The 72089-nt window shown below is 39.4% G+C and overlaps 3 protein-coding genes across 5 annotated transcripts in view; 2 read left to right on the top strand and 1 right to left on the bottom strand.

Moving 5' to 3' along the window:
- The window catches only part of LOC137826163 (uncharacterized), a 5250-nt gene extending 2539 nt beyond the window's left edge, over nt 1–2711 (top strand). The window contains exons 1-2 of one of the 2 annotated variants that reach the window (XM_068632031.1): nt 1–1782; nt 2037–2711. The exon at nt 1–1782 is cut by the window's left edge and continues 2539 nt beyond it. In XM_068632031.1, coding sequence (XP_068488132.1) covers nt 1–1018 — 1018 coding nt within the window. In that variant the 3' untranslated portion in view covers nt 1019–1782; nt 2037–2711. The remainder of the gene's footprint in view (nt 1783–2036) is intronic. The other variant, XM_068632032.1, reaches the window with a different exon arrangement.
- A 30327-nt stretch (nt 2712–33038) lies between these two features.
- On the top strand, nt 33039–36833 carry LOC137825775 (chloroplast envelope quinone oxidoreductase homolog). Of its 2 annotated transcripts, none has more exons than XM_068631555.1 (4): nt 33039–33326; nt 34700–34845; nt 35419–35506; nt 35954–36833. In XM_068631555.1, exons 1-4 carry the CDS (start codon nt 33117–33119, stop codon nt 36641–36643), a joined length of 1134 nt encoding a protein of 377 aa, XP_068487656.1. In that variant the 5' UTR covers nt 33039–33116; the 3' UTR covers nt 36644–36833. The 2 variants fall into 2 exon arrangements, with proteins under 2 accessions (XP_068487656.1, XP_068487655.1); XM_068631554.1 differs by having other exon boundaries at nt 33041–33326; nt 34700–34841; nt 35415–35506.
- A 3701-nt stretch (nt 36834–40534) lies between these two features.
- LOC137824747 (uncharacterized) lies at nt 40535–42460 on the bottom strand. The gene is made up of 3 exons (XM_068630421.1): nt 41603–42460; nt 40730–41151; nt 40535–40616 (listed from the first exon to the last, which is right to left on the bottom strand). The coding sequence occupies exons 1-3, from the start codon at nt 42458–42460 to the stop codon at nt 40535–40537; spliced, it is 1362 nt and encodes a 453-aa protein (XP_068486522.1).
- Between the last annotated feature and the right edge of the window lie 29629 nt (nt 42461–72089).

The raw sequence follows: 72089 nt of genomic DNA, 5'->3' as shown, positions 1-72089 counted from the left end.
AAGGCCAAGACATCATCACCATGAAGAGAGGCGCCAACATGTGGCTGGCCCTTGTTCTCCAAATGTAAAACTTCCTAGTTTTAGTGGTGATAGTGATCCCAATGTATACTTAGGATGGGAGGCTAAGGTGGACCAAATTTTTGATGTAAATGGGGTTAGGGATGAGCATAGGGTTAAGTTAGCTTCTTTAGAATTTTTGGACTATGCCATGCAATGGTGGCATCAATACCTCATGGACATTGACCTACACAAGAGGCCGCCCGTGGTCTCTTGGAACGATTTGAAAGCATGTTTACGCGCTAGATTCGTACCCCCACACTTTAGGAAAGACCTTATGTTGAAACTCCAACGGTTTCATCAAGGCACGCTAAGTGTGGATGATTACTTTAAACAACTAGACACGCTTTTAATTCGAGTTAATATGGGTGAGAGTGAGGAGGCTAAGATAGCTAGGTTTGTGAGTGGACTTCGAAGGGATATTCAAGACGTGGTAGAGTTACAAGAATATTCTTCTTTGGAAAATGTGGTGCACCTTGCTAGCAAAATTGAAAATCAACTTGCAAGGAAAAATGCTTTCAAAAATTCTTCTAAAGATAACTACTACCACTCTTCTTGGAAAAATAAAAACTCTTTTTCAAACATCCCTTCTAAGGACTCTACTTTCAAACCTAGAGAGTCTAAGCCTTCCACTTCCAATGCTAGGCCTAAATCACCACAAAAATCGTCTAGTAAGAAGTGTTTTAAATGTTTAAGCTATGGACATATTGCTTCTAATTGCCCTACTAAACGAACTATGTATATGCATGATGGGGTAGATAGTAGTGAGCATGGGTCCGAATCTTCTAGACATTCCTCACCTTCTAGATCCCCAAGTGAGAGTGAAAGTGAAAGCCCACATGAGGGTGACCTATTAGTAATAAGACGCATACTTGGACAAGTTTTAAAACCTTTTGATGAAACTCAAAGAGAAAATATTTTCATTCAAGGTGTCTTATTAGTGATAGAGTATGCTCTTTGATTGTGGATGGGGGGAGTTGTGCGAATGTGGCAAGCACAAGAGTGGTAGACAAACTTGGATTGCCTACCATCTCTCATGCCAAGCCCTACAAGTTACAATGGTTGAGTGAGGTGGGTGAGATAGTTGTTAACAAGCAAGTCCTCATTACATTTTCTATTGGTAAATATACAGATGAGGTCTTGTGTGATGTTGTCCCAATGGAAGCCACACATATTCTTTTAGGTAGGCCATGGCAATTTGATAGAAAAGTTTTTCATGATGGCTTTACCAACAAAATGTCTTTTCACTTCCATGGACACAAAGTCATTCTTAAGTCTCTCTCTCCAAAGGAAGTTCATGAGGACCAAGTTAAAATGAGAGAAAAGAGAGAGAAAGAAAATGATATAAAAAAATTCCAAGAGAAGCCTTCTCATGTCCACACAACAAGTTAAAAAGGTAATAGTTACTCAAAAGCCTATTTTTTTAGCTATTCCTAGGACTATTGAATGTGAGTCGGATAAGGATAGTCCCACATGTTTGGACAATTTGGTAAAAAAATATGAAGATATGTTTCAAGATCCTCCTAAAGGCATACCACCTCTAAGAGGGATTGAACACCAAATCGACTTCATGCCCGAGGTTTCTTTACCAAATAGCCCTGCATATAGGACCAATCCCAAAGAAACTAAAAGAGAAAATGAAAAAACGAATGAAGTACATGATAAACCGAGTCATAATACCTTCTCAACTAATTCAATTTTGTTGACTCGTGCTACGCCTACAAGGTATCCTTCTTCTTTGTCTTGTTCATTACCCAAGCTTCCTACTTATACACCATATTGGATGAAGAATGTTAAGGATGATTTTTTCATACCTTCTAGTTTTCCAAATAATATCATTTCTAAACAATCTTTTCCAACATGGGCTATGTATAGGACATCTTTTTCTGAACTCCCAACATTTCAACGTGCTAAGTCATGTTTGCCTATTTCTTCTTGTATTCTCTTATCTAATTGCAAACTTACTTTGTTTTATGTAGGAGTACTGAATTCGTGGACGAATTCTCTCCAACTTGGGGAGTATGATGAGAATCAAAAAGATGTTATCAATAGAAGAAATGGACAAGGGCCAAAGCATTTAAAGTTCTTCTTATTAGTCTTTGCAAAAGATGAGGCCCAAGCCCAAGCCCAAGCCCAAGAAGGCCCAAGCCCAAAAAGCCCAAGTCATCATTTGAATGACTCTTGTAGGAGGTGTGGATATTAAATAAATAGGTGTGAATGTATTAGAGAGAGTCACTTTGTCCATGTGACTTAGTAGGGGGGTGTAGGTGTAGTTTTTAGGAGGTGTCATAGTAGAAAAAGGTCACACCTCCCATGTGACTTGTTTTTGGTGGGAATTTCAAATGAGTTTTATTTGAAATTTCCCACCTATTTTTCAGCACCTCTAGGCTATAAATAAAGGTGCTTAGCTTGTACAATTCAGATTGGAATTTTATAGTAGAGAGACTATACTCAATTTTGGAGAGAATTTGTGAGTTTTGAGTCTTCCTCTTCTTTGCCTTATCTTGTGAGCTATGGTGAGCTTCAAGTGGTGACACTCCATCACTTATCTTGGTTCAAGGTTCCAAGTGGCGTGAATGGCTTCTTCCAATCCTCAAAATCCAGCAAGCAGCTTCATATAAGTGTCTTCTTTCCTTTCTTCAATTTTCCATTCGGTAGTTTCATTTCCTAATGTGTTTCCTTCATTTTCTACTGTTTACATTCTGTTTTCCAGCTTTGTTCTTTGTTTCTTTTTCGGTTCAGTAGCTAGTTTCTTAATTCTGTCCAGTTTTAATTCTTGTTCTTCTTTCCTTTTGTTTTGATTCAATTTGATAATACATGGACTTCAATATGAGTCTTGGTTGGTGCTTAGTTTTGGTGAGTTCTTGAATTTAGAACATTGATCCAATTCTAAAGTAAAGTGCCTTTCAAATCCAGCTCAAGTTGTTCCTAAGAATGTCAAGAATCATGTGTTCTTGTAGTTACATTCACATCATGTCCGTAGTCTCAAAGCACGAGCAAGCAACTAGAGAGTTCTGGTGAATTTGCCAAAAGTTCGAACCCTGTTTCCAACATTCTCCGCGCTATTTAAACTACCCAAGCATTAAAGCGCCTTAAAACGCCTTAAATTACGAATGTAACGCACTCAATCCGCGTATCTAATTAGAAAACGTAGCGCATTTAAGACGTTGAAACGCTTGGGAGCCATTATAGTACCTGAATGTTCGAAACGGAAACTGTATTGAATGACTTTAATTACCTGGCACCTGACTAGAAGGTGTTTCTATTCTGACCTGGCTGTCGTACACGTGGAGGGCCTCACGATGCCATGACCCCATATGGGGGCGCTTCTGCCCATCTGGGGACGTTTCTACGTGTGAGTCCTCCTGCTTGGGAGTGGTACTGCGCTAGGGGTGACTTTTTGGGTGCCAACTCGTGCCCTCAATCATCTAGTCACTCACTTTGAGAGCGTATCTGCCTTCCTCTCGTACCCTGCACCTGGCTACCCTGGGCGTGACCTTTCTCTTGAGTCGTATCTGTCCCAAAGGCGTCTCTGGGGCGGCAGGGGTACTTCACGAGTCAGGCTGCCCTACACTGGTGTTATCACTATGGCCTTGAAGCCACTTTTTCCTTCCTTTTATCGCTGCCCCGGGTTATCGGGACCTGAGGCCCTCCCACGGCGTCGCTCCCTCCATGGTCTTTCCTACCCATGGGTATCGGGGATCCACACTGTGATTGCCTTGCTTTAGTACTGTTTGATCTGGCGACACCCTGGTTGGGCGACGCCTTCACCTAGGCGACGCCTTGCCTTAGCGACGCCTCTTCTTGGTGACGCTGGCACTTAGCGTCTCTTCACCTATGCGACGCCTGGTGTTGACTTTGACCTCTGGTGTTGACTTTGACCTTGACTTAGTCAACGCCCGGGTACGGGACGGTACACAAGCCCCCCAGTCTTAAGCCGAAGACTTGTCTTCAGCGTAAAGACTAAGGCCTCGCCCACGCCGTCCATGTGCCATCCTGATGACGTGTCGCTCCCTGCTGACTCAACAATTCTCGAATTGTTGACGTGACGCTCTTTGAACCATAGGAGCGCTCTTACTGACTGATTGGACATCCTCTGAAATGGTGATAATAACACCTTTCGGGGCTACCCTTGATCGCGTGCCATGTAGCCCATCGCACGGCCAGCCTTTAGAGACCCTTGCGTTTCCCTGGGGTGATTGATCCTTTGACACGTGGTACGATCTCACGGCTCTTAGTTAGCGCCTCTTGGGTTGCGAAATGTAACGTTTAAGTTACCCCCAAACCCCGCGCTCACCCCACTGTTACATTCATTCTCTCTGCGTCTTTGCACTGTTCGTCGTCTTCAAACCCCTTTTCTCTGCAACTGCTGTTCTCTCCTTCCTGTGCCCTTCTTCCGCCTTCACTTTGACAGCAAAGGTATGGTTTCGAATCCTCCCGACTCTTCCCTTTCGTCGCATTGTATGATTTATTGAACTGCCTGGGACTGTTGATGTTCATGTATTACTACGTTCTTCCGCTTCTCCTTCCTTCTCTGTTCCCTACTCCTTCTTCCTGGGTTTTCTCGTGTGGGTGATGTTTCCGGGGTTTCACTCCCCTTCCTGTCATGGCTACACTTGTTAAACCTTTTTCCTCTCTTCTTTCTCCAGCTATTTATTTACACCATGACGCGCACGAACGCGGAGCCTGATTCCTCCCCCAAGACCCCCAAGTCCAACTACAAAGCCTACTACCCATGGGCCCCCGACGAGCTTTTGAACGAGTGTACCAGCCTGACTACCTTCCAGGACCTGGAAGCTCACCGTGGGGATCCCCATTTGTATAACTTTAACGCTTTCTGCCGCACTCATGACGCCCACATATCCGTCCGTCCCGGCAGGCCTGGGGAACTTGTTTGTTTGGACGACAGACCTAGAAAGGGGAAACCCTTCTTCTTCATGTACCAGACCGTGTTCAAACGCGTAGGAGTGCGTCTCCCATTCACCCCCTTTGAACGGGAACTCCTCACCGAAATCAATACCGCCCCCGCCCAGCTCCACCCCAACAGCTGGGCCTTTGTAAGGGGTTTTCAGATTCTTTGCGGACACCTTGGCATCATTCCCTCCGTAGATGTTTTCCTGCATTTCTTCGAAGTGAAGAAGCAGGGGAAAAGCTTTTGGGTAAGCTTTTCCGGGATCGCGGGCAGGATCCTCCTCTCCCTCTTCCAAAACTCTTACAAGAACTGGAAAGGGAAGTTCTTTGGAGTGTACAGTGCCAAGCACGACTCCACAGCCTTGGACGGCTTTCCCCTCTATTGGACGGAGCGCCCCAAGCTGCTTAGGGCCAAAGCCCTAGAGGAGCTATCTCCTGCCGACAGGGAGGTAAGCAAGGCCTTGGCTGGGCTGGGGATCGTTTTTGATACCTTGAAGCTGGTTGCTAGCGAGTACAACGCTCACGCCTTGACAACATACTTTGGTAAGGAGATTCTCCCCTTCTCCCTTTTGCTGTGAACACCCTGCTCGCCGGACGTTTGTTCCCACGACTTCTTCCCCCTGTTTCCCATGGTGTCATGTTGTTTTTATCTCACGCATCTATGTGCTTTGTAATTTAGTATAGTTGCTTTGGTCCTAATTTCTGCTGCTTGGTCTGTTTTGATGTAGGATCGGTGATGGACGCCTCTAAAAGGATGATGCTGGCGAGAGCAATGAAGGAGGCTCGTGCCGCCAAGGCGAGCGCCTCCTCCGTCCCTGCTGCTGCTCCGATCCCCCCACCAACTCTGTCACCGCCACCTCCGGTCACTGCCGAAGCTCCCTTAAGCTCATCTCCGTCATCTCCACATAGCCCCGAGGCGCTTCCAACTCCCAGCTCTCCTCTGCCCATCGCCGCCGTTCCCCTAGCCGCGGCCTCGTCACCGACTCAAACCCCCCTTGACAAAGGGAAACGGGTCTTGGAGATTTTATCAGATGATGAGGACTCGGAAGGTGTGGCGCCTTTCAAGAGGAGAAAATCTGCGTGGGTTCCTCTTCTGCTAAAGGCGTCGCCCCAGGGAGGAAATCCCTTCATGCATGACCCTCCAAGCGCGACTTCACTTCCACCCCCAACAGTCCAAGAGGATGGGGGCAAAGGTGCCGAGTCTGCCCCGCCCCCACCACCGGTTGAAGTCTCTGCTTCCCCTACTCCCGTCGCTGCCGCTGCCGCCCCCGATCTCATCGCCATCCCTCCTCCAATCATGCATCTGATGAGGGGCTTCAGTGGCGGGACTATGCCAGAGGGCACCGACAGGAAGGAAGGCATGCCTTTCTACTTGGGGGCCTTCTTGGCGGTGGCCTTTGAATGGCGCGCCCAGGCTAGGAATGCTGTCTTGCAAACTCAAACTCTCCAGGCCTTGGAAGCAAAGGTAACTGCTCTGGAGGAGGAGAAGAAAACCCTGGGATGCCAGAACGAAACTTACCAAACCTCTCTGAAGCAAGCGCAAGAGTCCAAAGCAGAAGCTGAGAGGCAACTGGCAGAGGCATTGGAGCTCCAGGCTGACTTTTATACTCGGGAAGTCGCCCTCCAAGTTCAGATAACGGGCCTTCAGGAATTGGTCAAAGCTGATGCAGAAGTTCAAAAGGACTTGAAGGACCGTTGTTGTGAGCAGGCTGACGAGATGGAGCGGATGGAGGGGGAAATGGCCACCCAAGCCAAGGCTATGGGCCTTCTCCAGGCTGACTATGACAAACTACAGGTCGAGGTCAATCGGCTTCGCGTGGAAAAGGAGGCTTTGGAGAAGCAGGTAGCCTTTGGGGACGCCGCCATTGAGGAGCTGGAGAAGGACAAAAAGGCCCTCATCCAGGAGATAGCGGGTACTTTCGAGGAGGGGTTCCAAGAAGCTTTGGCTCAAGCTGTCTGCACGAATCCGGGGATTGACGTTTCCAGCTGCGATTCCACTCACCACATTGTTGATGGGAAGGTCGTGCCCTTGGAGATAGACGACTGAGCCGCCATCCCTCGATCATCAGCCCATACTTGTTTTAAGCTTCTCTGACAAATTTGTAATTCTTTGAATCATTTGCACTATTGATACAACTCTGGAACTTTGTTATAATTACTTTCGTGTCCTCGCGACATAGAATTCTGCCTGTGCGATTTTATTCTCCTCCTTTGCCTTCTTGTGCCTTGGTTGTTTTGCTTGCATTATACTTGCTTCTTTCACTTCGTTGGGCGGCCTTGTAGGCCCGGGAAAGGTCACGTGCCAATGCCCACGCCCATGGAGAGGCTCACCTAGTGAAGCCGTATCGTCCACGGGGTGTCTCTAACACCGAAACGGTCCTTTCCTTGATCCTTAACGCCCGGCGCCCACGCCTAAGGAGAGGCCTGCTACAGCAGCGCCGTATCGTCCCCGGGTGTCTAAACGCCGAGTGCTCTGGGGGGGGGGTCGTTCCCTCCATGGTCTTTCCTTCCCATAGGTATCGGGGAACACCCTGCCGGCGATTCGCTGGCGTTTGGTGGTCTTATCTCCCTCCACAGTCTTTCCTACCTGTGGGTATCGGGGAGGCGACGCTAGTAACCAACTTTGCCTTCTTCGATTTCGTCTCCCTCCACAGTCTTTCCTACTTGTGGGTATCGGGGAGGCGTGGCCGCTGGAATTTTGGATAGCGACGCCGCGACGTCTCATGTTGGCGTCATCCTTTAGGTCCTTCCAGGCGACGCCTCGGGCGTCTCATGCTAACGTCGCCTTGGGCGTCGTCCTTACCTTGGCATTGACCTTGACCTCAGCTTTGGTCGACGCTTGGGACAGCGAAGAGCTCAAGGTTTCGCCCGTGCCATCCACGTGGCGCTTCTTGTATGGCTGATGGGACGTTCAGTCATTCGACTTGATCCACGTGGCGCTTCTTGTATGGCCGATGGGACATTCAGTCATTCGATTTGATTCTGACTCCTACTGTGCCCCTGATCCACTTTCGACGGCGCATCGTACCACTGGGTATTCTGTTGATACGACGTTCTCTGAGTTTAACCAGCGGTGCCAGGGCCATCCTTTCATCTTCTGCCACGTGGCTCGATCGTGCGGTGCATCCATTCGCGTCGTTTGGCGCTCTAATCGCTTTATTTAACCCTTCAAACCCTGAAACTGTTCTCATCATTTCTGCACTCTTCATAACCTACTTACACTCTCTCTTCTTGCACCCTTTATTCTTGCACCCTTTCTCTTCTCACGAAGGGTTGTTCCAGCATTCACTCCCCTCGCTCGACTCTTGCATTTCCGGCAGTCCATACACCCTTGACAATCCCTGATCTTGTTAAAGAATGTCTTCTCATGCTGCTTCCCCCAGGGTCAATCCCAAGGACTTGTACCCTTGGGCTTCGAGTGAACTTCTTGACGAGTGTTCATGCTTACTCGCTACCAGGGCCATAAGGGAGCACAAAGGGGATTCGTGTTCCTATGACCACCGGGCCTTCGCGAGGAGGCATGACGACGACATCGTTGTGCTCCCTTGCACTCTAGGGGAGCCAGTATGTGGAGACGAACGGGCCAACGAAGGGGTCCCCTTCTTTTACCTGTACCAGGTGGTTTTTAAGACCATCGGCGTGCGCCTACCCTTCTCCCGGTTTGAGAAGGAACTGCAGAAGGAGATCAATGTCGCTCCGGCACAGTTATACCCCAACAGCTGGGCCTTTGTCAAAGCCTTCGACATCCTCTTCGGGTTTCTGGGTTGTGCGCCCTCGGTTGACCTCTTTCTTCACTTCTTTGAGGTGAAGAGGCAGAGGCACAACCTCTGGGTAACTCTCAGTAACGTTCCTGGGAGAGTTCTCCTCACACCCTTCCAAAGCTCGTTCACCGGGTGGAAAGGCCGGTTCTTCAAGATCTGTCGTACTGACCTTGTTCCCGACGCTCTAGATGGGTTTCCGCTGTACTGGGTGAGAGAGACGAGGGCCCTCAAAACCAAACCCTTCAAGAAGCTGGCTCCAAGTGATCAAATAGCTTGCCGGATTCTTGCTGAGGCGGGAGGTTTTGACTCTGCCACTTTGATCAGCTTGGAGTTCAACGCTGGAACTCTCGAAAAGTACATATGTAAGAGTCACTGCCGTAAAAACTTCGGCCTCTATTGCTTTCTAACTGTGCATGTCTTGCTTCATGGTGCCTCTGACACATTTATCTCCCTTGGTGCAGGTTCGAAAATAAACCAAGAGAGGAGGACACGACTTACTCGAGCTCTGCGGGCTGGGATCAGGGCTTCGTCTTCCTCCAGCGCTGACTCTGATGGCCCCTGAAAAGTGGCTCCTTTGTGATTTGCATGAGTTGTAATATTTGCTCTATTTGCACTATTCCCTTTGTATCGAACATTGTTTGTAACATCAACTTTCCTACATCACACTTGATTTTTTGCAACGTCGCTTTGCTCTGCATACGTTTCGCATATTGTGCACTTTTCCTTCGTCATGTTCCTCAACGGCGCCTGCTTTCATCTAGGCGACACCTTCACCGGGCGACGCCTTCACCGGGGCGACGCCTTCACCTGGGCGACGCCTTCACCGGGGCGACGCCTTCACCTGGGCGACGCCTTCACCTGGGCGACGCCTTCTTTCTTGGCGACGCCTTGACCTAAGCGACGCCTTCTTTCTTGACGACGCATCACATTACTTCAAACGGAGAAAGATAAAGGCTGAAAACCAAGGCACTTCTTTTTCTCAAACTGGTTTTACCTTTTATTTGGGTGACCTCATTAAAAAACCCTCGAGAGGGAAAAAGAGCGTCCCCTTCAACTAAATTGTTACATAACTGCTTACATAAGTCAACTGAAATAAAATTTTAAGTTGGTTGCATTCCAACTGCGCGGGATAGGACCTCCATCCAAAGTCTCTAGGTTGTACGAACCGTTGCCCTTAGCCTCAGTAACTCTGAAGGGTCCGGTCCACTTGGGAGACAGCTTATTCTCCAACTCGTATGGGTGAGTTTTCCTCATCACTAGGTCGCCGACCTGAAACTGTCGCGGCTTTACCTTAGAGTTATATTGCCGCTCTACTCTTCTCTTCATCGCTTCAGCTTTTATTCTGGCTTCTTCCCTGGCCTCGTCTAGTAGATCCAGGTTTACCCGCCTCTCTTCATTGGATTCCTCCACCACAAAGTTTTGAAAACGTGGTGAGCTTTCATGTATTTCTACTGGAATCATCGCGTCCAACCCGTACACCAAACTAAAAGGCGTCTCCATAGTAGAGGATTGGGGCGTGGTGTGGTATGCCCATACTATCCTTGGTACCTCTTCCGCCCACGCCCCTTTGGCTTTCTCTAGCCTTCTTTTTAACCCCCTCAGCAGAACTCTGTTTGCTGACTCCACTTGTCCGTTGGTCTGGGGGTGTTCAACCGACGCGAACACTTGTTTGATTCCTACCTCAGCGCACAGACTTCTCAACTGCTGACTGGCAAACTGGGTCCCGTTATCGGATATCAAACGCCTAGGTACGCCAAAGCGGCACACAATGTTCTTCCACACAAAATGTTGTACCTTGTGCGCAGTGATCTGTGCTACGGGCTCTGCCTCTATCCACTTGGTGAAGTATTCGATGGCGACGATTAGATACTTCATTTGCCTAATTGCCAGTGGGAACGGGCCCAGGATGTCAATTCCCCATGTATGGAAAGGCCACGGGCTATATATGGACCACAATTCTTCTGGCGGCACCTTGTGCCAGTCGGCGTGCTTTTGGCATTGTCTGCACCGCCGGGCATGTCGTGCGCAGTCCTCTTTTACTGTTGGCCAGAAGAAACCTGCGCGTATTACTTTGGAGGCTAGGGACCTTCCCCCTACGTGGCTCCCGCAGATGCCTTCGTGTAGCTCTGCCATTATCCTGGTGCACTCGTCGCCACTTACGCATGTTAGGATAGGGTGAGTGAAACCGTGCCTGAACAACACCCCATCCACCAGGGTATACCTTGCGGCGTTTCTCTTGACCTTTTTACCCTCTTCAGACTCTAATGGGAGAGCCCCATCCATCAGGTACCGCTTGTAGGGCGTCATCCAAGTGTCTCCCTCGGACAAAACGCATACCTGCATCTGCTCTCCTTCGGGCACATCCGCGTACGTGCTGATGCGGGGCGCCCTCTGCGTATCTTGGGTCAAAGAGCGATGACTCCTCGGCCTTGCCCTTATTGTATAAATCTGGAGGACATCCACTCTGTTGTCTTCCACGAATCTACGCGGAGCTTTGAGAGTCTCTTGGATCACTGTCCTCTGCCTACCCCCCTTGCCTGAGCTGGCCAGCTTTGCAAGCAGGTCAGCTCTGGCATTCTGCTCCCTCGGGACATGTATCAGCTCAAAAGCGTTGAATGCTCCCTTCAACAACTGGACGTATTTCAGGTACGCCGCCATCTGTGGGTCCTTCGCTTGGAACTCACCCGACACCTGCCCCGTAATTAGTTGGGAGTCGCTTTTCACCAGGAGGTTTTGCGCGCCCATCTCCTTGGCCAGGAGCATTCCGGCTATTAGGGCTTTATACTCCGCCTGATTGTTACTCGCCTTGAAGGCGAAACGCAGGGCCTGCTCAATCAGTATGCCGTCGGGTCCCTCCAAGACTATTCCCGCTCCGCTCCCTTGTTGGTTGGAAGAACCATCAACCGAGAGCAGCCACTGCGAGCCCACCTCCACCTCTTGCTCACCTCCGGGCGAAAGTTCCGCTATAAAATCTGCGTACACCTGCCCTTTGATGGATCCTCTAGGCTCATACTGGATGTCGAATTCTGACAGTTCCACCGCCCAGCGCACCATTCTTCCCGCCACATCAGGCTTCTGCAGCACCTTCTGTATAGGGAGGTTTGTCATCACCACCACCGTGAAGCTGTGGAAGTAATGACGGAGCCTCCTGGCAGAGAACACTACCGCTAGCGCCGCCTTCTCCAGCGCTTGGTATCTCGTCTCAGCTCCATGTAATGCCTTGCTTACAAAATAGATGGGCTTCTGACTCTGGTCCTGCTCCTGGACTAACACAGAACTGATAGCCCGCTCCATTACAGTAAAATATAACCGGAGGGGCACGCCCGTTACCGGTTTGCAGAGGACCGGTGGCGTTGCCAGGTACTCCTTTAGCTTAATGAAAGCCGCTTCGCATTCATCAGTCCATGCAAAGCGACTGTTTCTCTTGAGGCACTGGAAATATGGATGCCCCTTCTCTCCCCCGACGGAAACAAACCTTGAGAGCGCCGTCATCCGCCCTGTCAGCCGTTGCACCTCCTTTACCGACGTCGGGCTTCGCATGGCGATAATCGCCGCGCATTTGTCGGGGTTCGCCTCTATCCCCCTTTCTGTGAGCATAAAACCCAAGAACTTACCGGCCTCTACCCCGAAAACACACTTTTCAGGGTTTAACTTGAGGCGGTACTTGGATATTGTGACGAACAACTCCTCCAGATCCGTCATATGCTGCGCCCTATCCTACGACGCCACCACCATGTCGTCGACATAGGCGTACACATTCCTCCCTAGCATGGGCGCCAGGACCTTGTCCATTAACCTCTGGTACGTGGCGCCCGCGTTTTTCAGCCCGAAGGGCATCACCTTATAGCAGTAACTGCAAGTCTCAGTCATGAATGCAGTTTTGTTCTCATCTCTGGGGTGCATCTTGATCTGGTTGTACCTTGAGAAGGCGTCCAGGAAACTCAGCACCTTGCTGCTGGACGCACTGTCTACCAAGGCGTCAATGCTGGGCAGCGGGTACGAGTCCTTCGGGCATGCCTTATTCAGGTCCGTGAAGTCCACGCACATCCTCCATTTTCCATTCGCCTTTTTCACCAAGACGACGTTGGCAAGCCACTCAGGGTATTGAATCTCCCTGATGTGGCCAGCGTTCAACAGCTTTTGCGTTTCGTCCTTCACCACCTGCTGTCGCTCCTCATTGAACTTTCTCCTTCTCTGGCGCACGGGGCGGACCGTGGCGTCCATGCTGAGGTGGTGACACAGGAAATCGGGATCAATGCCGGGCATATCCGAGGCGGACCATGCGAAGGCATCCAGATGGCGCGAAATCACTTCTGCCACCCCTTCCTGTTCTTCTGGGCTCAGCGAACTCCCTAACTTGAATGTCTTGCCGCCAATCTCCCTTTCTACGGCGTTAGCCGTTGGCTGTTTCCTGCTATCATCCTCGACGGGCGCCGCCTCTTCTACGGGCGCTGCGTCCTCAGGGCCTTCCTCCATTGGTGCATCAGCTTTAGGCGTCGCCTTCGCTGGTAGGGCCTCGTTAGGCGTCGACCCAGCGGGCGTCGCCTCAACCATCGTCGTGTTCGCGCTTGGCGGACGTTCATATACCATGAACACGCCTCTCTTTGTTTTCAGGCTGTTCTCATAGCACTTCCTTGCCTCCTCCTGGTCTGACCTGATGACTATCACCTGACCACTGAGGTCTGGCAACTTCATCTTCATGTGGCGTGTGGAGGACACCGCGTTCAAACGGTTTAACGCCGGCCTGCCCAGCAAAATATTGTAGGCGGAGCTGGCGTTCACGACCAGGTACCGGATGCTTTCAGTACGGGAGGCCTCTCCGTCCGTGAACGTAGTCCTCAACTCCAGGTATCCCCGGACTTCCACCTGGTTATCCCCAAATCCATACAGGCACCCCGTGTAGGGACTCAACAGATCGGGGGACAGCCGTAACTTATTAAAGGTCGACAGAAACATGACGTCTGCCGAACTTCCTTGGTCGACAAGCACTCTGTGCACCTTCCTTCCGGCTGTGAGGACTGAGATGACAACGAGGTCGTTGTCGTGGGGTACCACATCTCGGAGGTCTCCTCTTGTGAACACGAGATCCGACTCCCACGGCTCCCCCAAGAGTCTCTCTTCGATTGAATTGACCCCCCTCGCGTATTTCTTCCGCTGGGAGGCGGTGGGTCCCCCGCCGGAAAAACCTCCAGCAATGGTGTGGACCTCGCCAAGCACAGGCATCTCGTGTGCTGGTTCTTCCGCCTGCGACGGCGACAAGGTGGTGGTCGTCGTGGGCTCCGCGACATAATCCTTCAAAAACCCAGTCCTCACCAGCTCATCTAGTTGGTAGCCCAACGACAGGCAGTTATCAATGTGGTGCCCGAAAGCCTCGTGGAATTCGCACCAAGAGTCTTTGCGAGGCCCTAATACTTTGTCGGTCTTCGCCAGTCGCCTCAGCCTCTCAGCTATGTTAGGTACGGCGATCAAATCCTTCAGCTCAACCACGAAGTTGTACCTCGCCGGTCTCGCTCTTTCTCTGGCCGGGCGATCGCCTCCCGCTGGACCCCGGGGCTGGGGCTTTCTGGCCTCGTAGGGGCGTCTCGCATCTGGCTTTTTCCTTCCCGTCGTGGTCTCATTGACCCTAACGGATTGAGCTTGCGCCGGTTCCCTCGGGCGCGAGGGTACGACGTTGGTGCGCTTCACGCACACCTCCCCTTCGGAAGCAATATGTTCTACCGCCCGACGCCGCAACTCAGCAAAAGTCCTAGGGCGGTTGCGAATGATGGATTCTCCAAAAGGACCAGGGCACACGCCTTTCACGAACGCGTACACGATCATAGGCTCCTCAGTCGTTCCAACCTTCACGACCTGGGCACCGAATCGATTGATGTATTCCTTAAGGGTCTCCCCTTGATACTGCTTCACATCAAACAAATCGTAGGAGACTGGCGGCGGGGCCTTGTTTGCTAAGTATTGTTCCCTGAACAATCGTGACAATTGGCGGAAAGATGTGATATGACCATCCGGGAGGCTGATAAACCAGTCCATGGCCATCCCAGTTAGGGTGCTCATAAAGAGCTTGCACTTGGCAGCGTCAGAACCGCCTACCAGGACCATCTGTGTGTGAAATGCAGCAAGATGCGTCTCTGGGTCCTCCATCCCGGTGAAGATCACCTTGGGGCCTACGAACGTGTTCGGGATCACGGCATCTAGAATCTCTTGCGAGAAAGGAGTGGAAAACTCCCTTGGTGGGGAATGGTTCTCCATCTCGTCATGTCCATGCCGCCCCCGATCATTTCTCAGGCCCTGGCGCAACTCCTCATTCACGCGGTGGAGCTCTTCATTCCTCTCATGCGAGGCATCAAGATCTGCCTGCATGCGTTCCTGTTCCAGTTTCGACTCCGCCATATCCTGCTGCAGCGCCCTCATTATCTCCAGGACCTGTTGCATGGATAGTTCTGTTGGGGCTGCGCGTGCTGTACCTCGTCTGGTGGGGGCCATTGTCACTCCAACCTCCTCCAACGTTACTACAACTTAGCAGATCTTCTCGAACTTGTGATGGGACTGATGTTTTATATCGGCCCCACAGTGGGCGCCAAATGTTCCGTCCGGTTGACCGGGACGTCTTCGTGCGCGACCTCAACCGTCAGCTAGGGACTCCTTCCCACTGGTTACCTGTGGATTCCTGCAAAAGAGAGGACAAAGAGGCGCCCTAGCGGCCATTTGCACTCCGACGCTCAAGTCAGCCAGCAAGAAACACCAAAACTGTGCACCTCCGTCTTTGAGCACCGCGTATGGCACTCTGAAGGTGGTAAAAAGAACTATGTATATGTGTGTGTGTTTTCTCCCTCAGGCAAAGATCTTTCCCCAGTCCCTTGTCCGTAGTCTCAAAGCACGAGCAAGCAACTAGAGAGTTCTGGTGAATTTGCCAAAAGTTCGAACCCTGTTTCCAACATTCTCCGCGCTATTTAAACTACCCAAGCATTAAAGCGCCTTAAATTACGAATGTAACGCACTCAATCCGCGTATCTAATTAGAAAACGTAGCGCATTTAAGATGTTGAAACGCTTGGGAGCCATTATAGTACCTGAATGTTCGAAACGGAAACTGTATTGAATGACTTTAATTACCTGGCACCTGACTAGAGGGTGTTTCTATTCTGACCTGGCTGTCGTACACGTGGAGGGCCTCACGACGCCATGACCCCATCTGGGGGCGCTTCTGCCCATCTGGGGACGTTTCTACGTGTGAGTCCTCCTGCCTGGGAGTGCTACTGTGCTAGGGGTGACTTTTTGGGTGCCAACTCGTGCCCCCAATCATCTAGTCACTCACTTTGAGAGCGTATCTGCCTTCCTCTCGTACCCTGCACCCGGCTACCCTGGGCGTGACCTTTCTCTTGAGTCGTATCTGTCCCAAAGGCGTCTCTGGGGCGGTAGGGGTACTTCACGAGTCAGGCTGCCCTACACTGGTGTTATCACTATGGCCTTGAAGCCCCCTTTTCCTTCCTCTTATCGCTGCTCCGGGTTATCGGGACCTGAGGCCCTCCCACGGCGTCGCTCCCTCCATGGTCTTTCCTACCCATGGGTATCGGGGAACCACACTGTGATTGCCTTGCTTTAGTACTGTTTGATCTGGCGACACCCTGGTTGGGCGGCGCCTTCACCTAGGCGACGCCTTGCCTTGGCGACGCCTCTTCTTGGTGACGCTGGCTCTTAGCGTCTCTTCACCTATGCGACGCCTGGTGTTGACTTTGACCTCTAGTGTTGACTTTGACCTTGACTTAGTCAATGCCCGGGTACGGGACGGTACACCTGCAGAAGTTTGAGATGGAGCTACGTGTAGAGACACCTTCCTTTATCTGCCCAATGATGTTCTCCACTGACAGATCTCTAGGAATCCTCCATTCTTTGGGCAACTCACTTTGTTGCAGAATTTCAATCGGTTGTTTCGAGCAATCAACCGGTTGTTTTTCTGCACAAATGTCCAACTTCTCCAAACTGATGTTCTACTCATCCTCTTTAGCACTGTTATTTGAGATTTGAATGCTTTTGCGATCCACTTCATCAAAACAACATGAACAGACCCTTCTACAGTCATTAGCCTCTTGTTGTAGATTTTGTATGCATGACTAGTTAGAGAATAGCCTATGAAGATACCATGATAAGCTTTTTCATCAAATTTCCCTAGGTTTTCCTTTCCATTGTTGAGAACAAAACAGCTGCAACTGAAAACTCTGAGGTGATTGATGTTTGGTTTCCTTCCATTGAAGAGTTCATAAGGAGCACCCACTGTCCAGGTACCATTGTTGCATGCTCTCCTCCAAGGTTTCCTACGAAGAAGATTTTCAAGTACAAAGATTTGGTCCCCTTATGAATGTGGGTCCATTTGGTTTATATACATCATTTGAACCTTTACTACACTTAGGAATCCACTTCATAAAGCCCCTAGGAACAACATATTTTCTGATTTTACAGAATCTGACAGAATGACCTCTTTTCATGCAGTAGAAGCATGTAACAACCGGTTGTTTCGACAGATCAATCAATTGTTTTTCTGGCAGTTTCGAAAATGACTTTGAAAATCTATCTTGCTTGTTCTGTGGGTTAAAACCCAATCCAGCTTTTCCAAAAACACAGTTTTGAGATGCCAAGACATTCTCAAAGTTGGATTGGCCTTTAAAAAGCTTATCCACAGTTTTAACAAGATAATGAACTTTCTTTTCAAGATTTTCGCAATTTTCACAAATAAGAGTTTCACAAATTTTTAGTTTTCCAAAAACACAAAGCAATTTAGCACAACACCAGAAAAATAATTGGTTGTTTCATAGAAACAATCGGTTGTTTATACCAGTTCACAAATATAAACTGAAATTAAAGAGTTCAAGGGATAAAGAGATTGCACACACGGGTTTATACTGGTTCACTATTAAACCAAGAGCTACATCCAGTCTTCCTAGAAACCACTGGGAATCCACTAAGCAATCAACCCTAGATTACTTACACCACCACCAAAGAAGTGACCTTGATCCCCTCAAGACACACACTTCCTTTGGCTCATCACAAACACCACCAAGAATGCTGATCTTGACAACCTCAAGAGCACACAACACTTCTCAGCTTCACACACAGAGTTCACACAAAGTACAAAAGGATTACACTTGTTACAGAAAGATCTGAAATCAATACAAGATGAAAATCCTATTCCACACGCTCTTGATCAAAGCAATCTTCAACTCTTCAAAAGAAAAATCAGTGAAAAACTCAAATCTATTTTTCTTTGATTAAATCTCAGTTCTTGTTTGTTACATAATCTGAGCAAACTATTTATTGCTTTCAAAGACTGGTCAAAGCATTTAAAAATGGAAGGTATTCAGTTATAAAATCATTTAAAGCTCAGTCAAAGCACAAAACAGTTTTCTGTTATGGTCCCAAAACAAACAATCGGTTGAATGCTCGAATCAATCGGTTGTTTTGGTTTGACAGCAAGTCAACCATCAAAAACAGTTTCCAACCTTTCTAAAAACACCTAAGTATAAAACAATCGGTTTCAACAAAACAACAGGTTGTTTTTCACTTAGTTTGAAAAACACTTTCAATTAAAAGGTTTGAGAATGCTTAAGCTTTGGATTCAATCAAGAGTGGATTAACACAAATAATCTACCCCAGATCCTATTCTAAAACACCTCAGCAACATCAAGCACATTCAGCCTTCCATCAAACATCAAAGGATTTGGATTCTTCAAAGCTTGAACACACTTGATTCAACAGTTAATTGCCTTTAAGGAAACACATGATGAAGCAAACAGATTGGTTGTCATATGTAACAAACTGAACAAAGTAAACAAACAAAGTACTTGAACCTAAGGTTAAGTCACTTGAGGAAGAATTACACAAAGCTAAAACTGAAATTCTTAATCTTGAATTGACATGTTTGCATGTATCTATAAAAACCTGTGAAAACTGTAAGAAGCTGGAAAAACAAGTTGAATATTTGCTGAAAACCTTATCAAATTTTACCAAAGGAAGAGAAAATCTTGAAACACTGTTGGGATCACAAAATGTTGTTCTTAATAAAAATGGGCTGGGATGTAATCCTGGAATAAATAACAATGTTAAAAAGCTGTCCAGTTTTTTTGTTCCTTCCAAAACAGGTTTTTCTTCTTTTAACAGTTCAAATACAATGCATTTTGTATCTTGTTTTTACTGTATGAAATCTGGACATATCTCTAGAACATGTACAACTAGAAGGTACCTTGTTCCTAAAGGATTTTCCAAATGGCTTGCTAAGGAAAGGTATTAATCTTGCTGGACCCTAAACTAAAAAGGGGTACCATGTGTGTTAATTTTGTTTTGTAGAAAAACAATAGGAAAAACCAGTGGTACTTGGACAATGGATGCTCAAAGCATATGACTGGTGATTTGGCTCAGTTCACAAGTTTAAAACTTAAAGATGAAGGACATGTAACATATGGAGATAATAATAGAGGAAGGATTCTTGGAAGAGGAAATGTTGGTACTAAAAATTAAACCACAATTGAGAATTTCTTATATGTGGAAGGACTAAATCATAGTCTTCTAAGTATTAGCCAACTTTGTGACAAAGAGCTACAAGGTTAATTTTGAAGCCAACACCTGTACAATTTCATATGAAACTTCTGGTAAGGTGTTGTTCACAAGTAAAAGGCTAAATAACATCCATCTCTTAGATATCATGAATAATTGCTCTGAAAATGAATGTCTCTTATCAAAAAGTGATAAGTCTTGGCTGTGGCACAGGAGGTTAGCTCATATCCATACAAATCACTTGAATAAATTGAAATATAAGGATCTTGTTTATGGTTTACCAAATATAAAATTTCAAGATAACAAATTGTGTGATGCATGTGTAAAAGGTAAAACTTCTTTTAAAACAAAGGATGTGATTTCTACAGATAAGGCTTTGGATATTCTGCATATGGATTTGTTTGACCTTCTAGGACTACTAGTTTAGCTTAAATTTCTATGATTTGGTAATTGTTGATAATTTCTCAAGATATATACATGGACTCTCTTTCTTGCTTCTAAAAATGATGCATATAAAGCTTTTAAGAAAGTGGCTAAGGTTCTGTAGAATGAAAATGGTAATAGCATAAAAAAGATTCGTAGTGATCATGGGGGAGAGTTTCAAAATGCAAAGTTTGATAGGTTTTGTGAAAAACATGGGATCATACATAGCTATTCTACTCCTAGGACACCCCAACAGAATGGTGTAGTTGAAAGGAAGAATAGATCTCTGGCGGAAGTAGCTAGGACCATGCTAAATGAATCTAACCTACCTAGATATTTTTGGGCAGATGTAGTATACAATGCTTCTTATGTGCTTAACAAAACTTTGATTAGACATAATCTTAAGAAAAACCCCTACAAACTTTATAGAGGTAGAAAGCCTGACATTAGTCATCTTAGGGTCTTTGGTTACAAATGCTTTATTATGAATAATGACAAAGATAATTTGGGCAAATTTGATCCTAAATCTGATGAAGGAATACATATTGGTTATGTTATTAATGGACATGCTTACAGGGTGTATAACAAAAGATTGCTTACTGTGGAAGAATCTATGCATGTGGTGTTTGATAAATCTGATTGTTATATGCCTAAAAATGTTCTATATGAACCTGGTGTAGATGATTTAAGAACCATTCTACTAAAGAATCAATCTATTGATTTTGATGCAACTGATACATGTGCTATCAAAGAATCTGTTGTGAGTGCAGGATTGCCTAAAGAGTGAAAAAATCCCAGGGATCTCACACTTGACAATGTGATTGGAAAAATTGAAAAAGGAGTCTCAACAAGGAATTCTCTTAACAATTTCTGTTAGACAATGGCTTTTGTTTCACAAGTAGAGCCTAAAAATCTAGAGGAAGCTCTACTTGACAGCAATTGGACAACAGCTATGCAGGTAGACCTAAATTAGTTTGAATACAATGAAGTATGGTCTCTAATTCCAAGAACATCCGAGATGAACATCATAGGAACCAAATGGGTGTACAGAAACAAGATGGATGAACATGGGGCTATCACCAGAAACAAGGCAAGGCAAGGAAAGTAAATTTGAGATGTCAATGTTGGGGGAAATGAATTACTTCCTTGGATTGCAAGTTAAACAACTCAAAGATGGAATCTTCATAAATCAAGCAAAGTACTGCAAGGAATTGCTTAGGAAGTTTGAGATGGATAAATGCAAAGCAATCAGCACTCCAATCTCAACAAACTGTCAACTGGATCAGGATCATGCAAGAAAATCAGTGGATCAATCAAAATACATGGGTTTAATTGGTTCTTTACTATACTTAACTGCTAGCAGGCCTGACATTATGTTTGTTGTATGTTTATGTGCTAGATATCAATCTGATCCAAAGGATTCACACTACAATGAAGCTAAGAGAATCCTGAAATACTTGCAAGGAACCAAAGATGTTGGACTATGGTATCCAAACAGTGTTTCCCTGAATTTAACTGGTTTTTCAGATTCAGATTTTGTAGGTTGCAAGATTGATAGGAAAAGCACAAGTGGAACATCCCACATGCTTGGATCAAGCCTAATCTCTTGGCATTGCAAGAAGCAAGCCTGTGTTTCTCTTTCTACAACAGAGGCAAAATACATAACAATTGGAAGTTGTTGTGCTCAAACACTATGGCTAAGGCAACAACTAAGTGATTTTGGAATTCTTTTAAATAAGATACCTATCAACTGTGATAACACTAGTGCCATAAATCTGTCTAAGAATCCAGTTATGCATTCAAGAACTAAATATATTGAAATTAGACATCATTTTCTAAGAGAACATATAGCTAATGGAACATGTGATATCATGTTCATTGGTACTGAATTTCAATTGACTGACTTGTTTACTAAACCTCTTGCTAAAGATAGGTTTTACCACTAGTACAAAATATGAAAACAACGACCCTTTATTTAGTGCGGCTTTGCGTTTAAACGCATTTGTAAAAAACACGGTGGCATTTTTGTAAATAAATTGATTTACAAATGCGGTTCTAGGGTAAGACCGCATTTGTAAATCAATTAAAATTATTTACAAATGCGGTCTTTACTATGACCGCATTTGTAAATCATTCTGAATTGAATTACAAATGCGGTCTTTAGTATGAGTACAAATCACAGTTCATGGCCTGTATTACTAGTTATTTACAACTTACCTCCTGGATTGTGCATGAAGCGAAAATACATGATGTTGTCTATGATGATATCTGGTCTGAAACAACCAGGGAATGATATTGATGTTTATCTAAGTCCCCTAATTGAAGATTTGAAGTTAATGTGGGACCAGGGTATCGAAGTATTTGATGGATTTGCTAATGAAACTTTCAAGCTTCATGCCATGTTATTTTGCACCATCAATGACTTTCCGGCATATGGTAACTTATTAGGTTATAGTGTTAAGGGTCACAAAGCGTGTCCAATATGCGAAGAAGACACTGCTTCTCAACAATTGAAACATGGAAGGAAAACAGTATATCTTCGGCATCGGAGGTTTCTTAGAAGTCATCATCCTTACCGGAGGTTGAAAAAAGCCTTTAATGGACACCAAGAGGGCAGTGGTCCACCAACTCCATTAACCGGTGTTGAGGTTTACGAAAAGGTAAATAACATAGACCACACCTTCGGTAAGTCCAAAAAAAAGTCATCTGTGACAAATATTTGGAAGAAGAAATCAATCTTCTTTGATCTTCCATACTGGTCGAGGTTAGAAGTCAGACATTGTATAGATGTAACGCATGTTGAGAAGAATGTGTGTGATAGCTTAATTGGTACACTTCTTAACATTAACGGGAAGACGAAGGATGGTCTAAATGCTCGTTTAGATTTGATTGAGATGAACATACGCGGCGAGTTGGCACCCATAGAAATGGGTAAGCGTACATATTTGCCCCCAGCCTGTTACACAATGTCAAAAGATGAAAAAATTAGTTTTTGTCAATGTCTAAAGGGTGTGAAAGTGCCACAAGGACATTCCTCAAATGTGAAGAGCCTAGTGTCAATGCAAGATTTGAAGTTAATTGGGTTGAAGTCTCATGATTGTCACATCTTGATGCAACAGTTGTTGCCGGTAGCTATCCGTGGGATCTTACCAAAAAATGTTAGACATACCATAACCCGTTTGTGCTCATTCTTCTCTTCCATCTGTTGTAAAGTCATTGATCCCTCAAAACTAGATGAACTTCAAAATGAAATTGTTGTTATCTTGTGTGAATTGGAGATGTTTTTTCCTCCGTCTTTTTTTGACATCATGGTTCATCTAGTGGTGCATCTGGTAAGAGAGGTTAGATTGTGTGGACCAGTGTACTTAAGATGGATGTATCCTGTTGAGCGGTATATGAAAATTTTGAAAGGTGATCCTGCCGGCAACTCGAACGTGGAGGAATCGCTCTGTAGCACACTCTGTCCCGTCTACGCGACTGCGTTTTCTACAGAATCACCCTCAGAACCTTCTCTTGGATCTCCAAACGTGACCTGCAAAACACACAGACGGCGCCTCTAGCGGCCGTTTGCACTCCGACGATCAAGTTAGTCCACAGAACCACCAAATGAGAAAACTAGTAGTGTGTCTGAAAAACTCTTTCTCTCTGTTTTTCGTATCCTCCCCACTCTCACCCTGATTCTCTCTTTTATGTCTCTTTCCCTGCTTCTGGTTATAACAGAATTCTGTTATGCTTTTCTGGCATGTGTCAGAACCCTGTTATGCTTTTCAGAGAAAGCGTACCTTCAGAATCAGCAGTGGGAGCGTGAGAGTCTGTGCATGTCTGCGCGTCTCTGCGCTTGGCTGCGCCTGTCTGTACCTTTGATGGTACGGAGTGCACTTTTGTCTGGACCGCGCTCCTCTCAGATGGTGACACGTGGAGGCCTGCAACTCACATCTAACCACACACGTGTCACTTACTGGAGGGGCTCTGGCGCTTCTCTTTGTGTGCCTAAGTTACGCCCTTGCGGAGTAACTTAGGATATTTCTCTCATCTGGGTAACTGCATACTCTTAGGAGAACGTCAGGTGTGGCTGGTCTAGGCACACTCACCGATCGTTGCTCTCTGCGTATACAGCTTACCCTTCACGGTGTCACGCACGTAATGGGTTGAGGGAATCACCAGTCACTGACTGGTTTACTAGTTCCCTCAGGCCACTCTCGTGCATGATTCCCTGGGATATGCTCATGCGAGGTCCATGCGTAACGCTCTCGCTGGGAACCTCAGTCCCAGTTTAACTGCGTGTGACACGAGACCCCGATGACTATGCACCCGATGACTGATCGGTGCTCTACTTGCCTCTCGCGTTCTGCCCCCAGGCGTTAGTCTGAGAACTGGTCTGCTGGTGGTCTCTTGGCTACTGACCACCGATCACCGTTCTGGATGATCTGTCCCCTGACCTCTATGCCGCCTGATCTGTCGGTGGTCACTTGGTTACGGACCCCCCGATCACCTCTCTTGGCGATCGTCTCCCTGATCTCTCTGCCACCTGGTCCACGTGTCGCTCTGCGAGTGGTCCACGTGGTCCTCTACTGCTGACGTCATCGACGACCGATGACCGATCGGATCAAAAGGTACATAGCTTAAGAAAGTATTGAATTTTGTTCAGAGTACATGACAAAAGCAAATCCAATAGGTGTTCCAGCTAATTCATTGCACCATAGGCGTTCTACAACTAAATGATTACGTGGTGTGAATATTGTAAGCAAATCTCGATCAGAAGTCTTGCAAGCACATTTGTACATATTGAATAACACAGATAAAGTTGTACCTTACATAGAAGCTCATAAAGCCATTGTGAAGGCAAATAACCCAAGACAAGCAGAGAAATGGGTCTTGATGGAACATAATAGAACTTTCATGCCTTGGTTTAAAGATGAGGTGTTCAAGGATTCAACGGCATCAGAGACCTTGACTTGGTTGGCTGCTGGATTGAAGTTTGATGTCATCTCATGTACAGTGTACGAAGTGAATAATTGTATATTTTACACGAAGCCATGGATGAAAAGAGTACAGTTCAAAATTCTGGTGTTACTCTTGAAGCCGAGTCAATGCAGTTTTCGACTTTGAAAGATACAAATCCAGTACTTGGATCAATGGCATACTATGGGTTTATAGAAGAGATATGGGAGATTGACTACACTAAGTTTTCCGTTCCAGTTTTCAAGTGTAAATGGGTTGACAATAAAAGTGGGGTTAAAATTGATGAATCAGGATTCACACTAGTGGACTTTCGAAAGATAGGGTATCGAGATGAGCCATTTATAATGGTTCAACAAGCATCTCAGGTTTTCTATGTGAAATATCCTACGTCAGAACATTGGTATGTCGTTTTACACGGGAAAAAACAAGGGGAAGCCATAGATGATATTGAAAATGGCGAAACTCGTTCATTCACACCAATGATAACTAATAAAGATGACGATGTACTTGATGATGTACATGCAACCCGTAAAGACCACAGTGAAGGAATTTACATATAAAGATTCAACCCACATGCAACATGTAAATAAACATTTAGAATTTTTTGTATTATTTTTATATGATTTTAATTTGATGCACATTAACTAATGTTTGTTACCTAATTTTTTTAACAGAGACATGGATGACGACCAGACTCCAGACAAACCTCGATCTGGACGAGGCAGTAGAGGACCTACTAGATTGAAGCGTCTTGCATTGAGACGTGTTGTTGGTGAGAAGACACATGTTGACATTGACGTCAACACTGGAGTGGCTTTTGGTCCTAAGGCAGATGAGTTTATGAGCTATCTTGGAGTTGTTTCTCGTGAGAGGCTCTCCATTTTGATTAATTCATGGGATGAGGTTTCAGAGGTTGATCGGAACATGCTATGGGAGGATGTTCTGGTAAGCTTTACATTATTATTGTTATCATATAATGCTTTTTAATATTGATTAATTAATTTTAATTTGATGATGTTATTTTCCAGGCAAACTTTGACATTCCTGATGTGGAACCGCTTCGATCAAAGATATTATCCAATATCGCACTTAAATTCTGTACCTTTAAGTCAAGACTGACTTCGAGATACATTTTTTGCGACCTTAAAGACGAAAATCCATGTTTAAAGTACCAACATATTGATGAAGAGACATGGCGTCTTTTTAGAGAAAGCCGTGAAAATGAGGCTTGGATGGTAAGTGAAGTAACTTTTTTGTTTATATAACATTAATAAGTTTATCTTATTTACTTCAGTTTGTTTATTTCAATTATGACAGGATCGTCGGAAGAAAGCTCAAGAGATAGCTTTGAAGAATCTTACCCCGCACGTTATGTCTCGTTCGGGGTATAGAAAACTTGAGCAAACACTGATGGTGGAAAAGGAGAAATCTCAACAGGGGACGTTGTCTGAGAATGTGGAAACAGGGGTCACTTCTCCTCCATTACCACCTTTTCGCCATGTAAAATGGAAGAGGGCCCGAATTAAAAAGTCGGGTGCACCAAGTTCTGAGCAATCCGGGGTTATAATCGAAAAAATTGTAAGTTATTTTTGTTATTTTCAATTTTTTTAAAGCATTAATTATATTAATGATTGAAAATATGATTTTTGTGTACTCTTGCAGGATTCCTTGGAATCCAACAGTAAATTTGTTGCTGAAGGTCGTCACGATATCTTGGTTGAAGCAATTGGACGACCTGCTCTGGTCGTGTTCGTGCCGCTGGACAAGGGGTTGGAATTAAACTTTATTTTGGAGTTTCAGAACGACAGCCATCCTCCTCCTCCAAGAAGGAAACTCAAATGAAGAGTAAGTTACGTGAAGAAATAATGGAGGAGATGAGAAAGGAGACTGATTTGATGTGGCTGGAGATGAAAAAGGAGAATGATCGAATGCGACAAGAGTTTCTATCGCAACAAGTTTGTGTTGAGCCGATTGAACCCCTGGTTAGTCCCACTCCCAAGAGCACAAAGGGGAGTTGTGCGGCTCCTCCAACATCAGGGGATGATATCAATGGGCAGACAGAGGATTGTGAGCTACTGGTAGTGGGCGGCAAACTTCCTCGGGTGGTGGCACTTGGAAAAGTCTATAAAAACGCCACCACCTTACATAACGTTCCTCTCTCCCCTGATGTGGCGAAGGTAACAGTTGAAAAAGTACGATTTCCTGATGCTCGTGTTCCACTACCTTCAGATGAGGTAACCACTGTGGCCGATGCATTTCAGACATTCGTTGCCTGGCCCAGAGAGCTCATTCGATCTATGCCCGAACCTCATGTAATAATTTCGTTTCATTATATTATTTTTATTTATATTTATATATTACATATAATTTAATACAAATGTTGTTTATCTTGTAGAAACCTTTTCAGCCACCAAGTCCGAAAAAGAAGCGTGAGGTTCCAGTTGACGATCATATGGCTTCCCTACGTCTCATTGCTAGTCAGATTGGCAATGATCCTTTTCCAGTTCCGTGGGATAATACATTTTTTCAAACAAACACTGAACTGCCACTGATGATTTACAACACAGATTTATCAGAATTTATATCTGGGAAACAGGAGCTCAATATAAGTATAATTCAATTTTTATGATGTAAGTATCTTTACCTATTATTCAATTTACTTTATGTTAAATTATTATTGATTATGCTTTAACTAAAAACTTGTAGGTTTTTGCATAGAGTCTGTATCACTGAGGGGAAGGAAAATATGTATGGATTCTTAGATCCTGCATATACTAATCCCGTTGGACCAAACTCAACTGAGACTCAAGCATACATCACTAACATCCTGGAAAAAGAGGGAAAACAAATTTATTTATGCCCTTATATTAATGAGTAAGTTTAATTATATGTCATCAATTATTATTATTTCATGTTTTAAATATTTACTAACTCTTTTCATTGATCATATAGGCATCATTGGCAGTTACTTGTCTTATCAATGGTTGATAAGACTGTTGTGTGGTTTTGTTCCCTACACAAGAAGATGCCCACAAAATTTAAGGATATCATTGATACGTAAGTATAGTATAAACTTAACTTTGTATGTTACTAATTAACCATCTACTAACGAGGTTTTTTGTATTAACCAGTTCATGGCTGGATATAACATCCTAAAAGGTCGATCCAGTTCAAATAATTTGAACTACATAAGAGTAAAGGTTTGTAATTTTTTTCTTTCTCTATTATCATTGTTTATCAATATACTAACATATTACTCTTTATTGAATTATAGTGTAATAAACAACCAGGAAGCTGTGAGTGTGGCTATTACATTATGCAATGGATGATTATCATTATAAGACTAGGTGTTAAAACTGGTTGGAAAGAGGTATATGTTAAATCATTTTTATAATTCTTGAACATATATATATCTAGAAACTAATTTATGTCAACTTTGCAATGCAGTTATTCACAGAAGAAACACCAATGAATGAGGAAGGCATTTCATATGTTAGAGATTCTTGGTCCACATATTTCATTAATTTTTATAACTCTAGCATAGGTAAACAATAATGGTTTTATTATATGTAATTTGATCACTTGTAACTGTACATTTTGATGATTTCAATTGATTACTACATTTTTGTATTTGTCTGGCTGGGTTTGATCATTATGCAGGTTATTTAAATATATGGTTTCTGCACAAAACAGAGTGAACTTTAAAAAAAAAAAACACTATTTACAAATGCGGTCATTTACCAAGACCGCATTTGTAAATAGTGATTTATGAATGCGGTTTTTACCAAGACCGCATTCATAAATCCTAAACCCCAAACCCACTCCCTAATTCAGAATAATATACAAATGCGGTTATTTTAGGTAACCGCATTTGTAAATGTGATTTATGAATGCGGTCCGCATTTGTAAATGCCAGATTTACGAATGCGTGCTGATCAAATGCGGTTCTATGACCGCATTTGTAAATTTAAAATAGCCGCATTTGTTTTACATATCTGCACTAGTGTACTTTCTATTAAATGAATTGGGTATTATTAGCTTAAATTGTCCACTGCAGTAAGATTTTAAATTGTTATCTCCTAATTTAATGTGTTGTTTTTTCCTATTTCAGAATCACAGCTATGACTAGGAAAGAGATATAATTACTCTCTCTCTCTCTCTCTCTCTCTCTCTCTCTCTTTCTGTCCTTGACCATTGACTGCTTTTATGGTTATTCACCAGCAGGTTTATGACATTCATGTGTGGAAATCCTAACTAATTTGATTCATTTATTGTGCAACAAATTTGATTTGTTAGCAGGAACATGTTTTCAATATATTCTTGCATAATTCAAAATTGCACTCTACTATACTACAAAAAATCAAATCTGTACTACATCTGTTTTCTTGATTTTTCTTTCAAACTCGTGATTCCTGAAATGTGATTCGGTGTTCTATATAAATCTGATTTAAATAAATTGTAACTCACACTTTTCCTTATTTACTAATTTACTACAAATTGTTCAGGTTCACATCTTCTACTTCATCAGTTTTCTATTTTTCATCATATGAATTTTGCACTAACATTCTTCCTAGCTGAAAATGTCTCTCTTGGTGAATAGGTGCAGATAAAAATAGATTGAGCAATGACATCCTCTTCACACCGAAAGAAGAGATCCAGAGAGCAACCTAACAGCAACCAAGGTATTCTAGAAAACTAGTTTGATGGAGATTCTAAACCTATAACAAAGTTCATACATGAGACAAGCAAGAAGAAAATCAATGTACCTAAGGTGCTGTAATTTTCATGACTAAGAGTGAAAATATGATAGAAGAAAAAACCTTTCTCAAGCATCAAAAGCTGAAACACTTCCTGGAAATGACTGGAAATGTCTATCCAGACCTAGTGAAGGTGTTCTATAGCAACCTTTTTCAAGATGGTAAGAATCTTGTGTCCTATGTGAAGGGAGTGAAGCTGAAAATCACAAGAGAGATCTGAAGTAGCATTGGTGGAATCAAGTACTCAGGGCTGAAAGTGAACAAAGGGAATACTGTTGGGATTCAAGAGTTTAACAAGATGCAGTTGTATAAAAGTTGTGTGAGGAATCCTATTGAACCAATGGTCAGATTTCATGCAGTTAATTTGAATTTAATTCCAAGACTCTTAGCTCACATCATTGCATGACAACTCACTCCTAGAGGTAGCAATCATGTTGTTCTTCATGAGGAAGACTTGATATTGCTTTACTGCATAATGAATCAACTCAAGGTAAACTGAGTGAGTACTATATTGGAACATATGCTCAAATCAACAAGGATCCCTGATTATCGCTTTCCATATGCAATATTTGTACCAAACTAATTGACTATTTTGAAGTGGATACTACAAATGAAAGAAATGATACTATCAAAGCAGCAAGTGAGATAGACAATTCTACTCTCATGAAAATGGGTTCTCATGAGGAGGAAGACAGTTGGGTTTTCAGAAGGAATGTTGTTCACAAAGTTGAACATGAAGCCTCCAATCATGGAGATGCAGAGGAAGAGAATGTTGGAGTGCCTATGGAAGATGAAATTGTGCAGGTTGCAGAAGCATCATACTATATGATGCATCATTCATCATCACACAGGGTGGAATCACCAGCTCAACCATCTATGCATCACATGGAGGAATCACCAGTCCATTCATTCATGAATGAAGATGTTGCTGCCACAAACTACAATGCACTGGTTACATACCAAGCACCTGAATATAGAGGTGAAACTTTATCAATGTTTGAAAGGCAGGTGCTTGACAGGCTTGATACTCTCACAGATGATCAAAAGACCTATTTTGAAATGACTCAAGCTAGGTTTCAACACCTAGACTATCAAATTGAAGGAGTCTAGGAGCAACTAGCTGAACTTTACTACAACCACAAGTGATCATTTTCAAATCTTTCACTTTTATCTCTTGTTGAACAATTTGCTTTTTAATTTTCTGCACTGGTTGTGTTTTAATTTCTGGATTGTAATAGCACTTTATGGTGTTTTATTTTAAACTGTCATGTATGGTTATGGTGTGTTTCTTTTTGTCCTATGCTCCCATTTTGTTTGATGAATCCAAAGGGGGAGAAAGCTTGATACAGGTTGTGTTAGTTGAAGAATAGCTCATGTAAGTTGTTGATATGGTTCAGGTATTAAACTGTAGAGAGGTATAACACTTCTCAAATCTGTTTTGTTCTGTTTGATCTTTAAAAAGTTTTTATGTGCATATTCTGGAATCTAGTGCAGTATAGACCATGACTTTCCTTTAAAGCTATGCAAAACAATGGGGATTTGTCCCCATAAAAAATGGGGAGATTGTTGAAGATAGATGAAGCCTCTTCTCTGCCAAGTCTTAGTGTGTGTTTGATGAAGAAAATAACTAGTTTGATTTGAAGGTTGTAATGTGTAGTTAGGTGATCTTGTATATAGGTTAGAGTAAATTTAAGGTTGCCTTGCTTCATGACCCACCCTATATGTCTAATCAAGGTGGTAAGATCAAGCACAAGAAGTGATTCAATTTTTTCCAAAAAGCTCTTTAAAGTTTTCTCAGAAAATCAGGTTAATGCACAAAAATAAATATGTTTATTTGTGAAACAATAGATTTATTTTTGAACTTCTAAAAGGTTTTTCAAAATTCTGTTAGGGCACCAAAAAGTTCGTTTCAGTCCGTTATCAGTTAAGATGAGCTGATAGTCTTTTAGAAAAATAATCTGTTTGTTTTGAATTTAACTTGTTCTTTTTATAACAACTTTTTAACTGCTTTTGGAAAAGTTGTTTGAAACTAATTTCTATATAAATAAAGGCATTTCTCATATGAAAGGTTGTTGTGCAATCACGATTTAAATAGAGATAAAACGTTTTCAGTTAAGATGAGGTGACAGTCTTTCAAAAAACAATTTGTTTGTTTTGAATTTAACATGTTCTTTTTATATAACAACTTTTTAACTATTTTTGGAAAAGTTGTTAGAAACTGATTTCTATATAAAGAAAGACACTTCTCACATTAAAGGTTGTTGTGAAATCACAGTTTAAATAGAGATAAAACGTTTTCTGTGAGAGAAGGAGGATTTGAATGAGTTTTTGAAAGGTTTTTCAAAAAGATCTTGAAGAGTGCTTGTTCCTAGTGAGCTTTGATCTTGGTGAATATGAAAGTGTGGTTCTGCTGCAATTTGAGATAGTAGTTTTTAGTTCTTGCATCTTCTTTCAGGTGTTATCCTTCCTTAATTCATTCTTGTAAAGGTGTTTGTGTAAGTCACTTCTTGATAGGGTTTCTTGAAGTGCAAATAGTGCTAAAATATGATTTTTCAGCTTTGGTTGAGTTGTTCTTGTAGGTTTCAAGAACTGTTATGCGTTGTATTTGTCTGGAACTGTTTTTTTGTGAATTTCACCTTGGAGTGAGGTGAAACTAGATGTAGCTCGTTATGAGTGAACCAGTATAAAGTGTGTTTGCATCATTGTTCTCATCCTTGCACTCTTTTTTGATTAATTGGATAATCTGTTAGAAAATAAATCTGTTCATTTAAATTTGAATCTGTTATTTCTGGGCTTGCTCAAAATGTTCTTCTTTGATTTGAAAGATTCTTTTAATCACAAACAAAGCTTTCTGAATCTGTGTATTGACTAGTTTAAGGACAAACAGTTTCTTTATAAAATCCTTGTTAAAGATTCACTTTCTTTAAAAGAATTAAATCAAAAGAACTTGTGCTTGATCTATTGGTGCAAATATTGTTCTTATAGCTGCTGTGAAAATAACTCAATTGTTCTGGAGATTTCTCAGTTTGATCTCAATACTAATATTACTAATATGAACAAGTTCTGTTTTTGTTAAAGTGTGTTGAACAATAAATCTGTTCTTTTCAAAATCAATCTGTTTCTGAATTGTTGTAAATCAGTTTGTGATTGTAAAAATTTTATAACTTCAATTCACCCCTCCCCTCTTAAACTTAGACACTAATAGACCCAACCGTATAAACTACGAAAAAGTGATTTTAGAAACTAAATATTTTTAGAAAATCTGATAAACGAAAATCGTATTGCAGCAATATGATTTCTTTTAAAATTTTGGAAATTACCAACGTGCAATACCATTTCTTGAAAATTAGCTCTAATTCTAAGACACGATTACTCCAATTTAGAAATAAATTTTTAATTTGTCCATTTTCAGAAATTCAAAACTAAATTGCATTATTTTGGAAACAAACTGCTTTAAATAAATTATTAATACAGATTGGTTTTATTAATTTACCTATGATGTGATGATGATTTTGTATCTTCCCTAGAATATTTTCTGACTCTATCTTTGGTTGCAGTAATCCATATACATTGGAATGACAACGTAGGAGAAAGAGAGACACTTGGGTAGACACAAAGTAGATTTGGGAAAAACTAAATTACAAATGCAATTTCCTTAATCATGGTAAAACCTATGCGACAAGGCAAAAAAACGGCGATGGATGCGATGCGACCACTTGTCTTTTTCCTATCCACGCGTTACCCTTTTGCATATTTCTTTTCCTTTCTCCTACTCCCTCTTTCCTTTCTACTTCACACTTACACACTTACACACTCCACACCCTTCTTCCTTCTTCTCAACTGTGGATATGGGAAAGCTCATGCATGCGGTTCAGTACAACAGCTACGGTGGAGGACCTTCTGCCTTAAGGGTTTTCTTTCAACTCTCTCTCCGATTGCCATGTTGTTGCATTCTGTTGCTCTGAACATTGTATTGGTTGATTATTAGTCCAACAAGTGTTCCAATGCTTGAACACTTCTTTTGTTTTAAACTGAGTGTTGCATTATCTTTTGAGCAAATTACAACACTCACCATTGACATTGATGTTTCTTGATATTATAGATTACATTTTTTTAAAGCAACCAGTACACTCTACTGTGCTTTTTTGGTGACATGGGGGTATAACATTTTAAACAATCAAGGAATTAACTTAACGATAAAAATGAGAGGGGTGTCAGGTAAATTTGATGAAACCTCGTAGGGTATTAGTAATTTACTCTTATTTCTTTGATATTCGGGTTGGTTTCAATTAATATTCCTGGAGGTTTTGAAAAAAAGGTTTGTGATTGTGAGTTCTGACTCTAGTGTTACTGGATGTGAGTGGTGTTAATAGCAGATAGTTAAAAGAGGATTTGGTTATTTGGTTTGGTTTGTTATTAAGCTCTTTATAATAAGAGCATCACTCTATCAATTTCAATTTCCCAGTTGTTGAGATTGAGACATAATTTGCGTTTGGTACCGAGCGTGTCTCTGAATAATGACTCAGGTGAATTATTAGATAGTCAAAGAGTAATAATTCTTATAAAGACAGCAGAGTAGATGTGTGTGAGAGGGTGAATAATTTCATAATCATGGACCAAACTATGACACATGGAGTCCAATGAAATCTAATAAGAATATATTCTCCTAACCAAAATCTGATTTCATCTAAAATATTGTTTCTCCTGAGATTACGTACTTGGTCATCAAAATTTGCTAGATTATATGATGTTCCTTGGACAAGCATGTTATCGTCTGTTTCTATTCTCCGCGATTTCACATGGATTAAAGATAAGATCAATATACAGTTTATAAGCAGAGACAATCCTTACTTACAAAAGCCAATTTTATGGGATGAGTTAGATTTAAATTCATTTTCTTATATCTACTAATTCATCAAATGCAATATGTTCATGGTGACTTATTTGGAAGGAAAGGAACTTGTATCCTTTCCCTCTCTTTAGTAAACTATCATCTTTTATTGAGGATATGGAAAATTTTTTGACATGACATCAACTACCAAATCAGATAAATCTCCACCGGCACTTTCACCTTGCCCCTCGGCCATTAGATTCTTTCCCTGTGGATTTATCTTTAACTTACATTCTAAGGACTTATCAGTATGTGCTTTGTTACCTGAGAAAAAGTTCAATATGATGTAGGAAATGCATGATATTTGAATTTATGTGTTTAGAAAGCACCAATAACATAAAAAAGTTTAGCTAGGTTAAGAATGCTTTTCATAATTTTTTATATCTATTTCAGCATGTTGAAGTTCCCTTGCCGACTCCCAGTAAAGGTGAGGTTTTGATTAAGTTGGAAGCAGCTAGTCTAAATCCATTTGATTGGAAAGTACAGAAAGGCATGTTGTGGCCACTTTTGCCCTGCAAGTTCCCATATATACCTGGTAGCTCTCCTTTCCCTCTCTCTTGTTTAGGTATTCATCTTTATCATACATTTTAGTATTTTAGATTTAAGCAGGACATGTTCTCACTTAAGGAAGTCTAAGCCAAGTCCTTACAGTGATACTTTCTAGCAACTATCTTTGACAAGAATTTGATTAATATCTATCTCTTTTTATGAGGAACTGTATCTGATGATATTATGTTCTCTTAAATACTGTCTATATTACATGCCAATTGTTTCTTTCAATCTCATAGTCCATTACTAGTTATTCCAATGTATGACAGCTATATTGAAGCATTTACTTGTGCTACTAGTAGGCTTTATTATCTATATAGATTTAGATATCTATCATTTTGTGATTACTGTTCATATAAAAGACGTGGAATCAATAGCACACAACACATGAAGCTGGTTTTCTTTAATTACACATTACACGTTGAACTTGATATTTCAGTCTTCCGATGATTAAATATGGTTTACAACTTTAGCTTACCAAATCATTTACAGTTTTACTTTGTCTCGTGTATTCTATCTCCTTATGCAATTATTACGTTGAAGATACTACATTATGTAGGTACTGATATAACAGGAGAGGTCATAGAGGTTGGTAAGGGTGTACAAAAGTTCAAACCTGGAGACAAAGTTGTAGCCCTTGTCAGCCCCTTCGTAAGTCATCACAAGCATTATTATATTGTAGCCCCTGTCCATTTCAAAAGAATACTACTAGGGTTTAATTTCTCCTAGCAGTTGATAACTACTTTGAAGACTTTAAAAAGAGATATCCCATGAAATCTTAGATCATCCTCTTTATTACACAAGTACTTGAGGAAGGTGTTTGTCAAAAATTATTTATCATCATACCGTGCAAGTAGAATTCTGACTTTTTTGTAACAGAAAACATTTGACTTGTTGCAGAAGTTATTTCAATTTATATCTATACTCACCTGTCCTTTATTAAACAATAATCAGGAGACAAAAACGCATACCTTTTTTTAAATGAAGGTATCTGATTCCTGCATTTGATTTGATAACGCATGATAGAATTTACCAGTGTCAAGCAGCTTCATGAAAGAAAAGACATGTGTTATAAATCATGCAAATTTATCATGCTAGAGTGGTGGAGGACTGGCTGAGTATGCTGTTGCTAAGGAAAGCATAACTGCATCAAGACCATCAGAAAACTCAGCATCAGAATCTGCTGGTTTACCTGTAGCAGGTTTGACAGCTCTCCAGGCAATCACTAAAACCATAGGGATCAAACTTGATGGGAGTGGTGAACGGAAGAACATTTTGATTACTGCTGCATCAGGTGGTGTAGGTCACTATGCCATCCAACTGGCAAAGCTAGGAAACACTCACGTGACAGCAACATGTGGAGCTCGCAACATTGAATTGGTCAAAAGCTTAGGGGCTGATGAGGTAATTGACTATAAGACCCCAGATGGTGCTGCTTTGAAGAGTCCCTCTGGTAAGAAATACGATGCTGTGGTTCATTGTGCAGTGGGCTTTCCTTGGTCCACCTTTGAGCCTAACTTAACCTTGAATGGAAAGGTTGTGGACATAACTCCAAGCTCTGCTTCAATGTTGACATTTGCTCTGAAGAAGCTTACCTTCTCCAAAAAGCAACTTGTGCCGTTGTTTTTATTTCCCAAGGGTGAGGACCTTCAATATCTTATTGATTTAGTCAAGGAAGGAAAGCTTAAAACCGTTGTAGATTCCAAATGCCCTCTAACCAAGGCTGAAGATGCTTGGGCCAAGAGTATTGATGGTCATGCTACTGGGAAGATAATTATTGAGTTCTAGATGTGCATAAGAGTGCACATTGCATTATGTGGATTGATTCAGGAATACCTTTCAGTTTTACTTTGGTATGACATGAATCATTGTAACATATAATTTGTTTGGTCCTACAGACTGTAACATATGATTTGGAAAAAGTGACCTTACGTACTGTCTATATATAATAAAAGATGATCATATAGTTGTTGTTAAACATTATGCTTATATATTTGCTCCCGTGACTGATTTGTTGAAGAAGGATATTTTTTATGGACTACTGATGCTACTATAACTTTCTTCTTAAAAAGGTGGTGACCAATGCCCCTGTTCCTAATTTTCTTGAACCATTCATATTGGAGATTGATGTTTTAGGCTTTGGTATTGCAGATGTGTTGAGTCAAAATCCTCATCCTATAGCATTTATTTTCAAAGAAATGATATCCTCTTATGCAGAAGTAGTCTCCATATACTAGAGAATCTTATGTTATTAACAAAGCTTTGGCTTAATTTAGGCATTATTCGTTAGGCCATAAGTTTGTTATTCAAATTGATAAGAGTCTAAAAGAATTGTTGGGACAAACTCTACAAACTCTAAACAGGTGGATGATTTTGGTGAATATTATCTCCTTCCCTTATATTTTGTTTTTCTTTTCCTACCTAAATTATTTTCCTAATTTTGTGGAAGATGAATTATAACCAAGATGGATGAATGGAGGGTTGTTGCTTAAGATGTTTTAGTGAAAAAATGTTGTTATAAATTGTCATGTTGAATTCAATATTTTTCAAATAATTAATATTCATATTTTCATTATTAATAGTCATTTTATAAAGCAAATCTTTAGTGTTAAGTACCGTCAAATCACGATGTCCGGCATGACTTCAAGTTAACAATTTTTTACAACTTAGTCTAATTTATATTTTACAACAAACCATAATTTTTTTTTTCAATGGATATTTTTTTAAATAATTTTATTGATGTCACCCTTGTTTAATTAAAATAAGTAAATATTCATAAAAATAGTCAAGACTGCATATCAATATGAAATTTACATTGGTAATTAAAGCCCTTCCAATACATCAACATTTGTTTAGTATATAATATAACACTCAAAGATCGTTAAAATGTCTTTGTAATACGCATATAAAATTAAAATGTATCAAATATTTATTAATGATCTCTTTAGATATATTATCTCCCTGACTAGTTTGCTCAATAAACTATTGTATCATTTTTAATATCTAAAATTAATAATACACAAGAAATCAACATGTAATTAATAGTTTAAAAACAAAAAAAAAGTTTTAACATAAAAGAATAAACGGGTTAACCATTAGTTTTAGTTTTCAGTCCATCTTAACCTTGGTTCATATGAGCATAGTACATGTTCTATAACATCCATTTTATTTCTTTTTCTGATAATGTATAATATATTTTTATTCCTTTCTTGTTTTTTTTAGAATTGTATAATATATTTTTATTTTTTATTTTTTTCTATATCAACTTCATAACCTACCATGTAACCATCATGCACGTGATATAGCCTCACACTCAAACAATGTCTCTGCTCAACTACTATAATTTCACACTGCTCATAAAAATCATGACCTTATCTCATATATACTTCCTCAACAATTAGAAAACGACATTAGAACCCTCCTACTTTTTTACATAGCGCATGAACAAAATTTAATAAACTCAACAATTTTCTAAATCCTCTTAAATATTTGAAAATATCATCTCATTGTTACTCATTTAACCTATAAGTATTGAAACCCTAAACTCTAAACCCTAAACCTTAGATCCATATGTAATGTCAGCGTTACATGGATCCGTATGTAATTTCAACGTTCTCCTCACAACTCCACCGTTGTGTGATGCTGGTTCCAAAGGCGCAACGCTCCCTTCCAAATACTACACAAAGCTGTTCCCAAGCTAAACCTCTAAACTACGTTCCTAAATTAAAGCTCTCAACCTTGTTCCCAAATTAAAGCTCTAAACCTTGTTCCCAAATCCAAAAGCGAAATCATAGAACTAATTAGTTTCCAAATTCAATGTATGAACCTCATTGCGAAATCAAAGCCCAAATCCTGAAATCGAAATCTGAGATCGAAACTTCTCCATTTGAGAGCACACAGTTTTCAGATCCAACCCTAACTGCGAAAGTCGTAGCAGTGAAGTGGCAGAGAATAGCTTTCGCATCCATTGGTGAATCAAACCCACCGCCAGTTGGGCTAGTTCATTATGTTCTTACCAGGTTTGCATGTTGTAACTTGTTTCTGTAAGTCAAAATTCACATAGATTTCATTTTTTTTTGTCTAGGTTGAGTTTATGTTTAGCTTCTGTTTAATGATAGATTGTGATTTTTTTTAATTTTTACTTTTCCATCATTATTCACCAACCAAAGGGTCAGTCAATAAAAACCATGCCAAATTTTTTCTCATGTGTTTGGATATATATGGCGCCTTCACCTTTCTGAGCATAAAAAGTATCTTTTTTTTTTGTTTCTTGAACTTTTAATAGCTCAGTAGTGTTGGGTTCAATAGTGTCAAAGTTCAAGAGGGGTGAATTGAACTTTTAAAAGTTTCGGGCAGAATTATATTTTAACACAGTACACAGAAAATAAATCGATTTATTTGGCAATGAACAGATTTATTTTGACAGTTTAAAAAGTTTATATCAGCCAAGTTATTCTTGAGATTATACAGATTAATTTGAAGCCACACACTGATCTTAAAGAGAAAACGGTGAACAGCTAAAACAGTGACCTTCAATTTTTAAGCAAGTGATAAAGGTTCAATTATTAGCTTGTCAACCAATTGGGTAACCTATCACAATCAAACTGTTTCAGTTGTATTTAACATATCATATATCTTCTTCATAGAACCAAACTAATTTTCCAGAAAATAAGAACTGCATGAACAAGCCCAGAAAAAACAAATTTATTTTTAATTGAATAGATTCAATTTCTGGCAAATTAACAAATAAGCAAGAATTCGAGTGCAGGGATGAAGAGAAATGAACACACAACAGTTATACTGGTTCACTCAAATGAGCTACATCTAGTCTCACCTAATCCAAGGTGAAATCCACTAAACAAAACGTACCAAACACACTTACACAGTCACTGTTCTTGAACCCTACAAGAAACTTGGCACACTTGCTGAAAAACACTATTTCAGCACACACACTCTTCAAGAAACCCTATCAAGAAGAGTTTACAATCACACTTTTACAAAAAATGAATATGAAACGAATACACATTATAGAGGATCCAGAAATCTGCCTTAGACCAGTAGAATTGTGTCATCCCCTTTCTTCTTAATGAACAAGGTCTTATCTAATGTGCCTCTGTCATAGCCTTGTGAGGTTAGAAAGTCACTTAGCCTCTCATACCATTGCCAAGGAGCTTGCTTGAGCCCGTAGATAGCCTTTTTTAGTTTGAACACGTGTCCTGAATGTTGATGGTCTTCAAAACCTGGTGCCTGTGAAACAAATACCTCTTCATTTATATAACCATTCAAGAAAGCACTCTTCACATCATTTGGAATAGCTTGAACCCTTTGATGCAGGAGAAGGCAAGTAGCAATCTAACAGCTTCTAGCCTAGCCACTGGTGCATATGTCTCATCATAGTCTATTCCTTCTTCTTGATTATACCCTTTAGCCACTAGCCTAGCCTTATTTCTGGTAACCACCCCATGCTCATCCATCTTGTTTCTGAATACCCATTTTGTTCCAATGATATTCATCTCAGGTATTCTAGGAACAAGAGTCCAGACCTCATTCAGAGCAAATTGATTCAGTTCCTCTTGCATGGCCAGAATCCAGTTACTGTCCTTGAGAGCTTCATTCAGATTTTTGGGTTCCACTTGAGATACAAAGGCCATTGTTTCACAGAAGTTATTCAAGGATTTCCTAGTTGATACTCCCTTCTAAAATGTTCCCAATGACATTATCAGGGTTAGGTCTCTTGGGGTTTTCCATTCTTTTGGCAAACCTTTCACACAAGCATCACAAAGCCTGTTATCCTGAAATTTAATGTTAGGGAAACCAGAAACAAGATCTTTAGATTTCAATTTATTTAAGTGATTAGTGTGTATGTGAGCTAACCTCCTGTGCCACAGCCAAGACTCATCACTTCTAGACAGTAAACACTCATTTGAAGAATCAGTTTCCATAATATCCAAGAGATATATGTTATTCACTCTCTTACCCATGAACAACACCTTACCAGAGGAGTCACTTGAGATTGTGCAGCCCTTTGACTTGAAGTTCACCTTGTATCCTTTGTCACAAAGTTGACTGATACTGAGAAGGCTATGCTTGAGTCCTTCTACATAAAGCATATTCTCAATAGTGGTTGAATTCCCTGTTCCAACAGTGCCTCTGCCCAGAATTCTTCCTCGGTTATTAGCACCATAGGTTACATGTCCCTCTGCCTTGAGCTTCAAGCTAGTGAATTTTGTAAGATCTCCAGTCATATGTTTGGAACAACCACTGTCCAAGTACCATTGATTCTTCTTGTTGCCTTTCTGCAAAACAGAGCAAAAATGATACAAATGGTACCCTTTTCAGTATAGGGTCCAGCACAGATTAAAACCTTTCCTTTGGTAGCCATTTTGCTAAGTTCTTAGGAATAAGATGCTTTCTAGCAATGCAAGACCTAGAGGTATGACCAGATTTCATGCAGTAAAAACAGGTTACATGAGATGCCTTTTTGCCATTGTTAAAAGCTGAAAAACCTGATTTTGCTGGAACAAAAAAACTTGAAAGCTTTTTGACATTGGTTACATTTCCAGGGTTATAACCAATACCATTCTTGTTGAAAACAACATTCTGTGAGCCAAGGATAGACTCAAGATTCTCTCTTCCCTTGGTGAAATTGGAAAGAGTTTTCAGCAAATACTCCACTTGTTTTTAATTTTTTTTGCAGTTTTCACAGGTTTTAATAGAGGCATGCAAGCATGTTAGTTCAAGGCTTACCAGATCTGTTTTAGCCTTATGCAGTTCTTCCTCAAGTGTTTTTACTTTAGGTGCAAGCACATTATTTACCTTTTGCAACTTACTGCATATTACAGCTAGCCTATTTGCTTCATCATGTGTTTCTTTGAAAGCAGCAAGCAATTGATCATAGTTATCAGATTCCATAGAGAATTCACTTACTGAATCAGAGATTGACCTTTCATCTTTCACCATGAAGCACAGATTGTTTTCCTCACTCTCAGTTGAAGAGCTGCTGGTTGAAGATACTTCATTCTCTTCCCACGAAATGTAAGCTCTTCTCCCCTTGCTCCTTTCAACCTTCTTGTTGGCAGATTTGTCCTTTGATTGATTGTTTGGATAATCCATTTTTATGTGCCCTGTTTTGCCACAGCCAAAGCAAGTGTAGGTAGAGGAATTTGATTCATTAGGTTTAGGATACCTTCTTTTCTGTTGGTTCCTATCTCTGTTTTTCTTCTTTAGGAATCTGCTGAACCTCTTTGTAAGTAGGCTGATTGTTTCATCATGTTCAGCATCTTCTTTTTCCTCATTGATCTCACTCTGTTCACTTGCTTTCAGTGCAAGTCCTCTGGGTTTTCTTTCCACTGTTTCCTTCTCTTTGAGTCTCTTGAGCTCCAGCACATGCTCCATTAATTTCGCAAAGATTGCAGCAGTTGACAGCTTTATCAGATCACGACTTTCTGATATGGCAGTCACCTTGGGTTGCCAGCTTCGGTCAAGGCACTTAAGCACTTTTATGTTGAGCTCCTCTCTGTCAAATTCCTTTCCCAAACCAGTAAGATGATTCACAATATGAGTGAACCTTTTCTGCACATCAACAATGCTCTCCTCGGGTTGCATTCTAAACAATTCGTATTCTTATATGAGATAATGTTTTCTTGATCTCTTCACATCTTCAGTACCCTCACGAGTGACTTCCAAGACCTCCTACATTTCCTTAGCTGAACTGCATTGGGATATCCTGAAGAACTCATAAATTGTTAATGAGGAGGTTATGATGTTCTTGGCCACAAGATCATATTGAGCCTTCTTCCTTTCGGTCTCATTCCATTCAGATCTTGGCTTTACCACTCCTTCATCCTTGACAACCTACATTGACACATAGGGTCCATGGACCACAACCTCCCAAATTAACACATCAATAGATTCCATGAAAATTTTCATTCTAATTTTCCAAAAAGCAAAATTCATTCCATTGAACATAGGTGGTCTATTGACAGAAGATCAAGCATTTTAAACTCAGACATTATATTGCAAACAAACTTGATTAAAATACAAGTCCTAGCTCTTGATACCAATTGTTGGGTTCAATAGTGTCAAAGTTCAAGAGGGGGTGAATTGATCTTTTAAAAGTTTCACACAGAATCAACTATTGTCACAGTACACAGAAAATAAATCGATTTATTTAGCAATGAACAGATTTATTTTTATACTATTTATGTACTTTAAGGCATTTATCTCAGTTGAATAATCTTTGATTTTAAGATTGAGTTAGATGATCTACAGGCAAAGTTCAAATTGATTTTTGCAGAATTAAAACAGTGGGCTTCAGCAGTTAATCACAACCTTTGAATACAAAGCTAATGTTTGGTTTTTCAGAACACTTGACAAATTGTATTAACCTTCACAAAGCATGAAACTCACGAGAGTTTCACCACTTAAGGATTTATGCAGAAATTCTTTAAGAAATCAAGAACAGTATATCGTGCCCAGAAAGAACAGATTACATTACAATTGAACAGATTTATTTCTTGACAGTTTAGTCTATTTAGCAGTTATTGAGTGCAGAGAGTGAGAGAATATGAACACAAAGCAATTATACTGGTTCACTCCAATGAGCTACATCCATTCTTCACCTAATCCAAGGTGAAATTCACTAAAACACAATTACAAACACCACTGTTCTTGAACCCTACAAGAACATGACCAAACTTTGTTGAAAAACACTATTCCAGCATACACAACTCTTCAAGAAACCCTATCAAGAAGAGTTGACAACCACACTTTTACAAGAAATGAATATGAAACGAATACAACTGATAGAGGATGCAGAAATCTGCCTTAGACCAGTAGAACAGATTGCTCACACAGTAGCAACACCTCTAATAACAGATTCTCTAACTGCTTTCGAAAATAAATCTGTTCATTTTATTTTCAATCTGTTCTTTTTATAACAGCTTTAATTGTTTTTTGAAAATCTGTTATAAGTTGTTTTTCTATAAAAAGAAAACTTGTTCCTGCGTTTAACAGTGAATCATATAATTGAGAAAAACAAGTTTTACAACAGAGAATTAAGGATTTACAGAGAATTAGCATGTGTTCTTGAAAGATTGTACAAATCAAAAGTGTGCTTGTTCTTGGTTGGCTGTAAGGCTTAGTTAGAGGTGCTGCTACTGTGTGAGCAATTTGTTCTACTGGTCTAAGGCAGATTTCTGCATCCTCTATCAGGTGTATTCGTTTCATATTCATTTCTTGTAAAAGTGTGATTGTAAACTCTTCTTGATAGGGTTTCTTGAAGAGTGTGTGTGCTGAAATAGTGTTTTTCAGCAAGTGTGTCAAGTTTCTTGTAGGGTTCAAGAACAGTGGCTGTGTAAGTGTGTTTGGTATGTTTGTTTAATGGATTTCACCTTGGTTTAGGTGAGACTGGATGTACCTCATTTGAGTGAACCAGTATAACTGTTGTGTGTTACTTTCTCTTCATCCCTGCACTTGTTTTCTTGCTTATATGTTAATCTGTCTAAAATTGAATCTGTTAAATTAAAAATAAATCTGTTCTTTCTGGGCTTGTTCATACTATTCTTATTTTCTGGAAAATCAGTTTGGTTCTGTGAACAAGATATATGATCTGTTAAATACAACTGACACAGATTGATTGTGATAGGTTACTCAATTGGTTGACAAGCTAATAATTGAACCTTTATCACTTGCTTTAAAAATTGAAGGTCACTGTTTTAGCTGTTCACAGTTTTCTCTTTAAAATTAGTGTGTGGCTTGCAAATTAATCTGCATAACCTCAAGAATAACTTGGGTGATATAAACGTTTTTAAACATAAACAGTGTCAAAATAAATTTGTTCATTGCCAAATAAATCGATTTATTTTCTGTGTATTGTGTTAAAATCTAATTCTGCGAGGAACTTTTAAAAGGTCAATTCACCCCCTCTTGAACTTTGACATTATTGAACCCAACAATTGGTATCAGAGCTAGGACTTGTATTTTAATTAAGTTTGTTTGCAATATTGTCTGAGTTTAAACTGCTTTTTGCTGAGGGAGACCACCTATGTTCAATGGAATGAATTATGCTTTTTGGAAAATTAGAATGAAAATTTTCATGAAATCTATTGATGCATTAATTTGGGAAGCTGGGGTCCATGGACCCTATGTGCCAATGTAGGTTGTCAAGGATGAAGAAGTGGTAAAGCCAAGATCTGAATGGAATGAGACCGAAAGGAAGAAGGCTCAATATGATGTTGTGGCCAAAAACATCATAACCTCCTCATTAACAATGGATGAGTTTTTCAGGATATCCCAATGCAGTTCAGCTAAGGAGATGTGGGAGGTCTTGGAAGTCACTCACGAGGGTACTGAAGATGTGAAGAGGTCAAGAAAACATTCTCTCATCTAAGAATATGAATTATTTAGAATGCATAGAAAAGGTTCACTCATATTGTGAATCACCTTACTAGTTTGGGAAAGAAATTTAACAGAGAGGAACTCAACATAAAAATGCTGAAGTGCCTCAACAGAAGCTGACAACCCAAGGTGACTGCCATATCAGAAAGCCGTGATCTGTCAAAGCTGTCAACTGCTGCACTCTTTGGGAAACTAATGGAGCATGAGCTGGAGCTCAAGAGACTCAAAGAGCAGGAAACAGTGGAAAGAAAACCCAAAGGACTTGCACTGAAATCAAGTGAACAAAATGAGATCAATGAGGAAAAAGAAGATGCTGAACATGATGAAACAATCAGTCTACTCACAAAGAGGTTCAGCATGTTGAACCAAGTGGTGTTCAAGCTTTGAAGAATCCAAACCCTTTGAAGGATGTTGAAGCCTTGGTTGTTCTTGTTGTTGCTGTGCTGGTTTAGTATAGTTCTTGGGTAGTTTGAGTATTGTAATCCACCCCTTGATCGAATCTATAGCAAAAGCATCTCAATCTTTGTGAAAGTAAAATGTTTTCAAACTAAGTTAAAACAACCGATTGTTTTGTCGAAACAACCGATTGTTTTGTCGAAACAACCGATTGTTTATACTTAAATGTTTTGAGAAAAAGATTGAAAACTGTTTTTGAAATGGTTGAACTGTTAAAAACCAAAACAATCGATTGATTTGAAGAAACAACCGATTGTTTGTTTTGGGACTATAACAGAAAAACTGTTTTATCTTTGACTGAGCTTTAAATGATTTAACTACTTACGCTCCAGTCATTAAATGCTTTGACTAATCTTTTAATGCAATTTAAGAGTTTGTTAAGATTTGATAACAAACTACATCTTTGAATATATTCAGAAAAACAGATTTGTAAAAACAAGAATTTTGAATAGAGTTTTCTGAGTTTTTCAAAGAGCTAAGATTGCTGAAAGTTTGTGATTGATCAAAGACTGTGGAATAGGATTATGCTTGTATTGATTTCAGATTATCTTTTGTAACAAGTGTAATCCTTGTACTCTGTGAAACAAGTTTCGTTTCTGTTTGCTGAGATTGGTTGTGTGTTCTTGAGGGGATCAAGATCAGCAATCTTGGTGTTGGTGTGTTAGCCAAGAAGAGTGTGTTTCTTGAGGTGTTCAAGGTCATTCTCTTGGTTGTTGTGTAAGTGATCAAGTTGTGATTGCTTAGTGGATTTCCTCAGGGTTTCTGAGAAGACTGGATGTAGCTCTGGATTTGGAGTGAACCAGTATAAATTTCTGTGTGCAATCTCTCTATCTCTAACTCTTTAAATTCAGTTTTGATATTTGTTAACTGATATAAACAACCGATTGTTTCGTTAAAACAACTGATTGTTTTTACTATTATTGTGCCTTTTGCTTTATGTTTTAAAAAAACTGATTTCTTAATCAAGGTTTTCTTGAAGTATTTTCATTCTAGGATTAAAAGTTTACAAAAACCCTCTTTATAAAATTAACCCCCTCTCGTTTAAAGCCATATATTCTAACACAACAGATTCCTGAAAAAGAAAAGCAGAGATAGGAACTAGCAGAAAAGAAGGTATCCTAAACCTAATGACTCAAATTCCTCTAACTATACTTGCTTTGGCTGTGGCAAAACAGGGCACATCAAAATGGATTGTCCAAACAATCAATCAAAGGACAAATCTGCCAACAAGAAGGTTGAAAGGAGCAAGGGGAGAAGAGCTTACATTTCATGGGAAGAAAATGAAGTATCTTCAACCAACAACTCTTCAACTGAGAGTGAGGAAAACAATTTGTGCTTCATGGTGAAAGATGAAGGGTCAATCTTTGATTCAAAAGGCAGCAAGAAAAATCAATGGTACTTGGACAGTGGCTGTTCCAAACATATGACTGGAGATCTTACAAAATTCACTAGCTTGAAGCTCAAAGCAGAGGGACATGTAACCTATGGTGATAATAACCGAGGAAGAATTTTGGGTAGAGGCACTGTTGGAACAGGGAATTCAACCACTATTGAGAATGTGGTTTATGTAGAAGGACTCAAGCATAGCCTTCTCAGCATCAGTCAACTTTGTTACAAAGGATACAAGGTAAACTTCAAGTCAAAGGGCTGCACAAAGGGCTTTTAAAATACACATGGCACCAGACTAAAAAGAATCCATTCATTTACAGATGAACAGATTTATTTTTCAAAACGATAACAAAACAAACTTAACTATTGAAACACAGTCGTTTTGAAAGAGAGAAGACTTAGTCAAAATACTTGATGCACAAAACCTGATTTTCTAAAGACTTAGTCAATGCATCAGTTTAAAAAAGAATCCATTCATTTAGAAAAGAACAAATTTATTTTTATGCAGTAAGGATGTTTTTGCAAAACATGTGAAAAACAGTTTCAGAAAATTTGTGTTTGCTCTTCTCACATGGTCAGGGGTTAAGAGGTGAGTTACCTAGCAAAAAGCCTACTCTTAAACAACCTCTAAACTATACCTAAGACATTCTTAAAGCAAAAGAAAATACAAATGAAATTTATACAAAAGGCTTCTTGAAACACATGTCATGAAGGGGAAGCAACCATCTTCAACAATCTCCCCCTATTTGATGGAGACAAAACCCCATAGCTCTGTTGCTTTAAGAACCTGTATTGCACCAAATACCAAACCAGAAAATTGAAACATTGCATAACATGTGAATCAGTTTTAAGGTGCAGAATGTAACTTCCTGTTTCACCTAGCTTCACCTAGCATGGTGAGCTATTTTTCTCCCCCTTTGGATTCATCAAACAACATTTAAGCATAGAGAAAGATAAAACAGAAACATAACCATAACAGTCCAGAAAACAAAGACAAATTTTTCAACATTACAGAAATGTAAATTGATAAATGGAAAGCATGGAAAGCAAGAAACTTCTAATCTTTGTAATATAACTCTGCAAGCTGCAACTGAACTCCTTCAATTTGATCATCAAGGTGCTGAAACCTTGCTTGAGTTGTCTCAAAATATGCTCTATGTTCTGCTGTCATGGCATCAAGGCGATACAGAACTTGCCTTTCAAACATGGATAATGGTTCACCTCTGTACTCTGGGGTTTGATAGGCAACAATAGCATTCTGATGAGTTGCAGCAGCTTCTTCATGTACTGATTGTGGAGCTGGTGAATCTCCTCTGATTTCTACAGATGGAGAGCTTGTCCTTTGACTTCCAACATGACCAGCAGATGGCTCTTGCCTGTAGGAGTGACGGATAACATAACATGAGTGTTCTGCAGCTTGAACCGTGTCATCTTCCATGGGAACAGCCTCATCTCCATCTTCATTGTTGAGATTTGAGGCTCCATGTTCTTCTTGAGGATCCTTACCTTTGAGAATCACCCAGCTGTCCTCCACTTTATGAAACCCCACTTTTGTGAGAGTTCAGTTATCAATCTCACTTACAGCTTTGATGGTTTCATTTCGCTCATTTGAAATGTCAATGCTAAAGTGGTCAATCAATTTTGAAACAAGTATAGCATAAGGAAAGCGATAATCAGCTAATCTTTTAGATTTCAGCATATGCTCATTGATGATATACACCCAGTTAACCTTGATCAGATTCATGATGCAGTATAAAAGGATTAAATCCTCTTCATGTAAAACAGCATGATTTGTACCTCTTGGGATGAGCTGCCATGCTATAATGTAGGCAACAAGACGTGGTGTTAGGTTCAGATGACCTGCATGGAATCTGCTTATGCTCTGGGCAGGGGTCCTCATACAGCTTCTGTAATGTTGAAGTTCGTTGAACTCCTGAATCCCACTTGTGCTCCTTTTTCCAACCTTTAGACCAGAATATTTGATTCCAACCACTGAATTCCAGATTTCACTGGTGACCTTCATTTTGATCCCTTTCACATAGGATACAATGTTCTTTCCATCCAAGGTTAGATTTGTGTAAAACACCTTAACTAAGTCAGGGTATACATTACCAGTTAATTCTAGCAGCTTTTTCAATTTCTGATGCTTCAGTGCAGACCTTGTTTCAGCCAATTTCTCTGATTTCAGCCAGTTGAAATCCAACACCTTGGGTATGTTGATTTGTTTTCTGCTCATCTCGTGAATATAGGCATTGATTCCTTCTTCATCTCCAACAAACCAGCCTTCTAGAACTCCTTGAAAGGTTCTTTGCCTATTCTGGTTTTTCTTTTTCTGTCTTGAAGAGGAAGCCATGGTTGAAGCAAATTTTTCCTCTTTGTGAATGGTGAGCAACAAGTATAGGCAACCAATGTAGGTAGCAGATTTTTACACAGATTTATATTATGAAATGAATGAGTTGATGTGGCAGTTATGAATGGATATGCATGAAGATTTTATGATCTGAAATTGTGCAGAGAATCTTTAAAAAGTGCAGCAAATATTTGGGGTCACGATGCACACATACCACACCTTAATTGATCACCGAAACCATCAAATTGGTTATATAACCATGACCAAAACCGTCAAAGGTACAGTGGTTAATACCCACTAAGTCAGTCAAACAGTCAAAGATCAGAATTTCTCTTTCCTAGTCATCAAAGCATATCAATACCAAAAATAAACACATTTAATTGCAAATAAACAGATTTAATTTTTCACTGCTAGGCACAATTGACATTTATAATTCCCAACTCATTTAGCAGAAAATTAAACCTATCCTTAGCCAATGGTTTTGTAAACAAATCTGCAAGTTGTAAATCTGTACCAATGAACTTAATCTCACATGTTCCATTTGATATGTGTTCCCTTAGAAAGTGATGCCTAATTTCCATGTGTTTGGTCCTTGAATGCATGACAAGATTTTTGGTTAAGTTGATTGCACTTGTGTTATCACACAACAGAGGTATATGGTTAAGTAAGATACCAAAGTCATTCAATTGTTGTCTTAGCCATATGGTTTGAGCACAACAACTCCCTGCTGCAATGTACTCTGCTTCAGCAGTGGAGAGAGTAACACATGCCTGTTTTTTGCATTGCCATGAGATCAAGCTTGATCCAAGCAAGTGACAGGTACCACTTGTGCTCTTCCTATCAATTTTGCAACCTGCAAAGTCTGAATCAGAATATCCAGTTAAACTCAATGAAATGTTACCTGGATACCACAAGCCAACTTCTTTAGTTCCTTGCAAATACTTCAAAATCCTTTTGGCAGCATTGAAGTGTGATTCTTTAGGAGCAGATTGAAACCGAGCACACATTGATGAGAATCAAATAAAGGAGGCTTTTATTAATGGAGGAAGAGGACATCCACCCTCACATTTGAAGTTCTTCCTTCTAGTCTTCTCAAAATTAAAAGAAGACATAAAATAAAGATGAGGCCCAAGCCCAAAGCCCAAGCCCAAGACCAAGAAGGCCAAAGCCCAAAGAGCCCAAGTCCATCCCATGAGGGGCAAGGCCAAGCTTTGAAATACTCTTGTATAATTTTAGGAGGTGTGGTTATTAAATAAAGGAGTGTGAAAATGTAAAATAAAGTCACATTGTCCATGTGACTTAGGAGAGTGGTGTAGGTGTAGTTTTTAAGAGGTGTCATAGTAGAAAAATGTCACACCTCCCATGTGACTTGTTTTTGGTGGGAATTTCAAATGAGTTTATTTGAAATTTCCCACCTATTTTTTAGCACCTTTAGGCTATAAATAAAGGTGCTTAGCTTGTACAATTCAGATTTGAATTTTGATTAGAGAAACTATACTCAATTTTTGAGAGAGCATTGGAGAGCTTTGTGCCTTCTTCACTAGTCTTATCTTGATGGTTCCATGGTTACCTCAAGTGGCGGCTTGCACACTCATCTAGGAGTCTCCATCCTTCTAGTGGCGTGATCATCCAACCATACATCCATCTTCATGAGCTTTCTCCTCTCCTTCCTTCCTTCTCTTTTGATATTCATGTTTTAAGCTTGTGTTCTTGTGTTTTGGTTCGGCTAGTTCATTTACCAGCAGCTTTTCTTCTTCTTTTTCATGTTTTGGTTCGGTGCTTTTACATTTCCAACACTCCTTTTTAGCTTTATTGCCTTTTAGTTCATTTTAATCGGTTCAATTCTGTTCTTAGCCTTTTCTATTCGGTGCATTTGCTTTTCCTCTCATTTTGTTCGGTTCAATTTGACAATATGTGGAACTTCCATATGAGTTTGGATTTGGTGCTAGTTTTGTTGAGTTCTTGACTTAGAACATTGATCCAATTCTAAGAAAAAGTGCCTAACTATTGTCCAACTCAAGTTGATTCCTAAGAATGTCAAGAATCATTCTCATCCTTGCTATTGGAATCACATCACACATGCACACTGCAAACATTATGTCAGGCCTGCTGGCAGTGAGATACAATAGAGATCCTATGAGTCCTCTGTATTTACTTTCATCAACAGGAATTCCAACTTCATCATGATCCAAGTGACAACTAGCTGAGAAGGGTGTGCTGAAATTTTCTCAGCAGATCCTTGCAATACTTGGCTTGATTCAAGAAAATGCCATCCTTGAGTTGTTTGACCTGCAAGCCTAGAAAATAGTTCAACTCACCCATCATTGACATTTCAAACTCACTCTTCATAATTTCCACAAAAGTTTCACACAATTCTCCATTGTTTGATCCAAAAATGATGTCATCCACATATACTTGTACTACAATTGTGTCATATCCTTTCTTCTTAATGAACAAGATCTTATCTGATGTGCCTCTATCATAGCCTTGTGAGGTGAGGAAATCACTTAGCCTCTCATACCATTTCCTAGGAGCTTGCTTGAGCCCATAGAGAGCCTTTTTGAGTTTGAACACGTGTCCTAGATGCTGATGGTCTTCAAAACCTAGTGGCTGTGAAACAAATACCTCTTCATTTATATAACCATTCAAGAAGGCACTCTTCACATCATTTGGAATAGCTTGAACCCTTTGATGCAGGAGAAGGCAAGTAGCAATCTAACAGCTTCTAGCCGAGCCACTGGTGCATATGTCTCATCATAGTCTATTGCTTATTCTTGATTATACCCTTTAGCCACTAGTCTAGCCTTATTTCTGGTAATCACCCCATGCTCGTCCATCTTGTTTCTGAATACCCATTTTGTTCCAATGATATTCATCTCAGGTATTCTAGGAACAAGAGTCCAGACCTCATTCAGAGCAAATTGATTCAGATCCTCTTGCATGGCCAGAATCCAGTTACTGTCCTTGAGGGCTTCATTCAGATTTTTGGGTTCCACTTGAGATACAAAGGCCATTGTTTCACATAAGTTATTCAAGGATTTCCTAGTTGATACTCCCTTCTCAATGTTCCCAATAACATTATCAAGGGTTAGGTCTCTTGGGGTTTTCCATTCTTTTGGCAAACCTGCAGAAACAGTAGGTTCTTGCATAGCATGTGTATCAGCAGTATCAATATGAATCGATTCATTTTGATTTAAAACAGATTTAAATTCATTACAGTCAAAGTCATCAGTAGCAGTTTTAGATATGCTATGATCTGCTTCATCAACTACAACAAGCATTGATTCTTCTACTATGAGCAATCTTTTATTGAAGACTCTATATGCATGACTATTCAAAGCATAACCAATGTGCACACCTTCATCAGATTTTGCATTAAACTTACCTAAATTCTCTTTGCCATTATTCAATACAAACCATTTACCCCCAAACACTCTAAGGTGGCTCACACTAGGTTTCCTGCCCTTATACAATTCATATGGAGTTTTCTTAAGAATGGGTCTAATTAAGGTTCTGTTTAACACATAAGCTGCAATATAGACTGCATCTGCATAAAAATACTTACGAAGCTTAGATTCATTTAACATAGTTCTAGCTAGTTCCTCTAATGATCTATTTTTTCTTTCAACTACACCATTTTGTTGGGGAGTCCTAAGGGCTGAAAAGGTATGTGATATCCCATGCTTCTCATAGAACCTCTCAAATCTAGCATTCTGAAACTCTCCCCCATGATCACTTCGAATTGATTTTATGCAGCAACCATTTTCATTCTGTAAAACCTTTGCTAATTTCTTAAAGGCATTGTAAGCATAATTTTTATGTGCAAGAAACAAAGTCCATGTTAATCTAGAGTAGTCATCCACAACAACTAAAGCATGCAAATTTCCAGCCAAGCTAGCAACTCTAGAGGGTCCAAACAAGTCCATATGCAATACATCCAATGGATTTTTTTGTAGAAACAATGTCTTTTGAATTGAAAGAGGATATGATTTGTTTACCTTTCACACAAGCATCACAGAGCCTGTGTTATCCTGAAATTTAATGTTAGGGAAACCAGAAACAAGATCTTTAGATTTCAATTTATTTAAGTGATTAGTGCATATGTGAGCTAACCTCCTGTGCCACAGCCAAGACTCATCACTTCTAGATAGTAAACACTCATTTGAAGAATCAGTTTCCATAATATCCAAGAGATATATGTTATTCACTCTCTTACCCGTGAACAGCACCTTACCAAAGGAGTCACTTGAGATTGTGCAGCCCATTGACTTCAAGTTCACCTTGTATCCTTTGTCACAAAGTTGACTGATACTGAGAAGGCTATGCTTGAGTCCTTCTACATAAAGCACATTATCAATACTGGTTGAATTCCCTGTTCCAACAGTGCCTCTGCCCAGAATTCTTCCTCGGTTCTAATTGTTGGGTTTAATAGTGCCAAAGTTCAAGAGGGGGGTGAATTGACCTATTAAAAGCTTCTCGCAGAAACAGTGTTTAACATAGTTTACAGAAAATAAATTGATTTATGTGAAAATGAACAGATTTATTTCGGCACTGTTTTTGTTTGAAAGGCGTTTATACAGCAAGGTTAATCACAAGATCTGCAGATATATTTTTCATATGCTCACACACTGATATTAGAACGAAAAACAGTGAATCACAAAAACAACAACCTTCAATTTCAAGCAAGTGATTAAGGTTCAATTGATAGCATATCAATTAATTGAGTAACCTTTACAATCAACCTGTTCCAGTGACTTTTAATAAATTATAAGTGTTCTTCTTGAAATCAAACAGTTTTCCAGAAATTAAGAACAGTGAATCACAGAACAGCAAGCTTCAGTTTTAAGCAATTGATTAAGGTTCAATTAATAGCTTTGACACTTTCTTAAGCAACCTATCACAGTCAATCTGTTCCAGTGGCTTTTAACAAATTTTATATGTTCTTATCAGAATCAAACAACTTTTCCAGAAATTAAGAACAGGATGAAACGAGCCCAGAAGAAACAGATTTATTAACGAATGAACAGATTTATTTATTTGTTGTTTTATCAATTATGCAGAAACTTAAATACAGAGATCGAGAGAGAATGAACACAGGGCAGTTATACTGGTTCACTCAACTGAGCTACATCCAGTCTTCACCTAAAACCAAGGTGAAATTCACTAAATCACAATACAAACAAACACAATTCCCACTGTTCTTGAAACCTACAAGAACTTAGGTACTCTTGCTGAAAAAACCTATTTCAGCTCACACACACTCTTCAAGAAAACCTATCAAGAAGAGTGTTCAACCAAACTATTACAAGAAATGAGAAGTGAAACGACTACACCTGATTGAGGATACAAAGATCTGCCTTAAAGCAGTAGGCAAGATTGCTAGAACAGTAGCAGCACCTCACACCAAGCTTTTGGAACCAAACCAAGAACAAGCACTTTGTGATTTTCGAAATCTTTGAAGAACAAATGCTAATCCCTTGTAAACTCTTAATTCTCTGCTTTAAAACTTGTTTTTTTTTGCAAATGCATGAACGATATTTAAACTCAGAAACAAGTTTTCATTTTATAGAAAACCAACTTATAACAGATTTTTGAAAAACAGTTAAAGCTGTTATAAAATGAACAGATTGAAAATAAAATGAACAGATTATTTTCAAAAAGCAGTTAGAGAATTTGTTAAGTGAGGAGACTTAGTCAACCATTCTGGTGCAGAGATAAAACTGAAAAACGTTTAAGCTTGACATGGCACCAGAGAGAAAAAGAATCTATTCATTTATAGATGAACAGATTTATTTTTCAAAACGAAAACAGAGAAAGTTTAATTGTTTAAAACTCAATCGTTTTGAAAGGTAGAAGACTTAGTCAAAATACCTGATGCACAAAATCTAATTTTCACAAGACTTAGCCAAGGCATCAGTTTAAAAATGAATCTGTTTATTTAGAAAAGAACAGATTTATTTTTATGCAGTAAACGTGTTTTTTGTAAAACATGTGAAAAACAGTTTAAGAAAACTTATGCTTGTTCTTATCACATGGCCAGTGGATATGAGGTGAGTTATCAGGAAAAAGCCCACTCTTAAACAACCTCTAAGCACTACCTAAGACATACTTAAAGCAAAGAAAAATACAAATGAAATGTACATAAAAGTCTTCATCAAACACAATCTTGAAGGGGCAGCAACCATCTTCAACAATCTCCCCCTGTTTGATGGAGACAAATCCCCACAGCTAACCTCATAGCTTTGTTGCTTTAAGAACCTGCACTGCATCAGATTTTAAACCAGAAAAAAACAGCAGCATTGAATAGCATGAGAAATGGTTTAAAGGTGCAGAATTTAACTCCCTGTTTTAGCTAGCTTCACCTAGCATGGTGAGCTATTAACTCCCTGTTTTAGCTAGCTTCACCCAGCATGGTGAGCTATTTTTCTCCCCCTTTGGATTCATCAAACAGCATATAAGCAGAGGGAAAAAAAATATGAAACAGAAACCATAACCATACGAGTTCAGAAAATGAAACCACATTGTTCAGCATTACAGACTTTTGAAAACTGATAAAGAAAGCATTAAAAACAGATGACTACTGATCCTTGTAGTAAAGCTCTGCAAGTTGTGCTTGAACCCCTTCAATCTGATCATCAAGGTGTTGAAACCTTGCGTGAGTAGTCTCAAAGTATGCCCTTTGTTCTGCAGACATTACATCAAGACGATACAACACTTGTCTTTCAAACATAGACATTGGTTCTCCTCGATATTCTGGAGATTGATAGGCAACTATGGCATTTGCAGCAACTTCCTCATGCACAAACTGGGTAGCAGGTGAGTTATCATCCATAGGAACAACTTCATCCTCATCCTCATTGTGAAGGTTTGATGCCTCATGTTCTGCTTGAGGGTCCTTCTCTTTGAGAACCACCCACTTGTCTTCAATTTTGTGAAAACCCATTTTGGTGAGAGTTGAATTATCAATCTCACTTACAGCTTTGATAGGGTCATTTCTCTCATTTGTAACATCAACACCAAAGTAATCAATCAATTTGGAAACAAGAATAGCATAGGGAAAGCGGTAATTAGCCAACCTTTTTTATTTGAGCATGTGTTCATTGACAATGAAAACCCAGTTTACCTTAATCTGGTTCATGATACAATATAGGAGAATTAGATCCTCTTCATGTAAAACAGCATGGTTTGTTCCTCTTCGAATAAGTTGCCATGCTATGATGTAGGCAACTAGGCGTGGAGTGAGGTTCAAGTGCCCTGCATAGAACCTGTTTATACTCTCTGTAGGATTCCTCATACAGCTTTTATAATATTGCAGCTTGTTGAATTCTTGAATTCCACTGGTGTTTCCCTTTCCTACTTTCAATCCAGCATATTTTATTCCAGCAACAGAATTCCACGCCTCACTTGTGATCTTCATCTTGGTCCCTTTCACATAAGAGACAACATTCTTTCCATACAATGTGAGGTTAGTGTAAAACACCTTAACCAAGTCAGGATATACATTACCCGTTAATTCCAGCAGCTTTTTCAGTTTCTGGTGCTTCAACACAGCCCTTGTTTCTGCCAGTTTTTCAGATTTCAACCAGTTGAAATCCAACACTTTGGGTATGTTAATCTGTTTTCTGCTTGTCTCGTGAATGTAGGCATTGATGCCTTCTTCATTTCAAGCGAACCAACCTTCTAGCACACCTTGAAAGGTGGTTTGCTTCCCCTTATTTTTCTGTTTCTTGGAAGAAGAAGCCATGGTTGAACCTGAATTCTTTTCTTAGTTTCAAATGGTGAGAACAGAAAAAGGATAGCCAATGTGGGTAGCATATATTCACACAGATTTATATAGAAATGAATGGGTTGATATGGTAGTTATGAGTGGATATGCATGAAGATTTTATGCTCTGAATTTGTGCAGAGAATCTTTGAAAATATGCAGCAAATATTTAGGGTCACGATGCACATACTCATGCCTTTATTGAGCACCCAAACCATCAAATCGGTTACATAACCATGACCAAAACCGTCAAAGGTACGAGGTTAATGCCCACAAGGTCAGTCAAGCAGTCAAAGATCAAAATTTCTCTTTCCTAGTCATCAATGCATATCACTGCAGAAAATAAACACATTCAATTGCGAATAAACAGATTTAATTTTTCACTGCTAGGTACAATTGACATTTATAATACCCAATTCATTAAGCAGAAAATTAAACCTATCTTTAGCCAATGGTTTTGTGAACAGATCAGCAAGTTGTAAATCAGTACCAATGAACTTAATCTCACATGTTCCATTAGATATGTGTTCCCTTAGAAAATAATGCCTAATTTCAACGTGTTTGGTTCTTGAATGCATGACAGGATTTTTGGTTAAGTTGATTGCACTTGTATTATCACACAGCAGAGATATATGGTTAAGTAAGATACCAAAATCATTTAATTGTTGTCTTAGCCATATAGTTTGAGCACAACAACTCCCTGCTGCAATGTATTCTGCTTCAGCAGTGGAGAGAGCTACACAAGCCTGCTTTTTGCATTGCCATGAGATCAAGCTTGATCCAAGCATATGACAGGTTCCACTTGTGCTCTTCCTATCAATTTTGCAACCTGCAAAATCTGAATCAGAATATTCAGTTAAACTTAATGAAATATTACCTGGATACCACAAGCCAGTTTCTTTAGTTCCTTGCAAATACTTCAAAATCCTCTTGGCAGCATTGTAGTGTGATTCTTTAGGAGCAGATTGAAACCTTGCACACATGCACACTGCAAACATTATGTCTGGCCTGCTGGCAGTGAGATACAGCAGTGATCCTATGAGTCCTCTGTATTTGGTTTCATCAACAGAAATTCCAGCTTCATCATGATCCAAATGACATCTTGTTGAGAAGGGTGTGATGATTGGTTTACACTTGTCCATTTCGAATTTCTTCAGCAGATCCTTGCAATACTTAGCTTGACTTAAGAAAATACCATCCTTGAGTTGTTTGACCTACAAGCCTAGAAAATAGTTCAACTCACCCATCATTGACATTTCAAACTCACTCTTCATGATTTTCACGAAAGCTTCACATAATTCTCCATTGTTTGATCCAAAAATGATGTCATCCACATATACTTGTACTAGGATTGTGTCATCTCCTTTCTTCTTGATGAACAAGGTCTTATCTGATGTGCATCTTTCATAACCTTGAGAGATGAGAAAATCACTTAGCTTCTCATACCATTGCCTAGGAGCTTGCTTGAGTCCATAGACAGCCTTTTTGAGTTTGAACACATATTCTGGATGTTGATGGTCTTCAAAACCTGGTGGCTGTGAAACAAATACCTCTTCATTAATATAACCATATAGAAAGGCACTCTTCACATCCATTTGGAATAGCTTGAACCCTTTGATGCAGGAGAAGGCAAGCAGCAATCTAACAGCTTCTAACCGAGCCACTGGTGCATAGGTCTCATCATAGTCTATCCCTTCTTCTTGATTGTACCCTTTAGCTACTAGTCTAGCCTTATTTCTGGTAATCACCCCGTCCTCATCCATTTTGTTTCTGAATACCCACTTTGTTCCAATTATATTCATCTCAGGTATTCTAGGAACAAGAGTCCAAACCTCATTAAGAGCAAATTGATTCAGTTCCTCTTGCATAGCTAAAATCCAGTTGCTGTCCTTGAGAGCTTCATTCAGATTCTTGGGTTCAACTTGAGATACAAAGGCCATTGCTTCACAGAAATTGTTCAAGGATTTTCTAGTTGACACTCATTTCTCAATGTTCCCAATGACATTATCAAGGGTTAAATCTCTTGGGGTTTTCCACTCTTTTGGCAAACCTGCAGCTGTAGTAGATTCTTGTATGGCATGTGTATCAGCAGTATCAAAATGAATCGATTCATTTTGATTTAAAACAGATTTAAATTCATTACTGTCAATGTCATCAGCAGCAGTTTTAGATATGCTATGATCAGTTTCATAAAAAACAACATGCATTGATTCTTCTACTATAAGCAACCTTTTATTGAAGATTCTATATGCATGACCATTCAAAGCATAACCAATGTGCACACCTTCATCAGATTTAGCATCAAACTTACCAAGATTTTCTTTGCCATTATTCAATACAAAGCATTTACACCCAAATACCCTAAGGTGGCTCACACTAGGTTTTCTGCCCTTATATATTTCATATAGGGTTTTCTTAAGAATTGGTCTTATTAAGGTCCTATTTAACACATAAGCTGCAGTATAAACTGCATCAGCCCAAAAATACTTAGGAAGCTTAGATTCATTTAACATAGTTCTAGCTAGTTCCTCTAGTGATCTGTTTTTCCTTTCAACTACACCATTTTGTTTGGGTGTCCTAGGGGCTGAAAAGGTATGTGCTATCCCATGCTTCTCACAGAACCTCTCAAACTTAGCATTTTGAAACTCTTCCCCATGATCACTTCGAATTGATTTTATGCAGCAACCATTTTCATTTTGCAGAATCTTTGCTAATTTCTTAAAGGCAGTGTAAGCATCATGTTTATGTGCAAGAAATAGAGTCCATGTAAATCTAGAGTAATCATCCATAACAACTAAAGCATACAAATTTCCAGCCAAGCTAGCAACTCTAGATGGTCCAAATAAATCCATGTGCAGTACATCGAAAGGCTTTTTAGTAGAAACAATATCTTTTAAATTGAAAGAAGATCTTATTTGTTTACCTTTCACACAAGCATCACAGAGCCTGTTATCCTGAAATTTAATGTTAGGTAAACCAGAAACTAAATCTTTAGATTTCAATTTATTCAAGTGATTTGTGTGTATGTGAGCTAACCTCCTATGCCACAACCAAGACTCATCACTTCTGGACAACAAGCACTCATTTGAAGGGTTAGTTTCCATGATATTCAACAGATAAATGTTATTCACTCTCTTACCAGTAAACAGTACCTGACTAGATGAATTACTTGAGATTGTGCAGCCTTTTGACTCAAAATTTACTTTGTATCCTTTGTCACAAAGCTGACTTATGCTGAGAAGACTATGCTTGAGTCCTTCTACATAGAGCACATTCTCAATGGTTGTTGAGTTCCCTGTTCCAACAGTGCCTCTGCCCAAAATCCTCCCTCGGTTACTATCACCATAGGTTACATGTCCTTCTGCTTTGAGCTTCAAGCTAGTAAACTTTGTAAGATCTCCAGTCATATGCTTGGAACAGCCACTGTCCAAGTACCACTGATTTTTCTTGCTGCCAATCTGCAAAACAGAATAAAAATAATACAAATGGTACCCTTTTCAGTATAGGGTCCAGCACAGATTAAAACCTTCTCTTTGGTAGCCATTTTGCTAAGTTCTTAGGAACAAGATGCTTTCTAGCAATGCAAGACCTAGATGTATGACCAGATTTCATGCAGTAAAAACAGGTTACATGAGATGCCTTTTTGCCACTGTTAAAAGCTGAAAAAACAGATTTTGCTAGAACAAAAAAACTTGAAAGCTTTTTGACATTGGTTACATTTCCAGGTGTATAACCAAGTCCATTTTTATTGAAAACAGCATTCTGTGAGCCAAGGAGAGACTCAAGGTTTTCTCTTCCCTTGGTGAAATTGGAAAGGGTTTTCAGCAAATACTCCACTTGTTTTTCCAATTTTTTGCAATTTTCACAGGTTTTAATAGAGGCATGCAAGCATGTTAGTTCAAGGCTTACTAAATCTGTTTTGGCTTTATGCAATTCTTCCTCAAGTGTTTCTACTTTAGGTGCAAGCACATTATTTACCTTTTGCAGCTTATTGCATATTACAGCTAGCCTATTTGCTTCATCATAAGTTTCTTGAAAGCAGCAAGCAATTGATCATAGTTATCTAAATCCACAGAGAAATCACTTACTAAATCAGAGATTGACTCCTCATCCTTCATCATGAAGCACATATTGTTTTCCTCATCTTCTGTTGAAGAGTTGCTGGTTGAAGATACTTCATTTTCCTCTCATGAGATGTAAGCTCTTCTTCCCTTGTTCCTTTCAAATTTCTTGCTGGCAGATTTGTCCTTTGTTTGATTGTCTGGACAATGTGTTTTGATATGCCCTGTTTTGCCACAGCCAAAGCAAGTATATTTAGAGGAATTTGAATCATTGGGTTTAGGATACCTTCTTTTCTGCTGGTTCCTATTTCTGCTTTTCTTCCTCAGGAATTTGCTGAATCTTTTTGTAAGAAGGCTGATTGTGTCATCATCTTCAGCATCTTCTTTTTCCTCCTTGATCTCATCCAGTTCAGTTGCTTTCAGTGCAAGACCTTTGGGTTTTCTCTCTGTTGTTTCCTACTCTTTGAGTCTTTTGAGCTCTAGCTCATGCTCCATTAGCTTTCCAAATAGTGCAGTAGATCCCAGCTTTGACAGATCACGGCTTTCAGATATGGCAGTCACCTTTGGTTGCCAGCTTCTGTCGAGGCACTTCAATATCTTTATGTTGAGTTCCTCTCTGTCAAATTCTTTTCCCGAACCAGTGAGGTGATTCACAATATGGGTGAACCTTTTCTGCACATCAGCAATGCTCTCCTCGGGTTGCATTCTGAACAGTTCATATTCTTCGATGAGAGCATGTTTTCTTGACCTCTTCACATCTTCAGTACCCTCATGAGTCACTTCTAAGACTTCCCACATCTCCTTAGCTGACTTACATTGAGATATCCTGAAGAACTCATCCATTGTCAATGCAGAGGTTATGATGTTCTTGGCCACAAGATCATGTTGAGCCTTCCTCCTTTCGATCTCATTCCATTCTGATCTTGGCTTTACCACTTCTTCATCCTTGACAACCTGCATTGGCACATAAGGTCCATGGACCACAGCTTCCCAAATTAATGCATCAATAGATTCCATGAAAATTCTCATTCTAACTTTCCAAAATGCATAATTCATTCCATTGAACATAGGTGGTCTATTAACAGCAGATCCTTCAGAAAAAAACACATTAAACTCAGACATTATTACAAACAAACTTGATTAAAATACAAGTCCTAGTTCTTGATACCAATTGTTGGGTTTAATAGTGCCAAAGTTCAAGAGGGGGGGTGAATTGACCTATTAAAAGCTTCTCGCAGAAACAGTGTTTAACACAAGTTACAGAAAATAAATTGATTTATGTGAAAATGAATAGATTTATTACGGCACTGTTTTTGTTTGAAAAGCGTTTATACAGCAAGGTTAATCACAAGATCTGCAAATATATTTTTCAGATGCTCACACACTGATATTAGAACGAAAAACAGTGAATCACAAAAACAACAACCTTCAATTTCAAGCAAGTGATTAAGGTTCAATTGATAGCATATCAATTAATTGAGTAACCTTTACAATCAACCTGTTCCAGTGACTTTTAATAAATTATAAGTGTTCTTCTTGAAATCAAACAGTTTTCCAGAAATTAAGAACAGTGAATCACAGAACAGCAAGCTTCAGTTTTAAGCAATTGATTAAGGTTCAATTAATAGCTTTGACACTTTCTTAAGCAACCTATCACAGTCAATCTGTTCCAGTGGCTTTTAACAAATTTTATATGTTCTTATCAGAATCAAACAACTTTTCCAGAAATTAAGAACAGGATGAAACGAGCCCAGAAGAAACAGATTTATTTATTTGTTGTTTTATCAATTATGCAGAAACTTAAATGCAGAGATCGAGAAAGAATGAACACAGGGCAGTTATACTGGTTCACTCAACTGAGCTACATCCAGTCTTCACCTAAAACCAAGGTGAAATTCACTAAATCATAATACAAACAAACACAATTCCCACTGTTCTTGAAACCTACAAGAACTTAGGTACTCTTGCTGAAAAAACCTATTTCAGCTCACACACACTCTTCAAGAAAACCTATCAAGAAGAGTGTTCAACCAAACTATTACAAGAAATGAGAAGTGAAACGACTACACTTGATTGAGGATACAAAGATCTGCCTTAAAGCAGTAGGCAAGATTGCTAGAACAGTAGCAGCACCTCACACCAAGCTTTTGGAACCAGACCAAGAACAAGCACTTTGTGATTTTCGAAATCTTTGAAGAACAAATGTTAATCCTTTGTAAACTCTTAATTCTCTGCTTTAAAACTTGTTTTTTTTTTTGCAAATGTATGAACGATATTTAAACTCAGAAACAAGTTTTCATTTTAAAGAAAACCAACTTATAACAGATTTTTGAAAAACAGTTAAAGCTGTTATAAAATGAACAGATTGAAAATAAAATTAACAGATTTATTTTCAAAAAGCAGTTAGAGAATTTGTTAAGTGAGGAGACTTAGTCAACCATTCTGGTGCAGAGATAAAACTGAAAAACGTTTAAGCTTGACATGGCACCAGAGACAAAAAGAATCTATTCATTTACAGATGAACAGATTTATTTTTCAAAACGAAAACAGAGAAAGTTTAACTGTTTAAAACTCAGTCGTTTTGAAAGGTAGAAGACTTAGTCAAAATACCTGATGCACAAAATCTAATTTTCACAAGACTTAGCCAAGGCATCAGTTTAAAAATGAATCTGTTTATTTAGAAAAGAACAGATTTATTTTTATGCAGTAAACGTGTTTTTTGTAAAACATGTGAAAAACAGTTTAAGAAAACTTATGCTTGTTCTTATCACATGGCCAGTGGTTATGAGGTGAGTTACTCAGCAAAAAGCCCACTCTTAAACAACCTCTAAGCACTACCTAAGACACACTTAAAGCAAAGCAAAATACACATGAAATGTACATAAAAGTCTTCATCAAACACAATCTTGAAGGGGCAGCAACCATCTTCAACAATTATCACCATAGGTTACATGTCCCTCTGCCTTGAGCTTCAAGCTAGTGAATTTTGTAAGATCTCTAGTCATATGTTTGGAACAACCACTGTCCAAGTACCATTGATTTTTCTTGCTGCCTTTTGAATCAGAGATTGACCCTTCATCTTTCACCATGAAGCACAGATTGTTTTCCTCACTCTCAGTTGAAGAGCTGCTGGTTGAAGATACTTCATTTTCTTCCCATGAAATGTAAGCTCTTCTCCCCTTGCTCCTTTCAACCTTCTTGCTGGCAGATTTGTCCTTTGATTGATTGTTTGGACAATCCATTTTGATGTGCCCTGTTTTCCCATATCCAAAGCAAGTATAGTTAGAGGAATTTGAGTCATTAGGTTTAGGATACCTTCTTTTATGCTGGTTCCTATCTCTGCTTTTCTTTTTCAGGAATCTACTGAACCTCTTTGTAAGTAGGCTGATTGTTTCATCATGTTCAACATCTTCTTTTTCCTCATTGATCTCATTCTGTTCACTTGCTTTCAGTGCAAGTCCTTTGGGTTTTCTTTCCACTGTTTCCTGCTCTTTGAGTCTCTTGAGCTCTAGCTCATGCTCCATTAGTTTCCCCAAGAGTGCAGCAGTTGACAGCTTTGACAGATCACGACTTTCTGATATGGCAGTCACCTTGGGTTTCCAGCTTCTGTCGAGGCACTTCAACACTTTTATGTTGAGTTCCTCTCTGTCAAATTCCTTTCCCAAACCAGTAAGGTGATTCACAATATGAGTGAACCTTTTCTGCACATCAACAATGCTCTCCTCGGGTTGCATTCTAAACAATTCATATTCTTGGATGAGAGAATGTTTTCTTGACCTCTTCACATCTTTAGTACCCTCGTGAGTGACTTCCAAGACCTCCCACATCTCCTTAGCTGAACTGCATTGGGATATCCTGAAGAACTCATCCATTGTTAATGAGGAGGTTATGATTTTCTTGGCCAGAAGATCATATTGAGCCTTCTTCCTTTCGGTCTCATTCCATTCAGATCTTGGCTTTACCACTTCTTCATCCTTGACAACCTACATTGGGACATAGGGTCCATGGACCACAACTTCCCAAATTAATGCATCAATAGATTCCATGAAAATTTTCATTCTAATTTTCCAAAAAGCATAATTCATTCCATTGAACATAGGTGGTCTATTAACAGAAGATCCTTCAGCAAAAAGCACTTTAAACTCAGACATTATTGCAAACAAACTTAATTAAAATACAAGTTCTAGCTCTGATACCAATTGTTGGGTTCAATAGTGTCAAAGTTCAAGAGGGGGTGAATTGACCTTTTAAAAGTTCCTCGCAGAATTAGATTTTAACACAATACACAGAAAATAAATCGATTTATTTGGCAATGAACAGATTTATTTTGACACTGTTTATGTTTAAAAACGTTTATATCACCCAAGTTATTCTTGAGGTTATGCAGATTAATTTGCAAGCCACACACACTGATTTTAAAGAGAAAACTGTGAACAGCTAAAACAGTGACCTTCAATTTTTTAAGCAAGTGATAAAGGTTCAATTATTAGCTTGTCAACCAATTGAGTAACCTATCACAATCAAACTGTTTCAGTTGTCAACATCACCGAATGACACAGGTCGACGACGATGGATGAAATCGAAGAATTGGAACCATTGTTTGAATACGGCCGGTTGAGAAAGAGAAGAAGACAAATGAGAAAGAAGTCACGGGGGTGGATATTGAGGATCAAGATGATGATTGGTTACTACCCCTCCACCAGATAGTGCTGGTAATACACATAAGTTGATTGATGAGGATTCAACTTTGAAAAAACTGAGGTTGTGTACATTTCACTCTTAAGATTTTCAAATGCCAAATCATAGCTACTTGTTATTGCCTCTATTTTTACACCCCCTTGAAATTATATTGTCATTATTCTGAGCTGGAAATGGTATTGTGGTTGCTCCAAATTACACCTGGGTGACATGGATTAAGTGATTATGTGGCATGGGCACTTTGGTAATTCTGAAAAGGGCAACATGGCAAGTGATTCTGAAAAGGGCAACACCCGAAAAGGCTTTCAATTTGAAATTTCCCAACCGCAAGCATACCAACGTTCGTAGAGAAAGACCAGCGGCAAAAGTACGAAACGCTGACGGCGGAGTCATAGTTGGACGGTGACGGCAGCGAGGTAGTGTGAACGGTGACATCGTTGTAGTGCGAAGGGGCGATGGTGTGCGGGGTCTGCGATAGGGTTCGGTGTTGTGCGAAAGGTGTGCGAGGAAGGAGGAAAAGGTAAGTGTCTTTATTTTGGTTTTTCTGGCATTTAAAGTTTTAAGGTTTGATGTTTGTGGTTTAGGGTTTAGGGTTTGATGTTGTATCGAGACTTGGCCAGAAGTTTTGGTTGCAAAAGCAACCTCTCCACTCACTACCTTAAAACATCAAATTGGTGGTTGCCCCTGGTAGGTTGCCTTGTGAATAGGGAATTCTTTTTATTTAATTAGAAACTGATTAAATCAAAGAACTGATTCACCAAATTTCACTGCTATGCTGGATCTAATTGAGATTGTGCAACCATAACAAGGAATTCACATAAAAGCATCATCTGTTTATCCATAAATTTAAAGTTAAAAATTCAATCTGTAGGGAATTTCTATTTTTTTCATAGCCCAGATGATAGGTAATCCTCCCAACTAAGACTGTATGGGGTCTCTGATTCTCAACGTATTTGGATTGACGTTGTATTTAGTTGGCTCACGTTCCAATTTCAAATCCCGAGAAGCAACAAATGTATCTTAGAAATGAATGTGGGTTCATGCCCTAAGTGCTCAAGCCCAGTTAAAGGTTTTTGGTCTCCTGATCCTTCTGATGAAATTTCATGAAACACTACAAGAAAAAACTATATTTCCCATGGATAATTAACCATGAAATTTTTTTGGTATGTAAATAGGTTTTAATCTACCAAAGACTTTGTAGGTAATGCTATTGAACATAAAAAAAAAAAGAGAAAGCTACTTTACATATGAAAGTTAGGTGGTAGGAAAGCTTTTAATGTATTTTAAAAATAAAAAAATAAAAATTATTTGTTTCCTACTGAGAAACATAGTTTCCCTCCACCGAAACACTCCCATTCTCTCACTTGCTCCCTTGACTGAAACAACTTTCCTAAACTGAAAAACTGGAGGTTTTTTTTTTAAAATGTCAATGGAGGTTCTCAAATCCAAATCCAAACCATCCAAACCGTGAGAATGTGAAAATCGAAACTGTAACACCTTCAAATCTCTTCAAAGCACTGAAATGCCCAAAGAATGAAACTTTGAAGTTCCCGTTTTTGTCTGTGTTCCCAGTCTCGGTTTCGTTCCAAAATTTGAACCCAAATTCGTGTCTTCCCAAATCTACACTGAAATCCCCAATTCTTGGTTTCAATTTGTGAAACCAAAAGCCACAATCTGGTGTTGGTGATTGTAAACCTAAATCCTAAATGGTGACTTCAAAAATGCAGTGAAAGCGTCGTTGTGGTGGCTTGAAGCGCAAGTGATTTAAGGGAGATTTACGGAGGCTTATTCATCCAGTATTGAGAAAGGTATTGATTTTTTTTTCTTTCGTTTATCGTACGATAATGTTCAGGTGGATTACTTTACATTTAAAGTGAGCAGTGCGGTGGCTCACCGCTTCCACCGTTTAAAACCTATAAATAATACCTAATATAATGGAAGAAATATAATAAGCAATAATACACGTATTCCCTTACCTGTACTTCCTTCTTTGTTCACTATTCTATTCTTTTCTCTATTCGGAATTCCCAATTGGGTTTCCTTCCTTCAGCTTTATCTTGGGTTCAATTGGGAACCCTATATGACATTTTTGTTCTATCAGTTTAGGGTATTTTACAATATACTTTAAATGTATTGATATTGATAACCTATTGTAATCTCATAGTGTTTGTTTCATATGGGACCTTGAAGTGGAGAAGCTGGTATTCTGTGACCTCGAAGTGGAGAAGCTGGTATTCTGTTTTCTATCGTGCAGGATCAAAATTTGGATGTAAGTCTTCTTTTCCAAGAACTTAAATTTGGTGGACAACATTCGTACTGGCTCCTTCATATTTGGCTATTAAGCTCCTTCATATTTATTGCTTTGTTATATTCCCTGCAGACAGTATTTTATTGTTAGCTAATCCAAGGTTCTTCTTTCTCGTCCAGATTGTAGGTTCATCTTGTTCCCTAAATATTTCTCCCTAAATATTGCAAATATTGAGTTATTTGGGCTTAGAAGTTGCTTTGGATTTTATTCCTTTTTAGTGTACTTGTTTATTTTGGTCTTAGAGGTCAAAGTCACTCTATAAATAATGGCTTTTGTACATAGTTTGCTTTGTCCCACAACCTTTTTCACATTACTATATAGTCTCTTCACATTGGCATGAACCAAAAAGCTTCAACATCACCGAAAAGAATCCTTGGTTTTCTGTGCTACTTCACCCAAGGCCTATGACTTAGAGAAGAAGAAAGGATTGATGGGATGTTAAATGTTGATCATTGTATTTGTGATGGGAATATTGAATTGTTATTTCATTATGATATATGTTTTTCATGCTCTTTTCTGTGATTAATTTGTCCTATCTTTTCAATTTGTCATCTGAATCAACTTAGTTGTACTTCAAAGTTTTTGTAGTTTGTTGAGATTGTTTTGTATTAGCAGTGAGTATTATCTGAATTGCATTACTCTTGCAATCTCACATTCATTATTTATACCTTATTCCCCCTTGTATTTTTTAAATGCAAATAGAATGAGTAAATATGAGTTATTAAGACCTTTATATCTCGATGAATTCTTTTTTATAGTAAAATATAAAGTTAAATAAATAGGAGTCCAAATTGTAGTGCTGATGGTTAATGATTTATTGTTATAAACTTACATGTCATCTACATCTTCATGATCTTATTGGCGTTATTGTATTCTAATTTCTAAAGAAGGAAGAGTAAATACAATAAAATGGAAGTACTTGAGAAAGCTGAAAAGGACTTAGCAACTGTGACAGATCAGTATGTGTCATGATAGTGGAATAATAAGGCATTATGGAATGAGTAGTTTATGCAAAGAAATAGTTTCTAAGATTAAGTTATAGGTGTTTGGAATGAATGTGTAAGTTATAGGTCTGACATATGTCTTTTCTTTTTCTGTCTTGAAGACTTAGGAACTCTTAATGTCTACCCTCTATTGTAATTTGGTAATACTAGTGCAGAACATTAAAATGATTTATTGAGAAATATGGTCATGAAATATGGAATCATTAAAAGGATCTTGCAATCTTGTATGTTTTTCCCCTTGTTATGTGAGACTGCTCACTTCCTTGAAACTCTTCTCCCTTCACTTCCTTATATCTTCTAACAACATGATAAAGTTGTTCCTGTGCTCCCAGCTGTTTTCAATAGGGGCCAAAATAGTGTTTTTCACATGTTATGGCAGTGCTACCATGATTTAAATTTCAAAATTCTATTTCTACCACTAAAGCAACATTGTTTAGGGTTTTCCGAATACAACTGCAGTTTCTCTCCCATTTTGTATTACATTTTTCGCTTAATAGATATAGTATTCGAATCAGGTCCCTATTTACCATTCCATGAAAAGGTACCTTTGTTCCTTCCTACTTTATTACATTTTTTTTCTTCTTGTGCTATGTTCTTCCTGATTCACACTGCAAATTTTGATCTAGTTCATCTTTTATTTTTTTTTCATTTTATTACTATGCTCTTATGCCTGATTGATGGTGATTGTGTGTATAAACTGGAACTAATTATTTATCTTGAGTTTCTTTAGTTTTTTTTTTGTTTGAGTATTCATTTGTCTAATATATGAACTATTTGTTCGTATTTAAAATGATGATCATCCTGCTATAGTGATTTCAGAGTTGGCCACTATGTGACATATGAGATCTAAAACTGTGGTTGCCACATTGTTTGCTCCAAAAAAATTTCAGTACCAATGTTCCTTTTATCTGTGCTCCCAGCTTCTATACCACCTTAACCAACACCTAGAAAAACTAGTACCAATGTTCCTTCTATCTGTTTCCTTTTCCTGTTACTTCTACCAATGAGACACACCAAGGCTAAATAACTCTAAAGGACATGAATCATTTACACACAGCTCTAGCACACCCTTGCCTATGAAGAGAAAATCTTCAAAAAAACAACCCTCTCCAGCACCTACTTCTCTGACCTGCAAACACACCAAGGCTGAATAGCTCTAAAGAACCTGAATCATTTACACACAACTCTAGCACACCCTTGCCTATGAAGAGAAAATCTTCAAAAAAACAACCCTCTCCAGCACCTAGTTCTCTGATCTGCCCCTGCATGATCACATCCGACAGATATACTGACTTGCTTCTTCCTTCCTTGACCAAAAAAATGAGTACTAAGATTCATATACTCATTCATACCAATCACCCAACAACAACTCAAACCCTTGTCACATATTTTGCTCCAACTAGTGGACCACAAAATAAACCACTTCAACAGTCTAGCTCCCACTCCTCCTTAAATATGAGGAGAACTTGATATGCATACTGCGGAACCTACTAGGATGTGTCGCAATTTAAGCTCAAGCTAAACGAAAAGAGCATCAGAGAAAAACCTTGCCTTTCAACAAGGAACCAATCTGAAAAAGACACTTTTAGCTTTACATAAGCTTGCTGCCAGTTCTTAAAAATCCGTAGGCTTATTGCTCTTGATTCTGCTTAGATTACTCTAAATCAGAACATCATTCCAATCTCCAAAAAGACATTTTTAGCCTTACATAAGTCTGCTGTCAGTTCTTAAAAAATCGTAGGCTTATTGCTCCTGATTATGCTTAGATTACTCTAAATCAGAATTCTTAGATTACTCTAAACCAGAAGATAATTCCAGTACGATTATACCACCTAGATACCACCTTATAGAAGGCTTATTCTGCATGCCTTCAATGTGGTTCTGTTATACCTCCTAGATGGTTTAGGTAGCAGCACATCAACCTCAGACCACACCTTTTCCACCCTTAGCCACTCCAGTTTGTTTCTTGCATCTCTATCTTGTCAAATTTCCTTACACCAAGTCCTCAGACGACACATTTTCCACCCTTAGCCACTCTAGTTTGTTTCTTGCATCTCCATCTTGTCAAATTTCCTTACACCAAGTCCTCAGACCACACCTTTTCCACCCTTAGCTACTCCATTTTGTTTCTTGCATCTCCATCTTGCTAAATTTCCTTACACCAAGTCCTCGGAGACTGCTTCAACTCATATTATAGGGATTTATTCAATATTATTGTTTTGTCCTTCGTAGGAGAAGTTTCATATTAATAAGTAATATAAATTATTAATGTTAATCTACCCGTGTGTAGTTGAGAAAAGAAGATATTGAAGTTTGACTGTAGTTGAGAAAATAAGGTGTAGTTGAGAAAATAAGATATTGAAGTTGGACTGTAGTTGAGAAAAGAAGATATTGAAGCTGAACTGTAGTTGAGAAAATAAGATATTGAAGTTGGACTGTAGTTGAGAAAAAAAGATATTGAAGCTGGACTTTTGGTGAAGATGAAAGTTGGGCCCAGAAAAGCATGTGAGTATGTTGCCAACGGTGAAAACAACTTCTTTATTATGAAACTGAGAAAAAAAATAAATGAAACAAAGTGAAGTGTGCGTAATGGTTTTCTATACACTGAAAAAAAATGTCACATTCATAGATGAGGATTTGACTTGTCAATAAAAATTGAAATAATTATGTTAATTTATATTCAATTCAGACACAAAATTTGTTATGTAATACAAGAGCAATGGAGTGTTGTAGCCTTGTATTGATCCTTTTTTCTACTTCAATATCTCTCAATTGTTGTATCCACGTAAAAAAAATATGAGGAGA

Source organism: Phaseolus vulgaris, chromosome 8, assembly GCF_000499845.2.
Source record: "Phaseolus vulgaris cultivar G19833 chromosome 8, P. vulgaris v2.0, whole genome shotgun sequence".
Classification (NCBI taxonomy): domain Eukaryota; kingdom Viridiplantae; phylum Streptophyta; class Magnoliopsida; order Fabales; family Fabaceae; genus Phaseolus; species Phaseolus vulgaris.
The sequence above is the reverse complement of the archived record's forward strand: the minus strand, read 5'-3'. Positions and strand labels throughout refer to the sequence as shown.

Bases quoted from the DNA above. Each gene is read 5' to 3' on its own strand.
- LOC137825775 (XM_068631555.1), top strand. From the start codon at position 33,117: ATGCGATGCGACCACTTGTCTTTTTCCTATCCACGCGTTACCCTTTTG. The intron at 33,327-34,699 runs GTTTTCTTTCAA...TATCTATTTCAG, and splicing joins GAGGACCTTCTGCCTTAAGG to CATGTTGAAGTTCCCTTGCC. The intron at 34,846-35,418 runs CTCTCCTTTCCC...TTATGTAGGTAC, and splicing joins TTCCCATATATACCTGGTAG to TGATATAACAGGAGAGGTCA.
- LOC137824747 (XM_068630421.1), bottom strand. From the start codon at position 42,460: ATGCAACCCGAGGAGAGCATTGTTGATGTGCAGAAAAGGTTCACTCAT. The intron at 41,152-41,602 runs GTAAGCCTTGAA...TCTGTTTTGCAG, and splicing joins ATAAGGCTAAAACAGATCTG to AAAGGCAACAAGAAGAATCA. The intron at 40,617-40,729 runs GTTAGCTCACAT...CTTGTGTGAAAG, and splicing joins TCTTGGCTGTGGCACAGGAG to GTTTGCCAAAAGAATGGAAA.